We start from the raw sequence: 67290 nt of genomic DNA, 5'->3' as shown, positions 1-67290 counted from the left end.
ACTTAGAGTTTTAATGTTTTTTGTCCAGTAAAATATTCAGCTACATGCTTAGTTACATGGTCAGTTACATACATTGTCAGTGACTTGGGCAGTTACATGGTCAGCTACATTATCAGTGACTTGAGTTTTGCATTACCCTGCCTAGTGACTTGGCCAATGACATTCAGTTTTCTTTTTACTTGGCCAGTGACTTAAGCAGTTACATAATGGGTAGTAGTGAATTTAACAATGACATTTTCAATTATATGCGGCCTTCATATTTACATAGTCAGTGACTTGTCCTATGAATTCAGAAGATGCTTTAATCTTGAATAAAAAGATCCATACAAGTCATAGTCTGAACTAAACAACAAATTTCTGAAATTCTGAACTAAACAAACAAATTTCTAAAATTCTTAATTTGCTGAGTTCCAGCTCTGCTTATGTTCAGCAAATTTTTTGAATATTTGAGATTTGAATTTCATCATCTGAGCTTTTGTGACTTTGTTTGGCATCTTCTCCTCTTTCGCCATTCTGTCCAAGTAATACATTACAAAAGGTCCGCAATCTAATCTGTTGGCAAATAAAATTTTCAAGTTAATGATTTTGACTAACTTAGTAACAGTAAAGTTATTATTTTAAATTTTTGAATATAGACTTACGATCCTTCCTCTTGTTGGGGGCAGATTCTGGCGTGGTTCAAAGGGATCATTCCTCCGTCATAATTTTCCTTTATCCACCTTATTGTTCTTATCTCGTCATCGCTCAAAATACTTTCAACCATCTTTAATTTTGTGTGAGTGCTTTGATTCTTGTCAAATTGCATTCTGCAGCCTTGCCGCAGCATATCGTCTGCTTGATCTTTAACTGCTCTCATCCACAGCTCGACCATTTCAACCTGCATTTTTCAACAGACCAACATTATGAGATAAAATGAAGTGACATTGCCAGTGACCTCGCTGGTCAGTGTAGTCACTGGTCATGTCTCTGTTCAGTACAGGTTAGTGAGTGATAGTTACATGGTGAGTTACATGGTCAGTAAGAAGTTTCTTACCAATTTTTTTATATTTTTAAAGCACTCCCCTGTTCCTGCTCTTCTTGGTTTCATTGAATCAAAATGCAGCCATTGCGGTAAGTCCTTGTCAAAGACCAAGAGCGTGTGGTGAAATTCTTCATTATGGGTAATTGGGAAGAAAAGCATGCTGCATTTTCCCAGGTTTTGGAACAGTGGCTCACACAAGTATTGATGCAGGTTTCTCACAGTTAAATATATTGTCGAATACTATTTAAAAAAAAAAAAAACAGAAAAGAAAACATTGAACGAGTTATAAATAAACAAATAATGAGAGATAAGCATTCAATGTTTATAGAAAGTGCTTGTCATACTTACCTAACAAATGCTATGCATAAAACCGGATCTTCCCAAACTTTGTGAATTTTCGTTTTGCAGTTCATCCTTCAACAGTTCCCCATAGCAATCAATCCAGTTGTTTGCTATTGATTGATCGGTGATGAACATTTTGACATCCGCCCTTGTGATTTCGCTTCCAGCCTCTTGTCCCTCCCAGAATAATACCCTGCATAACATAGAACGGTGTTAGTCCAGTGACTTAGCGAGTGACTTTCAATGGCCAATGATGTGGCCAGTGACTTTCCGAGTGACCTGGCCAGTTACTAGGCCAGCTACATGTGAAGTGAAGTCACTAGCTTGTGAGCTGTAACATGAAACATTACCTTTGTTCTGCCTTGTTCCAGTACTTCTCTAATTTGCTTTTAGTTGTGTTGTCAAGTAGCTTGTACAGTTGTAGCTTTTGCCAATCTATCACTTCAATTTCGTTTTTTTTCTGTTTCTTCCACATCATCCACATGAATCGTCAAATCATGTATCACTTCCTCCTCTGGTGTCAGTTCAGCTGTCTGTCCTTTTTTCTTTTTCACTGCTTTGATTCTGGTCATTTTTGCCCTCTGCCTTTTGTCTTTCACCTCGTCCCACCAGAAAATATCATTTTTTTTTTTTGCACTCTCTCATTTCTCTTGATCCTAGCTACATAAGAATAGAGGCCAATAGATTCTGAGTTCTGCCTTGATATGTCCTCTAAAATTGGCATGGTGAACTCAGCTCTTGTCATCTGTTCTGTAGGTGAAATGTAATTGACTGGTTCGATGTCAAAAACAGGCTGAACCTCTGGTGATATAATGATCTGATACTTCTGCGGCTCTGCTTGCATATCTTTCAAACTGACTTTTCGTGGAGGTGGAGTTTGTAACACTCTCGGAGGTGGAAACACAAACAATGCATTAACCCAAGCAGTATTTGGTGTGCAAGCATCTTCCGTCATTCTCAATTTAACCTCAGGAGAGGTTGGTGAATGAACTTGTGCAGCTACTCGGGCAAGGCATTCAAGTGGTGACTGATGTCCTCGGTTGGTAGAGTGAGGTTCCGCAGATGTCATCTCAGATGCGCTTGCTGTGGAGTAAGCAGGTTGTGATTGAGTTCCCTGAATTCCACCTTCAGATTTTGTGTTTTTGGATTGCTTGGTGTCAGTTGGCTTGTCCCGAGGGGGCTTTGATTTTGGCGAAGGGAAACTAGGCGGTGGGGGAGGAGGAGTTGAGTCGTTATCATCACTTGGATGTGCTATTGGCGACTCATACTTTTCAGTTAGTGCCATCACTATGCTCTCCAATTTCTTCACTCTTGAATTCAGGGAGTCTTTCTCAATTTTCAGCACCTCATTTTCCAATAACACATCCTCCTTCTCTTCGTTTATTCTGCCAATTTCCTTTTCTTTCTCTTCAACCTCTTTTTTCAAAACACTTTGCTCTTCTTCCATTCTCTCCAGCTTTCTCTGTAATTCCTTCTTCTCTTCATCGTTCTTCCCTATGTCTGTCTCCATCTTCTCACTGTTAATGTGGTCAGCTTTCTTTTCTCTTGTTTCCAGTTCTTTCTCCAATTTCCTTATTTTTTCTTCCAGGCCCTTTTTCTCTATTTCCACATCTCTTAGCTCTTCTTCCGAAGATTTGTCTCTAATTCTTTCTTTTGTATATCATTCCATGCAGTCTCCTTCTCCATGTTTCCACTGGTTCTCTTTTCAACATTTTGTTCTTGCCCATCATTCTGTTTTTCTTGACTTTCTGTGTCTGTATTAGACTCAGAATCATCATCCTCTGCATCTTCTTTAACTTTTTTAAAGATTTTCTGAAACAAAATTACAAAAACTTGTCAGTGAAATGTGAAGTTACATGCACTGTGACATGACCATATAATAGTAACATGGGCAGTGACATAGTCAATGACTTGCTCAGTGACCTGACCAGTTGGAACGCTACAACAATAACTTTGAACATGATAGTGACATAAATAAATAAATAATGACAAGACCAGTGACCCAGTTTTTCTACATCAAATTAACATACCTTTGAACTTCCCCATTGTGTTGAAATCCCTTTTTTTTTTTTTTTTTCTATCAGGGTCTTTAATTGCCACTTTCTAATTCCGTGATTTTCGGTTTCTCTTCCAGCGATTGGCGGCACTATTCCCGTCTTGTGGCAAAACCAGTACTGTTTGGAAAATAATAAACAAAAATAGAAAACTAGTTATTTTTCAAACAACTGCTTAAGAATATGAATATCACAAACATAACCAATGACATAGGTAAATACATAAACAGTGACATTGCCAGTGACATAAACTAAACAGTAACATAATCAATGACTTGGCCGGTAATCTGACCAATGACATGAGACTGATCTAGTTTTTGTACTCACAACAGCATACGTAGTTATTTATGCGACAGCTAAATGATGCATAAACAAATTGATAACAAGGTTACGGAACTTACCATCACCAATATCACGCAACCTGCCATGTTTTGCGATTCTTTTGCCTTTCTTTTAATTGATTTTTTAAGGAAGTCGCCAACTTCCTTTGCCCAGCTGTATTTTCCCAGACTTTCCACCTCTTCACAAACTCTTACATAGTCCCAAGATAGTGTTCCTCCAGAGTTTGGGAATAGGAGTTTGATGAAAAGGTTCAAGAGTACTAATACGGCAACATTTCTGTCCTGTTTCTTTTTTTCTTCCCCTGTTTCTAGAGTTTCTGCCAATGCCTTCTTCAAAGCTTGCTCTGCACCCGCCTTGTTGATCCTCTGCTTTTTATCAAAGTACTTAGTCAAGAACTCAGAGCTGTATGCCCCTTCTTTGGTCTTTGGTACTGATAAGCCGGACCCTGGCACTCCTAAAATCATAGATATATCACTTGTTGACATTCTGAATTTCCTGTTCCCAAACACAAAAAGGTCTATGTCACTGTCATATGCTTGTAGCAGCAGTGTGATTAAGTCATCTGATTTCTTTGCATCCTTTTCTTTAATCGAACCTCCATGGAATGCATCTATCAGTGTCCCAAAGGGTGTTTTCCGCAGCAGCTCTAAAGTCCCTTCAGTCAGCTTATCTTTGTTTTCTGAAATTGTTTTCAGAAAAGCGATCATTGTGCAGCGATACTGCACATAACCTTCTTTTAAATATCTTTTCCTTTTCGCTGGCACTCTTTCCTCTTTGTCATCCTTTGTATCTTCTTCCTCGTCAGTTTCTTCCTTCTTCTTTCTACTCTCTTTTTTTGTCTTCATTTTATCCATTTTCTTCTTCTTCTTGGCACAAACTTCTTCTTCACCAGATTCTTCTTCATATTCAGTTTCTTCCCTATTTCTTCTTTTCTGCTTTCCAGTTTTCTTCTTTTTATCCATTTTCTTCTTCTTCTTGGCGTGAACTTCTTCTTCATCAGATTCTTCTTCATCTTGAGTTGTTTCCTCTTCATCTTCCGTTGTTTCTTCTTCCTTGTTTCTTCTTTTCTCCTTTCCAGTCTTCTTCTTTTTATCCTTCTTCTTCTTTTTACCACGGACTTGTTTTTCATCTGATTCTTCTTCATCTTCTGTTGTTTGCTTTCTTTTTTTTCTCTCTTTTGCTTTTTTCCATTTTATCTGTTTCAACTTTTCCCCAATTGTTTCTTCAGGACTTTGTTCTTCAGATTGTTCTTCTTCGGATTCGTCTCTTTGTTTTCTTTTTTGTTGTCCCATCTCCTCGAACTTTTTATAAAAATCCTGTAAACAGTTAAGAAAATGATAAGTCAATATTGATTTTGATAGTTACATAAGCAGTGACATAGTTATTCATATGTTAATGATAGTGACATAAACAGTGACATGAACAATGACTTGGCCAGAGACTTGGCCAGTGACTTGATCATAGCCAGTGAGTAGTGCAGCGACATGGGCAGTTACAAAGACATTGAAGAATGACAAAACGCTGAAATGTTCTCGCATCAGATTCCACACGTAATTCAAACAAAACTCTCAAGCAAATTCATTTTCTCATCATATTCCACATGTAATTGACACAAGAGTCACCATTTTCTCATCGGATTCCACATGTAATTCAAACAGAACTCAGGATTTTCTCATCATTTTTCAGATCTAATTCACACAAATCTCACCATTTTCTTATCCGATTCCACATGTAATTCAAACAAATTTCACACGGAAATTCATTTTCTCATCCCATTCCACATGAAATTCAAACAAATCTCGCATGCAAATTCTTATTCTCACGAGATTCCACATGCAATTGAAATATCTTTCCTAATTCAAACAAAACCCAAGCTATTCAAATCGAAATTATATGAAAGGAGGAGGAGGAGTTCACCGTCGTCTGTCTGACGAGGACAGATTTTCGGTATATTTGTAAAACCCTAGAATTTGGGGCTTAGTCGGTGAATCACTCTTGCTTAGCCACCGGTTAACGGAGTAAGAAAATCAGTCGTTTTCTGCTTTTTTCGCCGGAGAGAAAATCTTGAGCGGTTTCTGTGATTTTTAAAATTGTGAAAAGTCACAGAAAGTGGTCATTATAGTCGTGCTCGGGTTAGATAACTGCCAGTGGTCATTATAATCGTAAATTTTTTTACTTCTGGGGTTAGATAGGTAATTTGAAACAGACACAGTTATTTGTTCTATGTTTTCACTCATGACGTTAATTTTTACAGTCACTTTGTCAAATAATGGCCGGTTAATTTTTCATTGTCTTCCACTAAGATTCATAGAGGTTGATTTTCTGAATTGTGCAGCGGAACGCTGCCGTTGCGGTGCAGCGGCACGCTGCAAATATTAATGAAAATTAAAAAAAAAGTAATAGCGAGAAAAACTTTGGTTGGTTAATGGGCAGCGGAACACTGCCGTTGCTGTGACTTCTCTTGTGACTTAGAGTTCTAAAGTTTCGTTGGCTAGTGATTTGACTAATGAGTTGGCTAGTGACTTGGCAGTTAATTTCAGTCTAAAGTAACTTGACCAGTGACCTGGTCCATGACATTCAGGTTGCCAGTTCTAGTGACATTCATTTTCTCTATAACTTGGTCAGTTACATGTTTAGTTACATGGTCAGTTACATACACTGTAAGTGACATGGTAAGTTACATGATCAGCTACATGTTCAGTTACATAATCTGTGACATGAGTTTAATTTTGCCAGCGACTTCACTTGACCAGCTACATGGACAGTGACTTGCCCAACGACTTGACTTGACCATCTACATGGACAGTGACTTGGCCAACGACTTCACTTGCCAGCTACACTGACAATGACTTGGCCAACGAATTCACTTTGGCCAGCTACATGAACAGTGACTTTGCCAATTCACATGGACAGCTACACTGACAGTGACTTGGCCAGCGACTTCACTTGGGCTGCTACACATGGCCAGGTACACTGACAGTGACTTGCCAAGCGACTTCACTTGTCCAGCTACATGGACAGTGACTTAAACAACGACATAGACAATTACAAGGACATTCACTGACATTCAGTTTCTCTGTAACTTGGCCAGTTACTTTAGAAAGTACCTAAGCAGATAAATTGCTTTCAAAAGATCATTGCAAAGGAAATTATATATAGTAAAGCAATCCAAAAACTATAAAACATGTACTTAAGAAGCTCTCTAAAAACTACATAACATGTACTCAAGTAGCTTTTCAACCTGTCCTATTCCCTAAACAAATTTCTACGTTTCTTCATGTGTTGAGTTCCAGCTGTGCCTACTTTCTGCAAATGACTTTACCACATGAGCTCTAAAATTCAGAATATCATCCTTGGTTAGTTTGTTTGCAATTTTCTCATTTTTCGATATTTTCTCCATGTTGTACATCACAAAAAGGCCGCAGTCCAATCTGTTCGTCACATAAAAATTGAAGTCAATGAATTTGAACTTTATAATGATATATCGACATTTTTTAAACAACTGTGTACTTACGAGTCTTTTCCTTGTTGAGGGCAGCTTTTAATGTCTTTCACTTCCATTTTTCCATCATAGTTATCCCTGATCCATTTGATGCTTTCTATCTCATTTTCAGTCAGGGGAACTTCGATCAGTTTCAATTCTTCTTCCGAGCTGTTCTTTTCATCGAATTTCATTCGGAATCCTTGGTCTAGCATGTCATCTGCTTGTTGTTTGACTGCTGTCATCCAAAGCTCTACCAATTCAATCTGCACTTCCAATATCACAGCCAAATCAATAATATGCTCTCTCTTTAAATTAAATATAAAAAAATTATTATGAAGGAAGAGTTCGATACCATTTTTTTGACATTTTGAAAGCAACCTCCAGTTAATGGTTTTTTCGGTTTCTTTGAATCACAGTGGAACCAGTTCTTTAAACTCTTGTCAAAAATCAGCAGGGTATGATGAAATCCGGATTCATGTGAAATTGGGAAGAATATATAGTTTGACCTTGCCAGATTCTGGAACAGTGGTTCGCAGAGGTATAAATGTACGAAATACACCGTCAAATTTTCTGCGGAATGCTGTTTCAAAGGAAAACAGAACAGAAGACAAGTTATTACGAATTACAAATGATTTTATTTGAATGTAGATTCATCGTTCCAGTACTTACCCAGCATAAGGGATGCATAAAAGATGGCACCTCCAGACCTTGTGATTCTTTGTCTGATAGTTGATCAGTCAACAGAATCCCATAGCATTCTATGCAGTTGCTTGCTATAGGTTCATCAAATATCATGTCCTTTAGATCCTGTCTGGATACCTCCGCTCCATAGCGCCTGCCTACCCAGAAGAACACTCTGCACATAATGAATAGTATAAGTAATATGTATTGTGATATGCAGTTACTTTAACAATGATATGGCCAGTGACATCACTTGCCCAGCTACTTAACCAGTTACTTGGTTAGCTACATAGACAGTTACATAGCCAGTTACTTCAGATGGCCAGCTACATGGACAGTTACATGTACAGTGACTTCACATTGCCAGCTACAAGGCCAGTTATACGGCCAGTTACTTTGCCAGCTACATGAACAATTACTTCGCCAGCCACTTCACATGGCCAGTTACTTATCCAGTTACATGAACAATGACTTGGCCAGTGACAATAAGTTTTAAAAAGAATTTTAACTTAATTAAATTATTACCCTGATGGTGCATTTTGCCAGTATCTCTGCACTCTCCTCTTGGTGTCCTGGTCCATATAATTGTACACTTTGCTCTTCTCCCAGTATACGACCTCAGGAGGGAGCTGTTTATCTTCTGGCTTTTCATTGATTTCTGCTTTTTCTTCAGCGTCGATCTCTCTTATTGCTTTCAGAATGTCCTCGGGTAAACCGTCCAAATTCTGTTGTGCTACCATATCTTCTAGCCTTTTACGTTCTTCAGGTTGCAGTGAGGCCTTCTTCTACTTTTCTTTTTCTTCCTTTTCAGCAACTCTCAATCTATCTTGCTTCTCCTTTTCTTTTTTCTCCCGTTATGCTTTCACATCCCCCCACTAGTAAATGCTGTCCTTTTTCTGTGTTCTTTTCCTATTCTTCAATCTGACGACATATGAGTAGAGACCCATTGATGATATAGTTTCACCAGAATGTTGCTTTGTAAGGCGCATTGTTAACTCGCCCTTTTTGTTCTCCTCTGGTGTCTTCTGCTCTTTCTCTGGGCTCAACGTACGAAGTGGAAAGCCACGCGCAGCTACAGGACTTTTCACTATCTGAAACATGTCAGATTATTTTTCCATTTCTTCGACTGTGAGCATACAGACTGTGGGGCTCTGGAACAGTGAGTCCTTTTGTGATGGAGGTGTCGATTGAGTTTCTTCTTGCACTGTGCAGTGAGGTGGAGATTGAGCTGCTGTGGCTGCAGATTCTTCGACAGTGAAGATCCCTTGGGACTGACCTTCCTCAACAGTTGATTGATCTCTCTTTTCTGTGTTCTCAGCAGCCTTAGATGCAGCTGTATTTGATTCATTATTTTCTTCTGTTGAGTTAGGTGGTGGGGAGTTGTGCTGTTGAGCTGCCGGTGAGGTGTGAGTCTTTGGGCTCAACATCTGCTCCAATTTCTTCACTTTTTCCTCTAGCTCCTTCACTGATGATGCAAGGCAAAAATTCTCCGTCACAAGTGTAGCATTTCGTTCCTCCAGATCCACCTTGTCCTCCGCAAATTTCGTTAGTTCATGTTCCTTTTCCTTCATTTTTTGCTGCAAATTATCTTTCTCCACAGTTAGACATCTTATCTTCTCTTCCTTTTTCTGAAGCTGTTTCTCCCATTTGCTTTTTTCTAAAGCTGTTTCCTGTTCAGCCACTTCAACTTCCTGATCATCATCTCCTTTTTCCTCTCCTTCTGAAGCTGTCTTTGCTTCATCTGAACTATTCTCCTCTTCCTCGGATTCTGATTCCTCTCTATCCTCCTTCAGTTTTTCAAATATTTTTTGAAAGAAACATATTCCATATGTCAGTGACATACTATGTGACATGACCAATGACATGTTTATAATAGTTATAAAGGCCAGTGACATGAAGTGTGATTTGGCCATTGACTTTCAGTGTGCCAGTGATTTAATCAGTAACTCTTAACCAACATAATTCCTTGGCCAATGACAACTTCATTGACAGAGAACAACTTACAGTTAGTTTGTTCAAGCTGTTAAAGCTTGTCCAATTTTGTAGGGCTAAATACTAGTTAGTACCCTGTGGTTTAGGTTCAAAATCAATTCAGTCCCTGGACTTCTAATTTCATCAAAAACACCCCTGCACTTTCAATTTTGATCTAATAGGTCCAATTCGTTAATATTCTGTTATAGGTTCAAGTTATAGTTGGATTATTTGTTGAAAAATTATTTATTTTTAATAGTAGGACTCACTCCTAAATTGACTATGCAGACCACCTCGACATCACATCATAAAACATAGGCCATATATGAGCCACATTAACAAGTTAAATAACTTAATTGTCGGAAAACTAACAAATTGGACCTATTAGTCTCCTCCAGTAGATTGTTTTAGAAAACAAACAAACTCAAGTAATCTCTTGAAGGCTCTGATGAGAAAAGAATTAAGTTAGAGATCGAACCGAAGGACCGGAGGAGTTAGGGTTTAGGGATGGCGGACGCAAGTCCAAAAACCCCATCGACCTCCTATGCGGCTATTCTTTCTGATAACTCACCCCTTAACTTTGTAATAGATGATCTGCCAACTCCTTTTGAGGAGGAGGGTTTGGTCTCCATTCGAATCTCTGAGGAACCTTTTCGTCGAGGGATGGAGAGATGCAAAACGAATTTGGTAGGTCGCGTAACCGCTCCTATCAGAACACCGGATCTTGTTCAACAACTTAGAAAGTGTTGGTCATCCTTGGGAGAATGGACTGCTGCGCCTCTGGGCAGGGGTTTTTTCATGCTCCAATTTAAAACCCTAACTGATATGCAACAAGTCTGGTCTATGGGATCACTACGTCTTCAAACTGGGATGCTCAGGCTCATCAAGTGGTCGCCGAGCTTCTCGCCATCGACCTACAGGAACACGTTTGGGCAGGTTTGGGTCCGATTTTGGGACTTGGGGTTTGCTTTCTGGGACCATCAAACCCTATTCGAAATTGCTGCTGGCATTGGCACGCCATTGAAACTGGATCCCCGTACAAAGAACCGCACTGTTGGCCTGTATGCTAGAATCCTTGTAGATGTTGACTTCTCGAAAACTCCCCCGGATAAACTCAGAATCACTAGAGCGAATGGTGAGGTTGTGGTTGTTGGGGTTGAGTTGGAGTCTGTGCCTCATGTTTGCAGCAGATGTGGGATTATTGGTCATATTGCTGCTTCGTGTAGATCAATGTCTTTGGAGGAGGAAAGGCTTGCTGATACAGTTGCTCGGGGTCGTTCAACCGAGCGCTCCGGGTCAAAGAAACGTAACGCAAGAAGGTCGCGCAGGAGTAGGCGCCCATCTGCACAGGCGACGGCTGAGGTACGCGATCGGAACATTGTGCAGCCCTCAAAACTAGACGATGTCCCTGAGCGTGGCTTTGAACATGTGTGTGACTCAGAGCCTTTTCCATCTGCAATGGCTGCGGACGTTGCTGCAACCGGTGCCCAACAACATGCTACCCTAGCCATTATGCATGATCCAATGATGGTGCAAGTGCCAGCTGTGGAGCCAGTGATTGCGCATACCACGGTACAGGAAGCTGCAGTTGATTTGGGGGCAATTGAATAGATAGGGAGGACTGATGCCTGTGGCTCTTCTATGCTAGGGCAAAAGCATTCAGAGTTTTTCCAACAGGCGGCCAACTCCTCTTCTGAGAGTGTACCTCCTGGTTTTCCTAGATTGAAAGACGTGACGGAGGAGCCATCTCAATGCTCCAACACTCCACCATATGATCCTACCAAGATTGTCGATCAAGTCCAGGAGGATGATGTGGAAGAAGGTGAATTCACTCCTGTGATTTCCAAAAAGACAAAGAAGCTTAACAAGCAGTCTGTCAAAGCAAAGGAAAAGCTGATGCAACGCAAACCTGTAACAAGCCGGGCTCTCCTGAATAAGGGAGCCAAACATATCTCTTTTTAAATGAAGATTTTATACTGGAATGCCCGTGGTTTTGCCAATGAGGATACAAAACGGGCTTTCAAGCGTATGGTACGTTCTCACAGGCCTGCTATTGTTTGTCTGTCGGAACCTTTTGTGATGATTTCTTCTATTTCAGTTTCTTTCTGGAGATCCTTGGGTTTAGTCCCTTTTGCTACTAATAATAGGGGATCACAGGACCCCAATATCTGGTTTCTTTGTCATGTTGATTTCAGATTTCAAGTGGTTTCTTCAACTGAGCAACAAATCACTATTTCTGGCTCTTTCGAGGGAGTCAGTTGTGTTTTGACTACAGTATATGCTAAAACAACAATATCTGGCCGTCGTATTCTTTGGAATGAGTTGGCTGGCATTAAGGAGACTATTGTTCATGGGCCTTGGCTTGTCTTTGGGGACTTTAATTGCATTTTGGGTGCTCATGAAAAACGCGGTGGTAATGCTCCAAGTGTTACTTCCTGCTCTGAGTTCCAGCAGATGTGCACAAATTGCAGTTTACTTGATATTGAGACAAAAGGCCTATCCTACACGTGGTCTAATGGCAGAACAAATGTAAGACTTGATCGGGCTCTTGGAAATTTGGATTGGATTGAGGCTTGGCCGCAACTTGAATGCCGTACTCTAACAAAAGCTACTTCAGATCATTGTCCCCTTCTTATTACCTTCTCTAAGCTACTGAGCATTGCTAAATCTCCTTTTCGCTTTCAGCGCATGTGGCTTCAACACCAGGACTTCCTTTCAATAGTAAGAGATTTTTGGGGCCAAGTTCAGTTCTCAGGATGTCCAATGTTCGTCCTTGCAGCTAAGCTTCGCGCTTTAAAGGGGTTTTTAAAGAACTGGAATAGGACGACTTTTGGAGATGTCAATCAAAGAGTGGAGGATACTAGAGAGGTGTTGGATGGTATTCAACTTGAACTTTCTGCTCGGGGTCCTTCTCAGGAATTGTTCCATCTTGAGGAGGCTGCCAATTCTAATTATCTTCTTGCGCTCTCCATGCAAGATAGTTTCCTCCGCCATAAAGCTAGAGTCCGATGGTTAGTTGATGGTGACAGGAATACTTCCTTTCTTCACAATATGATCAGGATTCGGAGACTACAAAAACCGTTGGTGTCTCTTAGGGTTGGCAATGTGATAATTCAAGACCAAGTGTTAATTGTGAGTAGGGTTGTTCAGCACTATACAGATGCATTCACCAAAGACCCCAATATTATAAATTCTGGACTAGTGGAAAGGGTGATCCCTAACCTTGTTACTATGGAGGAAAATAATATGCTCGTTGCTCTCCCTAGCTCAGAGGAGATTTCTGCGACAATTTCAGCTATGGATGGTTTCAGTGCCCCTGGGCCGGATGGTTTTGGAGGATGTTTCTTTCAACACTGTTGGGGTGTGGTTGCTAATGAGGTGATTGCCGCAGTACAATCTTTCTTTGCTTCGGGGTTTATTCCACCTAATTTTAATTCCAATCTCATTATTCTTATTCCGAAGAAGGAGAACGCAGACGGACTGGCCGACTTCAGACCTCTTGCTCTTGCAAATTTTGTCTTTAAGGTGATCACTAAAATTCTTGCTGAAAGACTTTGCTCAGTTGCTATGAGAATTGTTTCGCCAAGCCAGAGTGCGTTTATCAGAGGTAGGTCCATAGCTGACTCAATTATTTTGACCTCTGAGTGTATGAATTTATTAGATCGGCAGTGTGCGGGAGGGAATATTGCTATTAAGATTGATATTAGCAAGGCATTTGACACATTAGATTGGGAATTTTTAACTCGAGTTCTACGGTCTTTTGGTTTTTGCTCTACTTTTGTAAATTGGATTCGAAGTGTTCTGCACTCAGCTAGACTGTCTATATCAGTTAATGGGACACCTTGTGGGTTCTTCAACTGCTCTAGAGGGGTTCGTCAGGGGGACCCTTTATCCCCTCTTCTATTCTGCCTTGCAGAAGAGGTTCTCAGCAGGGGGCTTTGTGATCTAGTGAGTAGGGGAAAAATCAAGTGCATCGCTGCCCCTAAGAAGCTGCAACCTCCTACCAATGTCTTATATGCAGACGACGTGATGATTTTTATGCAGGGTAACTCCAGGGGGCTACGAGCTTTAAACAGGTTTCTTCAAGAATATGCAGCCAACTCAGGGCAGGTGGTTAATAAAACAAAATCCTCTGTTTTCTTGGGAAGATATGCCAGACCAAGAGCAACTGCTATTCAACATATTCTTGGCATTAGGGAAGGTTGTGTGCCCTTTAATTATTTGGGGGTCCCAATATTTTTTGGGAGGCCTAAAACGGCATACTTCAGGACTATTGTAGACAAGGTTCGATGCAAATTAAGTTCTTGGAAAGGCTTGCAGTTATCACAAGCTGGGCGACTGCAACTCATTTCTTCTGTCATCCAAAGTTTATTGGTTTATAGTTTTCAGGTCTATCATTGGCCACGTGAATTATTAAAGAAAGTGCAAGGCTGGATGCGCAATTTTTACTGGTCTGGGGATCCTTTGAAGAAGGGCGCTGCTTTGGTTGCTTGGAAGAATTGTTGCTTGCCTAAAGATTGTGGAGGGCTTGGTCTAAAAAATATTTTCACTTTAAATCGCTCTCTTCTTCTTAAGCGATGTTGGGAAATGGTAATAGGTACATCTTCCTCTTCAGTGTTTCTCCGAGCTCGGTTCTTAAAAGTGAATCTAGACATTTATTCTTATTATCAAAGATCGTCTGTCTGGACTGGTCTGCGGCAATTATGGTCTGTATTATTATCAAACTTGAGATGGCAGGTAGGTAACGGCATGAATATATATTTTTGGAAGGACAATTGGCTCGGTAGCTCTTTAGCAGTCAGATTGAACATTGATCCTTCAGTTCTGCCGTTCCTTCACGATCGTGTTGGTGATTATATTGTGCAGAATCAATGGGACCTTCCATTAGAGTTTCTTGAGAACTTTCCAGAAGCTTCTAATGATATTATGAAGATTGACATTCCAGAGGCTGGTTTGGAGGATACTGTGATCTGGCCTACTACTACGTCTGGTTCCTTGACTGCAGCAGAGGCTTATACTTTTCTTTTGGACCCGAATGCTCCTCTTGAGTGGGGAAAGGCTATTTGGCACAAAGCATTGCAACCCCGAAAAAGCATTGTTTGTTGGAAAGTTTTCCATCACAAAATCTTGGTTGATGACATTATGCAGCGCAGAGGTATGATTATTTGCTCTCAATGTTCACTCTGTCATGCGGATGTGGAATCTGTACATCACCTTTTCTTCAATTGCCCTGTGCTTCATGACGTATGGACTTGGTTGTTTGCCATGTTCCGCCTACAGCGCCCAGCGCTACTTTCTTTACAAGGGCTCTTCTCTCCCGTTTTATTAAACCCGATTCCGTTTGCTTCAAAACTGTTATGGAGGTTAGCTGTTTGCAATCTGTTTTGGTGTATATGGACTGAAAGAAATCAAATACGGTTTGATGGGAGAGTATTTGTTTCCTGGCAATTTAAACAGTTCCTTCTTAATTCTTTCAAGGACTCAGCGCTGTGTTACTTTGTTCCTTGCGCTCGAATTACGTCTGCAGTGCCAGTTTATTCATTGTTGGGAGTCTCTCCACTCAGAGCAAAGGCCCCAAAGTTTATACCAGTGGTTTGGGAGGCTCCTCCCTCAGGTTGGATAAAGGTAAATACGGATGGTTCTTTTTCAGGCACTACAAGAGCAGGTTTTGGGGGTGTGTTTAGAGATTCTGAGGGGCTTTTTCTTGGGGCTTCTCATTTAATGCTACGGTGCCAAGTGCTATTGATGCTGAGGTTCTCGCGATTATTGAAGCAATTAATGTTGCTTTGGTCTGTCGCTGGACTCACATTTGGTTGGAAACGGACTCAATACTAGCAATACGATACTTCAAGAACCCTGGTTTAATACCATGGAGATTGCGTACCGCATGGTTGAATTGTTTACACAAGGTTAGTCAGATCACTTTCAAAATGACACATATCTTTAGAGAAGGGAATGCTTTAGCTGAAAAATTTGCCCGTTATGGAGCCTCAAATGTTGGTGCAGTCTGGTGGAGAACCTTACCCTCTTCCTTTCTGGCAGAGTTTGGAAGAGACTTGTCTTCAAGAATTAATTATCGCTTTTCTTAGTTTATGTTTTCCCGTAGATTTATAGTTTGTCCTTTGTTCTTATCGGATTGTTTTTCTTTGTACTGTTTATGTATTGCTCCTTTGCAAGTTTGGGTATGCCCGACTTGTTGCTTTGCGCCTCTTGGAAGTGGTTTTGGCCTAGTCCCCCCTTCCTATTGTACATTTCTTCTTTTTTTTAATAAAATTTCGACTAAGGGCGATGAGTTAGTCCTTAGCTCGCTTCTATAAAAAAAAAAAAAAAAAAAAAAAAAAAAAAAAAACAAATTGGACCTATTAGATCAAAATTGAAAGTGCAGGGGTGTTTTTAATGAAATTAGAAGTACAGGGACTGAATTGATTTTGGACCTAAACCATAGGGTAGTAATCTGTATTTAGCCCAATTTTGTATTAGCCTCTAGATGTCCCATTTTCTCATCCCATGCACTTCCTTCTCCCTTTCAGATATTGGCCTGATTTTTTCAGTCTTTTGACAGAACCAATACTGCATGCACAAAAAAAAAAAAAAAAATTAGTCATAACAACTTAGTCAGTGACATGCAGTTTGACTTAATCAGTTACTTGACCAATGACATTTCAGTATGACAATAACTTACCAGTATTATTAGAACGCAGCCCCCCGTATTACCATATGAGCTCTTTGAATTCTTCTTTTTCAAAGCCTTTATAGACTTTTTTAGGAAGCTTCCAACTTCCTTTGCCCAGTCATAAGATCCAATCTGATCCAAATTTTCGCATGCTCTGACATAGTCCCATGAAATTGTTCCCCCTACGTTTGGGAACAAAAACTTTATTGACAAGTCCAGCCAAATTAATCTTGCCACATTTTTGTCCTTCTTCTCAATCCCTTCCTCGGTTGTTGGCTTGTCGTTGATGGCAACTTGCAGAGCTTTCTCCACAGCTTTCTTGTTAATTCTCGCTGAGTTTGAAAAAAACTGCTGGACAAAGTCGGACTGATATGCACCCTCAGAAGTCTTTGGGACCAACTCGCCTTTTGCTGGCAGTCCAAGGATCTTTGAAATAGCTCTTTTCGAGATCTTGAATTTATTCTTTCCAAAGAAGAAGAGGTCCTTTTCATGGTTGTAGGCCTGCAGTAGGAGGGTAATGAAATCATCAGATTTCTTTGCTGACTTCTCCTCTATGTGGCCACCATGGACAGCATCAACAATATTTCCAAATGGTGTCTGCGTGAGCAAATCTAATGTTCTTGGACTCAAATTCTTCTTGTTATCTTTAATTGTGTTCAAGAAACTTATTAATGTGCACCTGTACTGCACATGTCCTGGTTTCAGATGTCTCTTCCTCTTTGGTGCAGCTTCAGGTTTTTCTTCCTCTTCTGCTTCCTCTTCAGAATCTTCTACTTGCTTTATTTTCTGTTTTTTGCTTTTTACTTTTGAATGCTTCTTTGAACCCTTCTTTGGTGTTGTTTCTTCTTCTGACTCTGAATCTTCCATATATTTTACTTTCTGTTTTTTTGCCTTTTTCTTTTGAATGCTTCTTGGCAATCTTCTTTGCTGATGTTTCTTCTTCTTCTTCTTCTTCTTCTTCTTCTGTTTCTGATTCTTCTACTTTATCCTGTCTTTTTCTTTTTGATTTCAAATTCTTCTTCGAATTCTTCTTTCTCTGTATCGTTTGATCATCTTCTTCATATTCTGATTCCACCTCTCTGTAGTCTTCGTCATCATTGCTTTGTTCCCTTTCCTTTCTTTTTGGTCTTGCCATTTCTGATGTTTTAATTCTGTTGAAAATTTTCAAAATAAGAAGGTTAGCATTGAGTTTGCAAGTTACATAACCAGTAACTCGGCCAGCTAGTGATCTGGCCAGTGAAGTCACAGGCCATGTCAATGACAGCGTCAGTTACATGATCAGTTACATAGTAAGTTGGTCAGTTACATATATTGTAAGTGACATGCTCAGTTACATGATCAGTTACATGTTCAGTCACATACATTGTAAGTTACATGGTCAGTTACATGGTGAGTTACATGGTCAGTTTCATTATATGATCCTATAAAGTATGTATTTGAACTAGCAGCATTTCCATTTTAGTACAGCCTATAGCCTAAACAGCATCACAAACGGTCATTATCTCCATATAAATGGTTATGTTACTGTCCATGTCTCTCTATCAAATCACACCAAAATGAAAACACAGCCGCACCAAAATCAAATCACACCCACTCAGTACCCTATGTCACTGGGTATGTTACAGCATCAAACTAAAAATTGAAGACAGTCATTTATCATCTCCACTCAAAAAAGCTTTAAATCTTCACTCAAACCAAAACTTGGAATTGAATTGTTTTGTTTCAGAATCAAATGCATAAATAATTATATCATATTCGACTTATAATTCCAAAACTAAATACTATATCAATGACTCGAAATTAAGTAAGAGAAGTTTCTTAGAATCGAGGCTGAAAGATTACCCGGTCGAGGTAGACGATTCGAGTTCTGCAATTCTCCGAATCCCTAAAATTTGGGGCTTTTTCTGTGAAGTACTTTTGCAGAGTCGGCGCTGCTTCACCGTTGAGCAAAACAGTCGTCGGAGAATGTATGTGTCTCAGAATGTGGCCGCCGGAGATGAAGAGGATTAAGAATTCTCTATTTCGGAGTAGGTTTGAGCGATTTTTTGACGTTTGAAATTCCGAAATAATGTGGAGAAGATGAACAATAGTGCCGTTTTAGTTTACACAAACTGCCAAAGAAAACTGACGGTGGCAGTTTTGTAATTAATTTGAAGTACAGTGGTAGATCGTGAACATGTGACCTTAATTATCATCAGGACATTTGTGGTGTTTAAATTATAATAAGACACTTTAAAATGACCTTTTTTTAATCATTATCCCTTATTTTAAAGATAATAGCTTGTTTGCAAATTTTATAAGTGAGGTTATTTGAGGAATTTTGTGAGGTTTAATGAATAAATTTAGTATTTGAAAATTTGATAGGAGGTGTAAAAAGCATAGGAGGTCAAGTGAGTAAATTTGGAAGTTCTAATAGAAAAACTCTTTTACATATATCTATGATGAGTCTTTCTCTCGATCTACTCTACGTCTCTACCGGGTCTATTTTGACATGATAAATCGCCAGCTCGATCTCTAAGCAAATCATGCTGGGTAACATAGCAATCGCTGTAGTATTCATTCCCTTCCTCCTTAGTCCACCGGGTTGAGTGAAAAAACAACAAAAGCAGAAGGGATGATGAAATTAATGCTAATTAATTTCACAATACATAGATCGAAGTGACTTTTCAACTATACTTGTGTAGTAAGTTATGTCTTAGCAAGTAGTAATAGTTTTATTTTCTATATATGATTCATGCATTTATGTCACTGCATTTTTAATTTGTTATTGCACATATTCCTTGCATTTTTTTTTTGAAAGGCCTTGCATTTTTTTTTAAGTAAGAAAGAAATTGCATTAATTAATAGGGTGGAGCTCTAATGAGGGCTTTCTAATCAACGGTTGTGAGACTCACTTTTCGATCACATTTCGGCAAATGAACTATTAGATGTTTAGATATTCATGAGTATATCATTTTTTTCAAATCTTCAATCAAATTGAAAATCGTTACGGCATTCATAATCATGATTTATCATTTATGAACATGAAAGGTTCAGGTTTGACAGATTTAGTTCATCCATTGATTTAATCTAATTCGGTACTTTAACGATTAGTGATTTGAAAAAAAAAAAAAAAAAATTCAGAAGTGATCTACTCATGATACCTAAACATCTAACGGTTGATTTGTCAAAATATAATCGAACCGTTGGTCTCACAACCGTTAATTAAAAAGTCCTAATTTTAAAGGTCCTCATTAGAGCATCTCTCTTAATTATTATATAAGCAATTGAGATAGTTACATCGGATACTAGTACATCAGATAACCAATGAGGTCCATCTTCTATTCAAACTTGAAAGTTGAAACCTTACATTTTCAATTTGATAACTATAACTAGTCATTAACTATATCGTCATTTTTTTGGTTAATTGACATAAATGACGTGAACAAGTTAAGGGCCGTTTATGATTGATCAAATTGAATAGTGCAACGGCACGTGTGATGAAACTGAATATACAAAGAAAAATAATTTTCAGTGCAAATCAAGAAGCTAACTAGTGGTAATATATAAACATAAGATGCATGCCAATCTAGCGTTTGCAAGATTAACCAAACTCCGATTGCTAAGTTCATATAGATTCGCAAAGCAAAAAGCTTCTTCATCCACATATCATTGAGGTCATCAAATGGGATTATTTTGCCCAAGTCGAAGAAACACTCTTTGACAATTGCCATTTCTTTACCCAGATCGACCATCCAAGCTACTTTAGAGGCAAAGAAGCAAATTCTTCTCAGAATTAAAAATTGAACAATCTTTAGACCAATCGGCTTCTCTTTTCTCCGTATCTGTATAGGTCTTTTACAAAGTGATCTTCCCAGTTCCCACCACTCTAATGGCAAGCGGAAATCCACCACAACGTTTCACTTCCACTATCTGCAAACCATTGGACAACTCAAAATGAAGTCAACCAATTACTATTTGAGTAGTGTAATTCTCAATATCCAATTTCAGAAGATCGGAAAATTGGTTGGCATATAACTCCATAGCTTGTATTTCTTTTGATGATTTAATTAGTTTTAGATTTATATTGTAAATCAAGTAAGCTTGCATGCAACTAAATCACTTTACGTACCTTTCTTCAAAGCTCTTCTGGAATGTGAGAGCTCTTATCTCGATCCCAATGATGCCGAGGAACAAAAATATAATGTTTCATATCATTGTCACTATCCAATAGCTTTAGAAGATATAATGAACCAAATCTCAGAAATTATGTTGCACCTAAAATTTTTAATTTAGAATATGGAATGAGAAACTCAAGAATGGATTCTCATTCAGATCAAACATCATCCAGGACCAATAGTGAAGGATGTTCTCTTTCTAATTTAATAAGAGTTTGCATCCATTGAGCAACATGTACTTCGTTTTGGAATTTTGGAACCGGACTACGCTTGAAACTACATAGTTGTTGCACAATAGACTCCAAATTGCCCTTTTGTGAAATGGTGATGAAGATAATATTATTCTTGAGTATATCTATTAAAAATATATATAAGAAATTTTTTTTTTCTTCCGATGAAAAAGAACAACAACTAGACTACAAAAGTAGGCCCCCGAAAACAACCAAATTCAGATAAATCAAAGTACAAACCATGAGCAGCTGTAAATATATAGTTACTATCATGGATGTAGGTGCGTTAACCAAGTTACTATCATGGGTAGCTGTAAATACACCATTAATGGCCGCCCTAGCAAGAAAAGAGTACTGAAGCAAGTATATATGATTGTTATACATCTACTGCATACATATAGATACATACATACAGCTTCAAAAAACATAGATGCATACATTTCTGTGTCTGTAATGACTTGGGTTAATCTTAATTTAGGTTCTACGGATTTGGGGCACTATAATGACTTCGATTTCATGAGGTGTAAATTGTGGGGTTACACGTACACACAAAAACATAGAGTAGTTATTGAGAGACATTCACTCAAGTTGCAAAATCAACACCATACAGAATTACGAATTCTTATGTCTTTGGCTTTCACATACGATTGGCTGGTTACAGTAGTTTGATGTCAAGAATGTCTTTCTACGTGGAGACCTAGAAGATGATCGAAGTCTATATGAATGAGTGATAATTTGATAGACGTACTATTGAAATTGCTGAATTGAGGCCATCACATCCTTGTGCCAATTTAAATAAGTAGTATTATTTACACGCATAGTATATGCTTTTATTCGTTAGCATGACTTGTATACCTGAATCTGCTGATCATACACAATATACATAGAGCCTAAATTATAGGCACAAACATGTGGTAGAACAGAAAGCTATGGAATCCGAGTCAATCAAATAACTTGTACGTAGCTTCTGCTTACCATGTTGATCACCTACTTCGAAATCATAAACCAACTGTGTGTGTGTATAGGTCCTTTAAACAATATATAGTATATAGAGGCTCGTTTTAGAGAGCATCTCTTTAATTTAAAAATTTGAGGATTTATACTATCTTACACTAATATATGACATAATTTAATGACCTATTTTTTATAGGAGGATTTATGTGTGTGTATGCGATTAGAAAATGAATTGTTTAAATTATTAAACTACAGTTAAAAATAAAAGTATCATCACATTTCACATTTAAAGTGGTCCTCTTTAGATTCTCCACACACATATATATAGACACACATTTCCCAGTTGGATTTCTTTATTCCAACATTCACCCATTACTTTTTCCACCCTTACATACTTGTTGATGAGTTTCAACTTTCAACATTTATTCTTAGTATAGTTAGTCCGACAAGAATCTATTTCATTTTATTAGGAACCTTAATTATTCATTCATGAAAGACTTAATTTAGTTAAATTTTCGACGACTCATGACTTATTTTTAACGTAAAATTACTGCATGCAGAACATTTATACATGCATATATACTATTTCGCTGTATTTCTTCATGCCCGTTCATTGTTAATTAATTGTTACCCTAAAACTCAGTTATAGTTGACAATCATAATGCTACAGTTAAGGTTACACGGTTCACTTGTTGATCGACGATTACACTGATACCATTACCATGGATGGACTTTTCACCGATCCACTGTTACAATGACTGTCTGACACCATTATAACAGTACTTAGGTCCTCAGTAACTTAATTCTACCATATAGGTTAGAATAGAGAAATGGTACCATATAATTATGGGGTAGTTAGATGGTGAAAATATTTGTCCACAACTCCGCCTACGTCGACCCTGACCCAGGCCACTCCTTCCAAGCTGTCTACGAGCAAGTCTTCGGCGAGCCATGGTCGGAGGCGTCGGCGTCCAAGAACCTCGCCCCAACAATGGAGAGGTTCGCTCAAAGGAAAGTGATCCGAGTCAGAATCGAAGCCCTGATGAGCCAAGAAAAACGTACTGAAAAAATAATAATAATAATAATAAATAAATAAATAAATAATAAAAAAAATTGGTTGACGCCTCTACTGGACCACGTACTGTATATGCGAATGAATGTCTTTAAAACAATGGGACGGGGGAGGCATATTCTTGGCCGGTACCACCACTATGCGTATATTTTTAGAGTCTTAAACAAGGGATGTCCCATGCATCTTCTCTACTGGAAACACAGAACACTAGCTCTAACTGACGAAGGTGCATTACAGACGAAGACAGCTAATTTATACCAGCACACTCTAGCTATCATGTCCACCCTTTTCAAACAGCACAATTTCACCAAAGGATTCGGGCAACCCTTCAAGCGAGCCATTATAAGAAATGTCACGAAAGTTTCGATTTTCTATTTTCTATTTTTTTTTTTTTTTTTTTGAGGTTCCCAATTTAGTCTGCCAAACACTGAAGGAAATTGCAACACCTTATCCTCAACACTTCTAAGTTGACCAAATTCCCCTTAATAAAAACTAAAAGATGACAATGGCATTTCCCGGTTTGCCGTCGTTCCGACATTAGTTAAACTGGTCAACTCTATATATGCATATACTTCCCTAAGGGCAGTCGAATCATGAGGAGATAAATTGACCAAATTTTATACATGGCTTAGTGAGAATTGGGAGAGAAAAAGGTTGTAGGTAATTTGAGTTTATTATTTTTCAAAAATTCTTACCTACACAACTACATATATTAATTTGTTACTCTTGCCACATGCTAAATACGTACCTTATCCTAATACGCTCAGATGAAATAATGGTTACACACTTGCCACATGCTAAATACGTACTTTATCTAACAAACTCTCAACATATCTTTTCAACATACAAAGATATATATTGTACATATTTATTATAATGATTTGATCTAGTTCGATACCTTAACGATTATTAAATTTGGTTAAAAATTTGCATAAGTAATTTACTCATGAAAACTTAAAATTGAACGATTAATATGCAGATATGTGATCGAAAAGTAAGTCCTACAAGTGAACCCTTAAAATGGTAAAAAAAAAACAAAAAAAAAATTCCTCACTAGAAGGGCCCTAGCTAATATATATATATATACAGATTTTATCCAGAGCGGAGCTCCACTTTGAAATTAACGTGTGAAGTTCGAGTTTTGGGTCACTTTTCGGTCGCCTATCCACATCTCGACCGTTCAGTTTTTAGGTACTAGCGTATAGATCATCTCTGCAAATTTTCAGCCAAATTGATGATCGTTAAGGTATCTAACTCGCTTAAACCAATGGACGGACTGAATCTGTCAACCTGAACCGTACTAGCTTTAAGGCAATTATCAATGCCTTAGCGATCATCATTTTGGCTGAAAATTTGCAGAGACGATCTATATACTAGTACCTAAAAACCGAACGGTCGAGATGTGGATATATGACCGAAAAGTGACCCAAAACTCGAACTTCACACGTTAATTTTCAAAGCGAAACTCCGCTCTGGATAGGATTTATATATATATATATATATATATATATATATATATATATATATATATATATATATGACGTCAGATGTTGAGAGAAGCAAACTCTATAACGGATGATTTGGCTAATCTTGGTCACTCACGTTGGGATGAGCAAGTTTGGGATAATTGTCTTTCCCTTTGTGTGTTAAGAGCTTTCATCTTTGACTCGTTTGGATCAAGTTGTCCTAAGGATTTTATTTGTAATTTTTTGTTGTAGTCTTTTCAGAAACTAACAAAATAATATAAAATAAACAAAATCTGGCAAGCCTTGATGATCCATTTCATGCTTAATTTTCAGTTGGTGATAATTTGATAGACTTTGAAATTGCTGAATTGAGGCCATCACATCTCTGTGCCAATTTATATTAGTAGTATTATATACACGCATCGTATATGCTTTTATTCGTTAGCATGACTTGTATATATACCTGAATATACAGATCATACACAATATAGATATAGCTAGCCTAATTAATTTAGAGGCACAAACATGTAGCAGGACAAAAAGGCATTATTCGATAGATCCGAGTCAATCAAATTAAGTGAATAACTTGTACGCTTCTGCTTACCGTGTTCATCACCTACTTCGAAATTATAAACCAAGTCATCATGACTCTAATTACTACCCAGATACACACACACACACATATTTTCCAGTTGGATTTCTTTATGCCAACATTCAACCATTACTGTTTCCACTCACGTAAGTTGTTGATGAGTTTCAACTTTCAACGGCTATTCTTAGTATAGTTAATCCAATAAGAATCTATTTTAACTACGATAAATGGTTTAGTGGATGCACTATGTCTCGTCACGAGAACGTTCAAGATGTGGAATCCCCACGTCTTGTGTTTGAATGCTGGCCGAGTTAGTTATTTAGTGTTATTTACTGAATTATAAACGTGACATGTTGGCTATTCAGGCCTCTAGCGGATTAATATCTAAATTTTGAAAGTTTTTGTGATATGGCAAACAATCTGAAAAAAGGGTGACAAAAAAAAAAATCAATTTTATTTTTTGTAGGAATCTTAATTATTCATTAATCATCGAAGACTTAATTTAATTAAAATTTTGATAACTCATGAGTTATTGTTTAAAATTATTCAATACAAAAGTAACAAAACATGAATAAAAAAGACGCATAATTACGTACGCTGCATTTCTCCGTGCCCCTTCTTCTTCTTTTTTTTTTTTTTTTTAGATAACTTGTATCGACTGTTACACTGACACCATTGTAATAGTACTTCGGTCCTCATTAACTTAATTCTACCATATAGGTTAGAATGGAGAAATGGTTCCATATAATTATGGGGTAGTTAGATGGTGAAAATATTTGTTGACAAGTTCAACCAAACCTTCCTGGTCATCATCATCTCTGTCTATAAATTATCACCATTATCAAATACAAAACGTGAACTAAAAAATCTGGCAGAACCAATTTCCCAATACCACAAAACCAAGCTCCAGCATTACCACCACCACCAACAAAAATGGTTTCAGAGTCGAGCAGCAGTACAAGTAGCTGCCCCATCAAAACGGTGGTGGTTTTGGTCCAAGAGAACCGCTCGTTCGACCACATGCTCGGGTGGATGAAGTCCCTAAACCCTGACATCAATGGCGTCACCGGTTCCGAATCCAACCTCATTTCCACCTCCGACCCTAACTCCAAACGTGTCTTCTTCGGCGAGAACTCCGCCTACGTCGATCCTGACCCAGGCCACTCCATCCAAGCTGTCTACGAGCAAGTCTTCGGCGAGCCATGGTCGGAGGCCTCTGAGTCCAAGAACCTCGCCCCAACAATGGAGGGTTTCGCTCAAAACGCCGAGACAACGCAGACGGGGTTGGCTGAGACGGTGATGAACGGGTTCAAGCCGGAGAACATTCCAGTGTATAGTGAGCTGGTGAAAGAGTTTGCAGTGTGTGACAGGTGGTTTGCTTCGGTGCCGGCGTCGACGCAGCCGAACCGGCAGTACGTGCACTCGGGGACGTCGCACGGACTTTCAGGGAATGATACGATCTTGCTGATTGAGGGGATGCCGCAGAAGACCATATTTGAGTCCGTGGAGGAAGCTGGTCACTCTTTCGGAATATACTATCAGACCCCTCCTGCCACACTTTTGTACAGGTAATGACCTAATCAAATAAATTGTAGTTCATCATTTACTTTGATCGGAGTAATATATTATACGTTTACCTGTGTTCTAACGAACAAAAAATAATTATCATATATTGTAAGGGGGCCCTATTGTAATTGTTCGGACACTTTCGGTTTTAACCATGAGTTGCTTGAAACGCTACTAAAGTACTAAACAGAGATTTGAAAAACGAAATTAATTTTGAATATTCTTTTGAACAATATTTATTGTGTATCAGCGAACTTAATTATTGTGATATTTCGTGTTAAATTTGAATTGTGTTGTTCGTACGTAGTGCCTTGCCACCAAAAACTGTAACTTCTAAACAGATGAAATATGGTGTTATGGAGTAGGTTAGAAGATCAACTAGTGACAAATTATAAGAGCCGTCCCTAGTATAGCATGCATGGGGATATTGCTTGCTATATTTTTCTTTTCCTTGTCTCCAAATTATGGGTCAACTTTCTAATAATAAGAATCGTATTATTAGGACCTTGCCATGTGAATATGAACATCTCACTTAAACTATTCCAACGTTGACCAATATTAAAGTCAATAACAAAATTAATTTTCACAGTGAAGCTTTTCTTTATTTTAATGAAAAAATTTTAGATAGGGCAAACGTGCCACGTGGTTGATGTGCCCAACTAATCATGTTTCTTTACTTTTTAATTGTATTCTGAAACTACTCATGTTTAACCAAAATAAAATACCCAAAACACTCTCTACATAAACATTAATTGATTAGGCGTGTCGCCACGTAGCATACCCCTATCTAAGAATCTCTCTATCTTAATGTAGTTTGTTTTTAGCCCATAAACTATTTCTTTTTTGTTGGAACTCAGAAGTAATTAACATAATGATGAAGCTTATTTTGATTCTTATCAATCATGCACCTCTTTTCTTGTCCCCCAAAGAAGATGAAAAAGTCTTGGGTAGGGGCTGCCACGTGGTGGGGCCGTGCGGCCCTCCAATCAAAATTCTAAAACTTTTCTCTCTTTTCCGAAACTGCCCCTGATTTTTAATATGCAATACCCAAAATACCCCCCTGCTTGGGATATGATTGGCCCGCCCCACTGCCACGTGGTGCGGGTGCCGTACGTAAGACCTTCTCAAACAAGATTGACTATATCAACGAGTGGTGGGGCGTCCATTATTAAAGTCATTATCCTTCATCATGACGATGCTTAATTTTTATACAGTAAATTTGGTTTCTCTTTTCTTTTTCATTTGTATAACAAAGTTTCTACCAGAAAAGAAACCCATGATTTCGCTCTAAGATGAAGACTTAAAAGTAGACACCGGTGACCGGTACTCATACCAAGTTCTTAAAATTGTAATTGACATTACAGGAATCTAAGAAAGTTGAAGTACATTGATCACTTCCATCAATTTGATCTACATTTTAAGAAGCATTGCGAGGAGGGCAAATTACCAAACTATACGGTTGTGGAACAAAGATTCTTCGATCTATTGTCCCTCCCTGCCAACGATGATCACCCGTCTCATGACGTCTCAGAGGGCCAGAAATTCGTAAAGCAAGTTTACGAAGCATTACGATCAAGTCCTCAGTGGAATGAAATGTTGTTCATAATTGTATACGACGAGCATGGCGGATTCTATGATCATGTTCCGACGCCTGTTAAAGATGTTCCTAGTCCTGATGACATCGCCGGTCCTGCGCCCTACAACTTTAAATTCGATCGTCTTGGTGTTAGGGTTCCGGCCTTCCTGATTTCTCCCTGGATTGAGCGTGCAACAGGTAACTATCCAAGTTAAACTAAGATGCTACATAGTAACTTTATTATGTTGTGGCACTACAAGTGGTATGCATAGTAACTTTGTTCTGATTGATTGAAAATGAAAATTGCAGTGTTGCATGGGCCTTCGGGGCCATATCCTTCATCAGAGTTTGAGCACTCCTCAATTGCAGCTACTGTTAAGAAGATTTTCAATCTAAAAGAGTTTCTCACAAAGCGTGATGCTTGGGCAGGAACCTTTGATGTTATTTTGACTAGAACAACTCCAAGAACTGATTGCCCAGGTGAACATTTATTTGAAACTTAATTTTGATGCCCACCGAATCTTGATATCGACTATATATATATATGAATATATCACATGCCAATATATAATTGGTGTTATATCATTGTTTCTTGATACATGTCACTGATTTTTCTTCTCATCCAACACTCGTGATCTTTAAGATTTAGATCTCATAAACCGGGTGTTAACCTTAAACACTATTATAGCAATATGATATATTTCAAAGTTTAAATATTGAACATATATAAATTAACCGATTGTTTAATGATAGACTATTAAACATTGTCAAATGGAAATAAAGCATTGTCAAAAAAAAAAAAAAAACATTGTCAAGTGGTGTATCAGATATAAAGGTGATTTTTTTTTAATTTTTTTTTTTTTAGGGTCAAGATGATGGGACATATTGTTTTACACTTCTTTTTAGCTATTAATTTAAGTGTTTTCAATTGTCTTTATTAATTTCAAATATGATGTGGTAAATGACGTGGAAATAATTTTCTTTTCTCAAAATAAATTTTTTTTTAATTAAAATAATTTTATAAGGAAAATCAAAATTAGAAGATGAACATAAGTGGGTTGTTGTAAGTTCGACTCACGAAATACTAGTTGTTATATTTCTTAGTTGTTGATGTAATAAAAAAATAAAAAAACTAGAAGATGAATGTGTTCTCCTTCTCGAAAAAATTTGAGGCCTTGCCTCTCTCTCTTCTGTACCATCTTCTCCATTTTCTTGAGTTAATAATATATTAATTTTTTTCAATGGTACCTTATTAAGTTCATTTCATTTAGGTTTTTACACGATTTGCTAGAAAAAAGCCTCTCACTTAAATCATTTTGTCTTACTATTTGTGTTGTAAAAATCCATCCTCTCTCCTTTCATTCCATCATCTTAGTATCAGTAATTGAACTACAAGTCTCATATCTCTCTTCTTCTCGGGTCTTCAATCATTTTCATACCCCTTTTCTTTCTTTTAGGCCATGTCCATAGTCTATTATCCGATCTAGGTCTAGATTTTTGGTAATTATGGTAATTGCAATTAACTTGGAGAATATGCAATTGGGGGGGGGGGGGGGGGGGGGGCTATGCCTCTTTTTCTTTTTGCGTGAGGAAGAAGATGACGACATTCACCTTCACCTTGTAATTTTGATTTTATTTTTTGTATAAAATCATTTTAATTTAAGTGTTTTTTTTTTTTTAAATATAATTGTTTCCACATCATTTGCTAAATCATACATAAAATTAATCAAGAGCATTGAAAGAACTTAAATCTAATGACTAAAAAGAAGTGTAAAAATATGTGTAAAATAAAGTGTCCCAAGAATTAGACCCTTTTTCATAAGAATTATTTGTATTTGAGGATATATAATACGACATCGAGCGAATAGTGATCCACATGCAAACTTTGAAAGATAAGACATTACAAGGTAAATGGTCAAAAAGTATGTAATTAAATCATCACTACCAATCTACCATTACTACCTAATATGTCAGATTGCCAAGTGGCTTAATTTGCTTACTGCAGTTACCTTGCCCGAACCGATGAAACTACGAGAAGCTGGATCTAAAGATGATGCAAAAATCAGTGACTTCCAAGAAGAACTAGTGCAATTGGCTGCAGCACTAAATGGGGATCACAAGAAGGATATATATCCCCACAAATTGGTGGAGAACATGTAATAACCTCATCTTCCACTTACTAGTTATTGAATTTTCTGGTTTTATCACAAATTTATAGTGGCAAATACTTTGTTTAAAAAAATTGAGGTGTGCTCTTTGTGTTTCAAGCATTAAGAGAGGTAGTGCGACACTAGTTGTATTTTACTCTACATGTTGATAGATGGTGGTGTACCAGCTCCAGAAGAAAAGAAAGAAAATCTCTCACTCTCTCCCTCTCTGCCGAAACCAGCAACCAAAACAGAGCATTCCTTCTCCAAGCTTGTTCTCGCTCCACAGGCCTTCGAATCGACCCAGACCACGTTCCACAGCTTCGCCTCTTCCTTTTGCAGCTGCCGGTAACAGCCTTTCGCCGTCTCGTGGGCCGTACACGGCGGTGGAGCACGAGGCCGGTTTACCCCCGTTTTGATTTCAAGCTTGATATCTCAAGTTACCATTCACCACTCCTCACCAAACTCCATCCACAAGCTCACCTCAACGTCCTGAAGCTCCCAGAAGTGGCCTTGCACGGCGGCGCTACTCGTGGTGGCGGCTGGAAGCCAGACCCGATCAAATCGAAAACCAAAGCTTCGATCGACATATCTCGCGCTACAGGATGTTGTTTTGAGTGTTTCTTGAACTGGTGAACTCAGAGTGAGGATCTGAACAACTTTCCAGAAGGCATCGAGGCCTGAAATTGAAGTTTTTACGTCGATCGGAGCCCTCGCCGGATTCTGCAAAATTCTGCAAATTTTCCGACCACCGAAGCTTTCGATCGGTATATCTCGAGCTACAGACCATATTTTTCTGTGATTCTTGAACCAATGCGTTCGTCTTGAGTTTCTTAACAACTCTCTAGAAGGAATCGAAGCCTGAAATTGAAGTTTTGACGTCGAAATCAAGCCTTGCCGGATTCTGCAAATTTCGCCGGATTCTGGAAATTTTCCGGCCATCTCGACTGTTCTAGGTAATTTCCGACCACTTCCTTTCGTTTTCAGACTTCATGCTAGTTATGAAAGTGGATCAACTCGTCATTTTGAACAAGTTTGTAGTTGACGACTTTTGCATCGGAGGTGGTTGACCGCCGCGTTGACCGCCGTTGACCGCCCACTGACCGCCGCTTGTGGCGGCGTATTCGACCATATTTTGAGTTTTTATTATCTAGGTGATGATCTACGCATCCTTACGAGCGTTTTGATATATAACATGGTCATGTTAGAAAAAGTTGATAAATAGTGGATTTACGTTTTTACGTTACTATTTACGGTTTTTACGTTTTATCTTCGGTTTACGATCTGTGAAGATCAGACCATCGGTTTTACTTCAAATTTTAGTATGTTGATCGTATGACTGTCCCGATGACTTTGTGAGGTCACGGGCGAAGATCCGACCGTTGGATCTTCGTATAATTGAGAAATAGTTATTCGGAAGGCGATTCGTGAGAATCCGACCGTCGGATTTTCATATAATTTTGTGGAGATGTTAGTAAGGGCGATTCAGGAAGATCTGACCGTTGGATCTTCGTGATAATTTTGGAGGATGATCCTAAGGGCGATCCGTGAGGATCCGACCGTTGGATCATCATTATATTCAGATCTGACCGTTGGATCGTCGTTTAATTACATTTATGAGTTGTTGGCTAAGTTAAGATCATTATTGGATTAGGTTATTGACGGTTTGAGTTGGTGGACGATTGTGGATCGTATTTTGAGCTGAATTGAAGACGCAGCGGGATTATCGAGGTGAGTAAACCTCACGTGGTTCATATTACGAACCGAATAAATTTAATTACCTTATTTTGTCGTAATTGCGTGAAAATATTTATGGAATAAATATTTGTTTTAAAATCATATGGACTTGATCAATTACGGTCCATAGGTAAGTAAAATGATTTTAATTATACAAAATGAATTTCACGATTTTCTTGTGTGAACTATAGTTGGTATTAGTGATTATCCCTGAGCGGATAATTACGTATATATATATTTACGTGATTATATGTGAATGGCGTGACATTGAAGAGTGTGAAATTGAGATGATTAAATTATTATAAATTGACATGTGACTTACCATATTTATATGTGATGAACATGATTGATGAGTTCTTGTTAATATTCATGATTTACATTGGAGGATGTATAGAGTCAGAGAATGTAGGGTTCTGAGGATGAGGTGTCCGAAGTTCGACGGTTAAGGATAACCGGAGTGTTTGTGTACTGAGGACGGGGATGTCCAAGGTGCGACGGTTTATTATTAACCGAAGTTGTGTGCTGAGGACGGGGATGTCCAAAGCGCGACGGTTTATTATTAACCGAAGTATATGGTGCTGAGGACGGGGATGTCCAAAGCGCGACGGTTATAGTGTTAACCGAAGTATTTTTGCCGTTGCTTGACCCTAGGCCAAGGTGTCAGAGGTAACGAGGCAGTTAGAGCTCTAACGTGTTATGGGATGGGACCCAAGTGGTGATAGTGTTGTGAGATAGGACCAAAGTGGTGATATTGAATGGGTTTGACGTTTGCGTCGTGGATGTTGAGATTGTTGGTTGTGTTGTTGAGTTATAAGAATTGTAATTTAAAATCAACAGTTCTTTCTTGTTTACTCATACTGGCTGTAAAAAGCTTACCGGGTTTTGTGTTGTTGCAACTCCCGGTACACTATTCAAATTGTGTAGCGGGAAATCCTACAGGTCAGGAGAACCAGGACGGTGATCGGGCTGCTTAGAGTAGTGTTATGTGAATTACAGCATTATATTGTGAGGTTTGTTATGCTCATTTAGAGCTTTGCAATTTTACTTTGTAAGAGTGAATTGTAATAATTAACTCGAGGTTTTCGAGTTTTTGTGTTGAGTGGCGAGTGGTGTGTTTGTTTGTGAGAAAAAAATTCAGAACGTTATTTGTATTAATTGTTTATTCATGTTTCGGATTTGAATTGGTTATTCAAAATTCGGGGCGTGACAGTTTGGTATCAGAGCGTAAGGTGCATATTTGGTGATGTGTCAATACTTTCCGAGTGATGGCCCGTCTGCAGCGGATCCCCATCGTGTGCTCTTCGGTATTGGCTAAGTCATTGGGTATGTGTGAGTGTTAGGAGTCGTTTAGGCCGCTAAGTAGTCTTAGGAACGTGAATACTTTTCTTGTAGTATCGACTTGGTTAATATGGACTAGTATTGACTTATACTATGTTGAGTGTTATACATGTATTAACCAAACATACTATGCTTCCTAGGTAATGGAAATTCCGAGGGGTGGGCCTAGACGTCGTGGTGGGGGTGTAAGAGAAGGTAGAACTGGTGATAGGGACAGGTTCCGTCCCATAGAGGAGCTTTATGATGATGATGTAGAGTCTTCTATCGGTGTACAACCTACTCCGCCCATGGGTGAAATGGCTGACCCTGGTCGTCTGTTGAGATTGGCTAGAGACATTAATCATCTGGGAGCAGCCAAGTTTCATGGAAGCATGGATTACATGGTGGCTGATCAATGGGTCGAGGATATGGAGAATTATTTCGAGATGATGGACTGTAATGAGATTGAAAAGAGGAAGTTAGCCACTTTCATGCTAAAGGGTGAGGCTAGGGTGTGGTGGAATTGTATGCAAAAGACCATTGATGTGACCACCCTGACTTGGGATGGTTTTGTGAGACTATTCCGAGAGAAGTACTTTCCAGCTTCAGTGAGAGAAAAATTGGAACGGGAGTTCCTCTCACTAACACAAGGGAAGATGACGGTGACAGAGTATGAGGCAGAGTTCTCTAGGCTATATAGGTTTGTGAAATCAATGGATGCTGAGGATTTGGCCAAGAAGTTTCAGCGGGGGTTGAATGCTTCCATTGAGCGTGATGTGGCCATTTTGGAACTGAAGGTCATGAAGGAAATTCTAGCAAAGGCTCTGATCATTGAGCAACAGAACTTGATTCATAAGGAGAAGGAAACAGCTGAGAGGGATTTTCAGGGAAAGGGAAAGGCAGTGGCAGGTAACAGTGGATCCAGAGACTTTAGGGGTGGATACTGGAAGAGACAAAAGACTCAGTTCCACCATCAGGCCCCAGCTAGAGTAGCAGCAGCTCCTCTTCCTCCTATTCGGGCCGTACCTGTCAGACAAGTTGCAGCTGCAGCGCCTGTGAGATGTTATAACTGCGATGAGTTGGGTCATCTCTCTAGGGCTTGCACTAAACCCAGGGCTAAGGGATGCTTTCGTTGCGGACAGACTGGACACCTTGCCAAGGACTGTACTCGACCCCGTGTTGGAGGACAGGGTAATCAGCAAAGGCTCTTACCTCCAGTACCAGCTAGAGTCTTTGCAATCGGTCAGAGAGGCACTGGGGTGGAAGGTACTTTATCTGTTTATAACTATCTTGCTAAAGTATTGTTTGATACGGGAGCCTCCCACTCTTTCATATCTAGTTCAGTAGTGGATGTGTTGGGATTGATTGTCATGCCTCTTACTAGATCATTATGTGTTACATCACCTCTGGGTGTGTCTCTTGAGCTGGATATGTTTTGTGATGATTGCCCTATTGGGATAGGTGGTAGAGAGTTCTCTGCATCATTGATTGTGATTCCGGATCACACATATGATGTGATTTTGGGTATGGATTGGTTGAGCCCGAACCATGCATTGATTGATTGCTTTAGGATGATTGTATCCTTCCGTATTCCTGGACAACCGGTGTTTCATTACCGTTGTCTGAGGTCCGACGTTGCCATGAGGGCAGGGATTTTGGCTCATATTGAGTCAGGGAGTAGTATTTCTGAGATCACAGGGATTCCTGTAGTTTCAGAATATGCTGATGTGTTTAAGGAGATACCAGGGTTACCTCCAAAAAGGGTAATGGACTTCTCCATTGATGTGATACCAGGTACTGCCCCTGTATCGAAAGCACCCTATCGGATGGCTCCAGCTGAACTTCAGGAGTTGAAGGTTCAGATTGATGGATTACTGACTCAAGGGTTCATACAGGCTAGTGTATCTCCTTGGGGTGCACCAGTGTTGTTTGTGAAGAAAAAGGATAATTCACTTCGATTATGTGTGGATTATCGGCAGCTGAACAAGGTGACCATCAAGAACAGGTATCCTTTACCTAGGATTGATGACTTGTTCGATCAGCTTAGAGAGGCTACTGTGTTCTCAAAGATTGACTTGAGATCTGGATATCACCAGTTAAGGGTGAAGGATGAGGATATTCCAAAGACGGCGTTCAGAACTAGGTATGGACATTATGAGTTCCTTGTCATGCCTTTTGGTCTAACTAATGCACCAGCAGCATTCATGGACTTGATGAACCGCACGTTCAGTCCCTACTTGGACCAGTTTGTAGTAGTTTTCGTGGACGACATTTTGATTTATTCAAAGTCGTCTGGTGACCATGAGAAGCATTTGCGAATTATACTACAGACATTAAGAGAAAAGAAATTGTTTGCCAAACTCGAGAAGTGCGATTTTTGGCAGAAGGAAGTCAAGTTCCTTGGTCACGTAGTTTCGAAGGATGGAGTTTCTGTGGACCCTTCGAAGGTTGAAGCGGTGATGAGTTGGAGTCGCCCCACTACTGTTACAGAGATCCGTAGCTTCCTCGGATTAGCAGGTTACTACAGGCGCTTCATTGAGGGGTTTTCTAGTATCGCTTCAGCTTTGACTAAGTTGACACGGAAGGACACTCAGTTTGTATGGACGGATGAGTGTGAGAAGGCTTTCAACGAGCTGAAAACCCGGTTGACTACGGCACCAGTGTTGACTATTCCTACTAGCAGAGGTGGTTTAGTTATCTACAGTGATGCATCTCATCAGGGTTTGGGGTGTGTGTTGATGCAGAATGGTTGTGTTGTTGCTTATGGCTCTAGACAACTGAAGGTTCATGAGCGGAATTACCCCACTCATGATCTAGAGCTAGCTGCAGTGGTGTTTGCCTTGAAAATTTGGAGACACTATCTGTATGGTGAGAAGTTTGAACTCTTTTCAGATCATAAGAGTCTGAAATATCTATTCTCCCAAAAGGAGTTGAACATGAGGCAGAGGAGATGGATGGAGCTCATCAAAGACTATGATTTCACTTTGGAGTATCATCCTGGAAAGGCCAATGTAGTGGCAGATGCTTTGAGTAGGAAGCCCCGAGTAATCATGGCATCGCTTATGGTACAGGAGTGGCTCATGTTGGAAGCTGCATCCGAATTTGATCTTATGCCCACAAGAGGTGGACATGAAATCTTTCTCGGTAGTATGACCTTACAGTCTACCTTGATTTCCAGGATCATTCAGGGGCAGACACTTGATGAGTTTGCCCAGGCGAGGATTGCAGAGATGACTGCTAATCCTGATGTGGAGGGCCCTTCTGAGTGGGCTACTAGAGCAGATGGGGGGTTGAGATTTCGAGGAAGATTGTATGTTCCAAGTGTTGATAACCTCAAGGAGGAGGTCATGCGGGAAGCTCATAGATCTCGATACACGATACATCCAGGTGGTACTAAAATGTATATGGACCTACGAAGACAATTTTGGTGGTATGGAATGAAGAGGGATGTGGCGGAACATGTGTCGAAGTGTCTTACATGTCAGCGAGTGAAGGCAGAACATCAAAGGCCTGCAGGGATGCTACAACCATTACCGATTCCGGTGTGGAAATGGGAAGATATCTCCATGGACTTTGTGACTGGATTGCCTAGGTCCAGGCAAGGTTATGACTCAATTTGGGTGATTGTGGACCGATTGACGAAGTCTGCACACTTCCTTCCTGTGGCAAAAACTTACTCAGGGGATGCGTTGTGTAAGTTGTACGTGAATGAGATAGTAAGGCTGCATGGTGTGCCTGTTACAATTGTTTCTGATCGGGATGCTCGTTTCACTTCAGAATTTTGGCGTAGATTCCATAAGGCATTGGGCACAGCTTTAGCTATGAGCACCGCATTTCATCCACAGACAGATGGGCAAACTGAGAGAGTGAATCAGGTGATGGAGGATATGCTTAGAGCTTGTGTGATGGACTTTAAGGGAAGTTGGGCGGATCACCTACCATTGATAGAGTTTGCCTACAACAACAGTTATCACGCCAGCATCGGCATGGCCCCGTATGAGGCTCTTTATGGTAGGCCATGTAGAACTCCTATCTGTTGGACAGAAGTAGGGGAGAAGGGACTCTTTGGTCCTGCACTTGTTCTGGAGACTACAGAGAAGATCACTACTATTCGGGATAGGATCCAAATAGCACAAAGTAGACAGAAGAGTTATGCAGACTTAAAGAGAAGACCAGTTGAGTTCAAGACGGGTGATTACGTGTTCTTGAAGGTCTCACCTATGAAAGGCGTAATGAGATTTGGCAAGAAGGGAAAACTCGCACCAAGGTATGTTGGACCCTTTGAGATTCTAGAAAGGGTTGGGAAAGTGGCATATCGTCTTGCCTTACCAGTTAGCATGTCTGGTGTACACAATGTCTTTCATGTGTCTATGCTCAGGAAGTACGTCCGAGATGAGTCCCATGTAATTGATCATGGTACGATTGAGGTAAACACGGATGTAACCTTTGTGGTTGAACCTGTTCGTATCTTAGATAGGTCTACGAAGAACCTTCGTAGGAAGGAGGTTAATCTTGTGAAGGTGCTGTGGAGTCATCATGACGAGGGCGATGCATCATGGGAGTTAGAGTCTGACATGAGAGTGAAGTATCCACAGCTCTTTGGGGAGTTGAGTACTTGAATTTCGGGACGAAATTCCTTTAAGGGGGGTAGATTGTAATAACCTCATCTTCCACTTACTAGTTATTGAATTTTCTGGTTTTATCACAAATTTATAGTGGCAAATACTTTGTTTAAAAAAATTGAGGTGTGCTCTTTGTGTTTCAAGCATTAAGAGAGGTAGTGCGACACTAGTTGTATTTTACTCTACATGTTGATAGATGGTGGTGTACCAGCTCCAGAAGAAAAGAAAGAAAATCTCTCACTCTCTCCCTCTCTGCCGAAACCAGCAACCAAAACAGAGCATTCCTTCTCCAAGCTTGTTCTCGCTCCACAGGCCTTCGAATCGACCCAGACCACGTTCCACAGCTTCGCCTCTTCCTTTTGCAGCTGCCGGTAACAGCCTTTCGCCGTCTCGTGGGCCGTACACGGCGGTGGAGCACGAGGCCGGTTTACCCCCGTTTTGATTTCAAGCTTGATATCTCAAGTTACCATTCACCACTCCTCACCAAACTCCATCCACAAGCTCACCTCAACGTCCTGAAGCTCCCAGAAGTGGCCTTGCACGGCGGCGCTACTCGTGGTGGCGGCTGGAAGCCAGACCCGATCAAATCGAAAACCAAAGCTTCGATCGACATATCTCGCGCTACAGGATGTTGTTTTGAGTGTTTCTTGAACTGGTGAACTCAGAGTGAGGATCTGAACAACTTTCCAGAAGGCATCGAGGCCTGAAATTGAAGTTTTTACGTCGATCGGAGCCCTCGCCGGATTCTGCAAAATTCTGCAAATTTTCCGACCACCGAAGCTTTCGATCGGTATATCTCGAGCTACAGACCATATTTTTCTGTGATTCTTGAACCAATGCGTTCGTCTTGAGTTTCTTAACAACTCTCTAGAAGGAATCGAAGCCTGAAATTGAAGTTTTGACGTCGAAATCAAGCCTTGCCGGATTCTGCAAATTTCGCCGGATTCTGGAAATTTTCCGGCCACCTCGACTGTTCTAGGTAATTTCCGACCACTTCCTTTCGTTTTCAGACTTCATGCTAGTTATGAAAGTGGATCAACTCGTCATTTTGAACAAGTTTGTAGTTGACGACTTTTGCATCGGAGGTGGTTGACCGCCGCGTTGACCGCCGTTGACCGCCCACTGACCGCCGCTTGTGGCGGCGTATTCGACCATATTTTGAGTTTTTATTATCTAGGTGATGATCTACGCATCCTTACGAGCGTTTTGATATATAACATGGTCATGTTAGAAAAAGTTGATAAATAGTGGATTTACGTTTTTACGTTACTATTTACGGTTTTTACGTTTTATCTTCGGTTTACGATCTGTGAAGATCAGACCATCGGTTTTACTTCAAATTTTAGTATGTTGATCGTATGACTGTCCCGATGACTTTGTGAGGTCACGGGCGAAGATCCGACCGTTGGATCTTCGTATAATTGAGAAATAGTTATTCGGAAGGCGATTCGTGAGAATCCGACCGTCGGATTTTCATATAATTTTGTGGAGATGTTAGTAAGGGCGATTCAGGAAGATCTGACCGTTGGATCTTCGTGATAATTTTGGAGGATGATCCTAAGGGCGATCCGTGAGGATCCGACCGTTGGATCATCATTATATTCAGATCTGACCGTTGGATCGTCGTTTAATTACATTTATGAGTTGTTGGCTAAGTTAAGATCATTATTGGATTAGGTTATTGACGGTTTGAGTTGGTGGACGATTGTGGATCGTATTTTGAGCTGAATTGAAGACGCAGCGGGATTATCGAGGTGAGTAAACCTCACGTGGTTCATATTACGAACCGAATAAATTTAATTACCTTATTTTGTCGTAATTGCGTGAAAATATTTATGGAATAAATATTTGTTTTAAAATCATATGGACTTGATCAATTACGGTCCATAGGTAAGTAAAATGATTTTAATTATACAAAATGAATTTCACGATTTTCTTGTGTGAACTATAGTTGGTATTAGTGATTATCCCTGAGCGGATAATTACGTATATATATATTTACGTGATTATATGTGAATGGCGTGACATTGAAGAGTGTGAAATTGAGATGATTAAATTATTATAAATTGACATGTGACTTACCATATTTATATGTGATGAACATGATTGATGAGTTCTTGTTAATATTCATGATTTACATTGGAGGATGTATAGAGTCAGAGAATGTAGGGTTCTGAGGATGAGGTGTCCGAAGTTCGACGGTTAAGGATAACCGGAGTGTTTGTGTACTGAGGACGGGGATGTCCAAGGTGCGACGGTTTATTATTAACCGAAGTTGTGTGCTGAGGACGGGGATGTCCAAAGCGCGACGGTTTATTATTAACCGAAGTATATGGTGCTGAGGACGGGGATGTCCAAAGCGCGACGGTTATAGTGTTAACCGAAGTATTTTTGCCGTTGCTTGACCCTAGGCCAAGGTGTCAGAGGTAACGAGGCAGTTAGAGCTCTAACGTGTTATGGGATGGGACCCAAGTGGTGATAGTGTTGTGAGATAGGACCAAAGTGGTGATATTGAATGGGTTTGACGTTTGCGTCGTGGATGTTGAGATTGTTGGTTGTGTTGTTGAGTTATAAGAATTGTAATTTAAAATCAACAGTTCTTTCTTGTTTACTCATACTGGCTGTAAAAAGCTTACCGGGTTTTGTGTTGTTGCAACTCCCGGTACACTATTCAAATTGTGTAGCGGGAAATCCTACAGGTCAGGAGAACCAGGACGGTGATCGGGCTGCTTAGAGTAGTGTTATGTGAATTACAGCATTATATTGTGAGGTTTGTTATGCTCATTTAGAGCTTTGCAATTTTACTTTGTAAGAGTGAATTGTAATAATTAACTCGAGGTTTTCGAGTTTTTGTGTTGAGTGGCGAGTGGTGTGTTTGTTTGTGAGAAAAAAATTCAGAACGTTATTTGTATTAATTGTTTATTCATGTTTCGGATTTGAATTGGTTATTCAAAATTCGGGGCGTGACAGAACATGACTGTTTCAGAGGCTCTCAAATATGTGGAAGGAGCGTTTAAAATGTTTCAAGATGAATGCCAGAAAGCCCGGGAAAATGGAACCGACGAATCTCAGATTATTGTCTGCGCAACCTCTCCTACGCCGCAATCAGCAAAGTCGTTTGTTCATAAGATGTTCTCTTGTTTGATCTGTGATAATTGAGAATTACTCGATTAAATGTGCTTGGAATTAAGTAGCTTGATAGAAATTTGTTTTACACTCTGTTGATTTGATTGTAAAATTTATTGTAGCTAATAATGTTAAAAAGAAAAGGACTATGTACTTTACATCTTCTTCCTTAATTCCTTGACGTATGTTTTTTTTTTAATTTTTTTTTTATCGAAAGACAAACGAGTGAGAGAGAGGAAAAATCTCGCTAATACTCAATTGAATTAATCATAAAAAAAGAGAATAACAGGAGAGGAGGACCAAACTGAAACACCTCAAAACAACGAACAATGTAACAAAAACGAATATGAGGAAGATCCAAAAGGTCACAATTTTTTTTTTGAAAAATGATTTGAAATCCAGTTAATCTGGGAGGTTCATCCCCACACCCAAGTTATTATTTATTATAGATTGACACATCGGGAGGGGGAGGGTGGGCTAATTCCTAAAACCTGAGCGTCATTTGAAGCTTTACATTAGTTTATAATAGTTCTCGTAGAGCACATTCTGTAAGAAATTAGGAACCTCATCTAACGACAGGTCAATATTATGATCGAAACTAGCAAAGTGAGCTAATCTGCCACAATATTTGCTTCCCTATAAATGTGTCGAATTACAATAACATCAAAAGCATGCAAATAAACTTTACAATCATCAATAATTCTAACCTCAGAAATATCTTCTCCATGGTACGCCCAGTGGGACAAGGTTAGAATTTTTTTTCTCTTGAAGACATTCAACCACCGGGCTTCAAAACAAACATTTTGGCACGCCCAGTGGGACAATATCAGAGTCTTTTTGTGTTCACCATCATTGGGATGCCAGAGGAAAATCTTTACCAAAAGAAATTCCTAAAGTAAATAGATGGTCAATGTTGCCACCACTGGCGATACTGCCATTAATGATGAGTTTATGCCTATTCCCATCCCAGAGGGGGCAAGCATTGAGGAACAGCTGGCGATCATCATGGCCAACGTCGAGAGGCATAAAGAAAAGCGAGCCAGGGACATGGCCAGTTTGATCGCAAAAACAAAGCAGAATTTTCGCGATTGGGACCAAGAAATTAAGCAAAACACTCGAGAAGCTAGAGAACAATTCTATAAGCCTTTCTTGAGTAGCGACAAACAGACCACTCAACATGCCGCGAACATCACATCTGAGTTCACAACCTTACGCGAGGAAGGTTCCAGCTTGGCTAATTCGCAGCAAGGCGAATTGGGATGTCAAAAACCTGCTCGCGAAGAGGTCGTTTCTGAGACTAACTTGCCTATAGGTGGCAATCAACCTAAGGGTCTCACTGGTGAGTCACAGCCTTACACAGAGGTTGTGCATGGAAAAGGTTATCAACAAGATTGTTATTCTGACAATACAATTGTCTCTGAACAAATATCTGATCTCTCCACTGATCAAGCCAAATACGTGGCTACTGATCAGATGCATGGGGGGCAAGATATGACCCATGATCATCCCTTTGATCAAGAGAAGTTGGCGACAGTTGGCGACAAAGCCGATCTTGGGACACCGTCATCTCCCAAATTACAATTGAAGATCATGCCTCGTCAACCAACAAAGATACTTGGGGGGCAAGATGACTCCTCTCACGAGCCAAATTCCTCCAAATTCTTCAACGAGAAGTATCTTTGTTCTTTTCCTACAAGCTCTCACAGGAGGGATTTTTACCCTACCAATTTTGATACATCGGAGCTTGGAATGAAGCATAGATGGCCTCCCCCGTGGTCTTCTAGAGGTTAGCCAAACATGGTGCTGCTAGCTTCTTTCTTTCTTTGCTTTTAATTTTCTGTTAATTTTTTCGTTTCTAGTTTTCTTTTCATTAAAAAAAAAACCAGTTAAAAAAAAAAAAAAAAAAAATTGAATTTGGTAAGGGGTTGTGAATCATAACGGAATAGGTGAAGTCTCTTTTGTTAATATTGGCCTAAACTCCTTATTGGTGCCTAGTTCAGGTCCCTTAAGGTTAAGGGCGGCTTTTATTAACACTTGTTGAACTGTCTTCACACTTATGACCTTTCTCATCTTAGTAAGTATAGCCTATGTTAAATGGTGTCTAGAAAGGGGACAACGTTCATGACAGGTTCTTGAATCCAGAAGTGCGTGCAAATGGGCCTAAACCACTATGTGGGAGTAGCTCATGCCAAAATGGATTCTGCCTCTCTTGTTCGCCCTCCCCCACCTGGCCATTTCAGTAAGGTTGCCTAAAGGATTTGAAAGAAAATTTGTGTCTAGACGACTATACTTGGGCCGCATGTCTAAACCTTGATTCACAATGTCTTATTAAAAAAAAAAAAAAAATACAAAAATGCAAAAATACAAAAAAAGTTTCAAATTTGTGCGTCGCGGAGGATGCAAAAAATTGTGTTCTTGCCTAATAGTGGCTGGAACTTGCTAATATACTTAAGAGGTCATTGGTATTGGTCTGGGCACATATACAAGAGGCATTTAATATGCCTAGTATGGTATTAGCAGTGGAGGAGGTCAAATCAATATTTTTGCCAATAATTGTGGCGAAAGCTGGGTTGCGAATTGTTGGCAGCGAAGTGGTTTTAATTACATGGCCTCGCAAAGGATGGTTCGCGAAGGAAGACTGGCGATTAATATATGTATGCTCACTATGTATAATTAAGAGGGAGAGAGGCTACTGTTCAAGTAATTTTAGTCAAGCCAATACAAGTGGCTTTGGAGCAACGACATTATAAGAGGAGTGCTGATTCAAGACCTCTTCAGTCAAGACGAAGACCTTTGACTTCGAGGTCTGGGGGGCAATGTTTGGACCCAAAATAAGCATTTTGGCCTGACAAGGCGTGTCTTGGAGAAATTGAGCCAACGTCAGTGGCTCAAGCTATATATTGTCGACAAGTTCGAAATATATATTTAGAGGCTAAATAAAGCCTACTATGGAAACATGGAAGCATGAAAAGTCAACTTTAGCACATTTTCCTACTTCGGCTAGGAGAAACCGAGCTAAACAAGGAAGGAGGGGCGGCAGACTGACCAAATGAACTTGAAATGAGCTGAAACTCTGCAGATCCATTCTACATAGCCCAAGGATCATTTCTTATGAAGACTTCCAGAGCTTTTTTTGAGTGGAAGGCCTTCAAACAATCAGCCCAATTTTCTACAGAAGCAAAACTGGAAAACTGGACCTGTAAGAGGTCCAGCAGCATTTTCGGCCCAACCACATGAAATAAAAATCTGAAAATTTGTCAGGATGATCTACACTCATAGTGGAACATTTCATATGAAGAAGTCGAAGACATATAATGAAGTCGTGTTGGAGAAATAATTGAAGGAATAAAGGGGCAGAAACTGACCTAAAACCAGCTCAATATTCACATGTTCATGTTTCCTACCCACATGAAGAAAGCTAGATGCTTTTCTCTTTTTCCTTGGATATATTTTTCTTCTACAATCTCTTTAATAGATCATCACCACTTCCATGTTGCTGCACCTTCATGCTTTGCTTTCATTTCATCTTTTCTCTATCTTTTCCATATTTTACAAGTGAACTTAGATCTACTTTCATTATTTTTCTTCCACTCATCATTTCACTCTTCTTTTTCTTCCCTATATAAACACCTTCTCCTCTCATTCTAAAAACACCCATTCACATTCAACAACAACATCTCTAAGATGATCTAAGTTCTCTCTAGAGCAACCTCTCTAAGAGCAACTCCTCTCCTTCTCTTTCTCTTACCGGTGATCACACTCCTAGTCCTAGTCTTCTCAGAAGCCGACTTTCAGTGCCACCAAACCCTCTGTCAACGTACTTCGGTCCTAGTCTCCTCGAGAGCCGATTGTAGTACCACGACCAAACACCAACACAAAGACACATTCACAACACAACATCAAAACATCTCTAAGATGATCTAAGTTCTCTCTAGAGCAACCTCTCTAAGAGCAACTCCTCTCCTTCTCTTTCTCTTACCGGTAATCACACTCCTAGTCCTAGTCTTCTCAGAAGCCGACTTTCAGTGCCACCAAACCCTCTGTCAACGTGTTTCGGTCCTAGTCTCCTCGGGAGCCGACGGTAGTGTCGCGACCACAACGGTTACAGAACCAGCCAAGCAAGGGTAACGCCCTAGCAACCCAGCCAAGCTAAAGTCACGCTTTAGCAAGATCTCAACACTTCCCGGTGATTTCGCTCTGCTCAATCTGCAATATTGAGTATCGATTGTGTGAACAAGAAGAAACTACAGCAAAGTCCTCACCACGAGGCACAAAGAATCCCGCGACGAGGTTGGTGCTCTCCTCGTCTACAATCGCTTGAAAGAAGTCAGGTCAAGGGACACCCCCGACGACCGCACCCGAACGGTGCTGGCACGCCCGCGCAAGAAAAGAGACTGTTGACCAACTGCAGCAAAATTGGAGCCGAACAGGTTCAAAGCACACCAGAATAGAGGAATCACTCTCCACTTCTACCTCCTTCTAACCTTGGTGAATGGCCAGTAATAGCCCAACTCTTAAAACCTCAGCCTCGCAATGTAACACACTGCTCACATAGGCCAGTTCCCTAGACCATGCACCTTTGAAACTCCCAGCTCATCCCTTACTACAACCCCAATTCCTCCACATTCCACTCCACTCCAAAACGCACCATCAAGACTAATTTTGAGTCTCCCCTTTGGAGGAAAAACTCATTTAGCAGCCTTCCTCCTTTTTCCACTCTTAGTCTCCTTCAAATGGTAGAGATGTTGATATGCAGTCAACAACTTCATTGACCAAGTAGCTGCAAAAAAGAAGGAGGTGGCACATCCCATTAAAGAAGCAGATCTTTTGCTGAGCATTTCTTTTTACCGAGCTTACTAAACTTTTTATCACAAGATGTCACGTGTATCAAAGCACATCTAATAGCGCCTATTGCTTGAAATCAATTTTGACTTATTTTTCTTTCCATCAAAACTGAAATACGATGACTCTCTCTCTCTCTCTCTCTCTCTCTCTCTCTCGGCAACCACTCCCAACCCATACCAATGCCACTGTCAACCACCCCAGTCCATCGTCATCACCGCCACCAACCACCCTAACCAATCGCCTAGCACCGGTTTTGCCAATTGGGTATTAGTTAAAACATCAACAAATTGCTGAGGTTGGAACTTGAGATTTGTTGTTTTGTGATCCATGTTTTAAGATTTATGTCTCAATGGTCTGATATTTGAAGATTCAGCAATATTTCGCATTCAATTTGGGATTGAATTTAGTTGAACTTGGGTTTAGGATTCAATTGATGGGTTCAATTTGGGGTTAGGTGTTTCTGACAATGGGTTCATTCTCTGTAATTGCGAGCCCCAAAAAATTTATCGAGCTAAGTTGAGATCATTCGGGAATTATGTTACGATCTCGAAAATTTATAAGATGCTCAGAAATATTTTTCAAAATTTTCCACAAGGTGCAATTCTTAATCTAAGGGTTCGATAAGTTACACGACACGATGAGTTCGTGAGAATTTTCAGGAAATCCGAGCTAATTTTCATGAATTTCGTAAGTTTAGGAAGTATTTAAAATATTTAAAGAAAAAAGAAAATTGTGCGGTGAGATCTTGACCGTTAAAAATACCACTGCTTGATCTCTACCCTTGGATTAAATTGGATATTTAGGGTATAAATATCCACTTAGATAAGATCAACGCTCAAAATGATTGAGAAACATCAAGACTTCCGACTCGAGTTAGAGTCCCGGTGACCCGACAATGTGACCCAATTGAAAACCTGCCCTTGGGTCACCTCCGACCTAAGCAAGGCTATTGGCTACACCATTAACTTCCCGAAAGATATGCTTAATCTTAATAGAGTGAAAAGACATCAAATATAACTTGCAATAATTATAATTGCTTCCTGTTACCCTTCTCTGGCCACTCCATCCTCTTTTTATTTATTTTTTTCTTCCTTAACGTACATTGTTACCCTAAAACTCATAGTTGACAATTATAATGATACACTTACACAGTTGCACTCTTTTTTTTAATTTTTTTTTTTAGAAAACTTGCACAGTGCACTTGTTGATCGACTATTACACTGATACCATTGCCGTGGATGGATTTTGCACCGATCGACTGTTACACTGACACCATTGTAATAGTACTTAGGTCCTCAGTAACTTAATTCTACCATATAGTTTAGGATGGAGAAATGGTACCATATAATTATGAGGTAGTGAGATGGTGAAAATAGTTGTCCACAAGTCCAACCAAACCTTCCTGGTCGTCGTCATCATCTCTGTCTATAAATTATCACCATTATCAAATACAAAACGTGAACTAAAATACCTTGCAGAACCAATTTCCCAATACCACAAAACCAAGCTCCACCATTACCACCACCACCAACAAAAATGGTTTCAGAGTCGAGCAGCAGTACAAGTAGCTGCCCCATCAAAACGGTGGTGGTTCTGGTCCAAGAGAACCGCTCCTTCGACCACATGCTCGGGTGGATGAAGTCCCTAAACCCTGACATCAACGGCGTCACCGAATCCGAGTCCAACCTCATTTCCACCTCCGACCCTAACTCCAAACGTGTCTTCTTCGGCGACAACTCCGCCTACGTCGACCCTGACCCTGGCCACTCCATCCAAGCTGTCTACGAGCAAGTCTTCGGCGAACCATGGTCGGAGGCCTCGGCGTCCAAGAACCTCGCCCCAACAATGGAGGGATTCGCTCAAAACGCCGAGACAACGCAGGCGGGGTTGGCCGAGACGGTGATGAACGGGTTCAAGCCGGAGAACATTCCAGTGTATAGGGAGCTGGTGAAAGAGTTTGCAGTGTGTGACAGGTGGTTTGCTTCGGTGCCGGCGTCGACGCAGCCGAACCGGCAGTACGTGCACTCGGCGACGTCGCATGGACTTTCCGGGACTGATACGAAGTTGCTGATTGAAGGGCTGCCGCAGAAGACTATATTTGAGTCCATGGAGGAATCTGGCCATTCTTTTGGAATTTACTATCAGACCCCTCCTGCCACACTTTTGTACAGGTAATGTCGACCATATAAATTATAGTTCATCAATCACTTTGATCGGAATATTAAAGGCATATACTATTACTCCTTGACTTGATTAATTTATCTGTTAAAAGTATAATCTTTGATTCGTTAACTGTTGCTCTAACGAGCAGAAAATAATTAAAATATATTGAAACTCTTCGGACACTTTCGGTTTCAAACTTTCAATCATGAGTTGCTTGAAACGATCCTAAAGAGAGATTTGAAAAACGAAATTAATATTGAATATTCATATAACATGATTTAAACAATATTTATTGTGTTTCAGCCGTACTTAATTACTCTGATATTTCGTGTCAAGTTTGAATTGTGTTGTTCGTGGGTAGTGTTTTGCCACTGAAAACATTAACTTTTAAAAAGATAAAAGTTGGTGTCATGGAGTAGGTTAGAAGATCAACTAATGACAAATTATAATGGATGAGCCGTCCCTAGTATAGCATGCATGTGAATATTGCTTGCTATATTTTTCTTCTCGGAGACAAATTACGGGTCAACTTTGCAATAATAGGAATCGTATTATCAGGACATTGCCATGTGAATATGAACATCTCACCTAAACGATTCCAACGCTAGCTGACCATTATTAAAGCCGTTAACAAAATTGATTTTCACAGCGAAGCTTTTCTTTATCTTAATATAGTTTGTTTTTAGCCCATAATATATTTCTTATTAGTTGGAACTCAGAAGTAATTAACATAATGCTGAAACTTATTTTGATTTTTATCAATCACCTCTTTTCTTGTCCCCCAAAGAAGAATGACTATATCAATTAGTGGTGGGGCGTCCATTATTAAAGTCATTATGCTTAATCATGATGATGCTTAATTTTTAAAGTATACAGTTGATTTGGTTTCTCCTTTCTTTTTCATTTGATTTGGTCTTATCCCCTTCAATGCAAGTTTTCAATTCTAATGCAATAAGTCAGGTGTGGGGATGAGTCTCCCAGTTTAGCTGGGTTCCAAATCCCTTTAAAAAAAAATCAAAAAATAATAAAATAAAGTTTTTACCAGAAAAGAAACCCATCATTTCGCTCTAAGATGAAGACTTAAAAGTAGACACCAGTAATCGTACCAGCAAGTTCTTAAAATTGTAATTGACATTGCAGGAATCTAAGAAAGTTGAAGTACATCGATAACTTCCATCAGTTTGATCTACATTTCAAGAAGCACTGCGAGGAGGGCAAATTACCAAACTATACAGTTGTGGAACAAAGATTCTTCGATCTATTGTCCCTCCCTGCCAACGATGATCACCCGTCTCATGACGTCTCAGAGGGCCAGAAATTCGTAAAGCAAGTGTACGAAGCATTACGATCAAGTCCTCAGTGGAATGAAATGTTGTTCATAATTGTATACGACGAGCATGGCGGATTCTATGATCATGTTCCGACGCCTGTTAAAGATGTTCCTAGTCCTGATGACATCACCGGTCCTGCGCCCTACAACTTTAAATTCGATCGTCTTGGTGTTAGGGTTCCGGCCTTCCTAATTTCTCCCTGGATTGAGCGTGGAACAGGTAAATATATATATCCAAGTTAAACTATGTTGCTACGTAGTAATTAACTTCACTATGCTGTGACACTACATGTGGTATATATGTATAGCAACTTTGTTCTGACTGATTGAAAATGAAAAATGCAGTGTTGCATGGGCCTTCGGGGCCATATCCTTCATCAGAGTTTGAGCACTCCTCAATTGCAGCAACTGTTAAGAAGATTTTCAATCTAAAAGAGTTTCTTACAAAGCGTGATGCTTGGGCAGGAAACTTTGATGTTATTTTGACTAGAACAACTCCAAGAACTGATTGCCCAGGTGAACATTTATTTGAAATTTAATTTTGATGCCTGCTGAATCTTAATATCGACTATATGACATGCCAACATATAATTGGTGTTATATAAGCAACATGTCACTGATTTTTTTCCTCATCCAACGCTCGTGATATTTAAGATTTAGATCTCATAAACCGGGTTCTAAATTAACCTTAAGCACTATTATAGCAATATGATGATTTTTAAAGTTAAAATATTGGACATATATAAATCAATAGTTTAATGATAGAGTATTAAACATCGTCATGTGGTGTATCCGATATAAGAGAGATTTTTTTTTATTTATTTTTTTTATTAGGATCAAGATCATGGGTACATTATTTTACACATATTTTTACGCTTCTTTTTAGCCATTAGATTTAAGTGTTTTCAATTGTCTTGATTAATTTCAAGTATGATGTGGCAAATGTACGTACGTTGTGGAAACAATTTTATTTTCTCAAATTAATAAAAATTTAAATTAAAATAATTTTATAAGGAAGATCAAAACTAAAAGATGAATATAAGTGGGATTTTTTTTTTTTTTTTTATGTCGAGAAGTTAATCTATACTTTTTTCTAGAAGACAAGTGAGAGGTTGTGGGTTTGACTCATGAAGTACCAGTTGTTGTATTTCTCAGTTATTGATGTAAAAATAAAAAATGAACGTGTTTTTCTTCTGGGAAAAATTTGAGGCCTTGCCTCTCTCCTTTCAGTACCATCTTCTCCATTTCCTTGAGTTAAATAATTAATTTTGAGAAAGCAGTTATGCCTCTTTTTCTTTTTTCGTGAGGAAGAAGATGACGACATTTATCTTCTAATTTTGATTTGATTTCCTGTATAAAATTATTTTAATTTAAGTTTTTATTTTTGAGAAAATATGATTGTTGATTTGTTTCCACCTCATTTGCCATGCACATCATACTTAAAATTAATTAAGACCATTGAAAGCACTTAAATCTAATGGCTAAAAAGAAGTGCAAAAAATATATGTAAAATAAAGTGTCCCATGTCTAGAAACAGACCTTTTTTTTTTAAGTATTATTTGTATTTGAGGATATAATACCACATCGCGCGAATAATAATCCACATGCAAAATTTGAAAGATAAGATATTACAAGGTAAATGGTTGGAAAGTATGTAATTAAATCATCACTACCATTACTAGCTAATATGTCAGATTGCCAAGTGATTTAATTTATGCATACATTTTAATTTGCTTACTGCAGTTACTTTACCCGAGCCAATCAAACTACGAGAAGCGGGATCTAAAGACGATGCAAAGATCAGCGACTTTCAAGAAGAACTAGTGCAATTGGCTGCAGCACTAAACGGGGATCACAGGAAGGATATATATCCCCACAAACTGGTTGAGAATATGACTGTTTCAGAGGCTCTCAAATATGTGGAAGGAGCGTTTAAAATATTTCAAGATGAATGTAAAAAAGCCCGGGAAAGTGGAACTGACGAATCTCAAATTATCATCTGCGCAACCTCTCCTACGCCGCAATCATCAAAGTCATTTATTCATAAGATATTCTCTTGTTTGGTTTGTGATAATTGAGAATTACTCGATTAAATATGTTTGGAATTAAGTAGCTTGATTGGAATTTGTTTTACACCTTGTTGATTTGCTTGTATAATTTATTGTAGCTAATAATGTTACCCATAAGCATAAAAATAATTGTAATACTTTTTCTCTTCTTTAGAACAATTGAAATGGACCTTCGTCAACCATTTAGAATGCATCCTGAGCTTGTTTGTCGGAAGCATAGAAAAATTTCTATAAGGCATATATGTATTGGCTCAATGATTTTCTAGCATATTATTCATTTTGATCATACTTGCAGGCTCAACGCCTTTTATTCATAATCCTTTGACTGCTTGAGGATAGACTTCACATCACACTCAATTAAATTAATCATAGAAAAAGAGATTAACAGAAGAGGGGGACCAAACTGAAACACCTCAAAACAACGAACAATGTAACAAAAAAGCTACTCAAAATTGAATATGAGGAAGATCCAAAAGATAGATAGATATATATATATATATATATCCTATCCAGAGCGGAGCTCCGCTTTGAAAATTTACGTGTGAAGTTCGAGTTTTTGGTCACTTTTCGGTCGCATATCCACATCTCGACCGTTCAGTTTTTAGGTACTAGTGTATAGATCGTCTCTGCAAATTTTTAAAGCTAGTACGGTTCAGGTTGACAGATTCAGTCCGTCCATTGGTTTAAGCGAGTTAGATACCTTAACGATCATCAATTTGGCTGAAAATTTGCAGAGATGATTTATACACTAGTACCTAAAAACTGAGCGGTCGAGATGTGGATATGCGATGGAGATGTGGTTATATATATATATATTTAGATGGAGATGTGGTTATATATTTATATATATATATATATATATATATATATATATATATATATATATATATATTAAATGAATTTGGTTCCTAGTCAAGCTGGGAGGTTCATCCCTACTCCCATATTATTATTTTTTATAGATTGACTCATTCAATGAGGGCGTAATACCTAAACCCCGAGCATCATTTGAAGCTTTACAATAGTCCTTGTAGAGCCCATTCTGTAAAAAAGCAAGAGTCTCATCTAATGACAAATCAATATTATGACCAAAACTAGCAAGGTGGGCTAATCTGCCATACTATTTGCTTCTTTCTAAATATGTCGAATAACAATAACATCAAAAGCATGCAAATAAGCTTTACAATCATCAATAATTTGACTAGCTTAAAAGATATCTCCTCCTTGTTGGTTCAGAGCATTAACCATAATAGAGGAATCACTCTCCACTTCCACCTCATTCCAACCTTAGTGAATAGCCAGTAACAGCCAGCTCTAAAAGCCTCAACCTCGCAATGTAACGCGCTACTCATATGCGGCGATTCCCTAGACCATGCACCTTTGAAACTCTCAGCTTCATCCCTCACTACAAACCCAATTCCTCTAGAATCTACTCCACACCAAAACACACCGTCAAGATTAATTTTGAGTCTCCCCCTTAGAGGAAAATCTCATTTTGCAACCTCCCTCTTTTTTCTACTCTTATTCTCTTTCAAAGGGTGGAGACGTTGATATGCAGTCATTAACTTCATTGACCATACAACTGCACAAAAAAAAAAAAAAAAAGGAGGTGACACATCCCACCAAAGAAGCATATCTTTTTCTAAGCATTTCTTTTTACTGAGCTTCCTAATCTTTTCATCACAAGATGTCACGTGTACCAAATCACATCTAATGGTTCCCATTGCTTGAAATCAATTTTGGCTCTCTCTCTCTCTCTCTCTCATCTTCATTTATCGTTCCTTGGTAACCAGTCCCAACCCATGCCATTGCCACCATCAACCACTCCAACTCATCGCACCACCGCCATCAACCACCCCAACCCATCGCCTAGCACCGTACCGTTTCTACCAATTGTGTATTACTTAAAACATCAACAAATTGCTGAGATTCCAACTTGAGATTTGTTGTTTGGCGATCCATATTTTAAGATTTTTGTCTCAATGGTGTGATATCTAAAGATTCAATAATATTTCATCTTCAATCTAGGATTGAATTTAGTTAAACAATGGGTTCAATTTGGGGCTGTTTCCATTGATGGGTTCATTCTCTGTAATATTGTAGAGTAATACTTAAATTTTGAGTTTACCATCAACTTGTTCTCTTTCTTCAAGTACTACTATCAATTTGGTCATTTTCTTTTACTTTAAAAAATCAAGTTTTATCCATCTTAATATTCACCTAAACTCAACTGATTTAGTCGTTGTATGTATTGATGCTGAGTGAAGAAAGTTTAGCAAGTACTGATACGACGACCAAAAGAGAATAAACTAATTTCTCATGTTTTGAGACCCATAAATTTAGAAATTCTCAATGGGTAAAAATTAACCTATTTAGCACTATTTTCTAAGTGACAGGCAGTGAAGAAATAGAAGACTAATAGTGAATTGAAGAAAAGAACATAAGAGAAAAGGAAGAAATAGAGACTGAAAAAAAAAAGAAAAAGGGAAGGAATAGAGAACAACCAATGAAATGAAGAACATAAGAGAGAGAGAGAGAGAGAGAGAGAGAGAGAGAGAGAGAGAGAGAGAGAGAGAGAGAGAGAGAGAGAGGGAACAACCATAGAGGTAACATTATATTCTTTTTTAGTGTTAGAGCTTTCCATTTTTTTTTTTAGCAAGGATAATACCATTGAAAAAATCATTTCAAAATCAATTGCCTTTTGAGACTAGCCATGCAAGCCGTAAACATTCAAAACTTCTTGCGCCTTCTTCATATAAATTCAGACAGAAGTACCACATATTGGTAATTTTTTGTGAAGATGTCATTTACATATTTTTCACGAAATAATTTTAAATATCCTCAACTGGACCTCATTTAACTCATAACTTTTTTGTGCAAGAAAATGGTAACATAAGATGGTATGGTAGGAATTAAACTTGGGTTTGATCTCGATAAAGTCTATTTAGTTATTATTTTGTGAAAATACAACACAATCCAACATATGATGTAGAGGTAGAATATTCACAATCGGTAAAACAATTAAGTCACCCAGGTGCAGACATGGGCTTCTAGCAATAACTATTGTTCCCTCCACGAATATGTGCTTCTTTTTCTTCTTTCTTCTCACATTAAAACCATGAGACTCCAACTGAATATATTTGCACAAATACTTGATCATGTTGCAAAAGAGTAGTCTCATCCAAGCATCTCATCATCATTCTTCCATCGGGAATATGTATTCTTGATTCATATATCTTTACCTTCAATAAATAATCTTTAGATGCTTCATCAAGTATAGGCCTCATCATTTGGCCCTTCGACCCTAAACCCGCCCGGCCCGTAGGGCCGAAGCCCAACTCGGCCCTTGTATTAGGGCGGGCCAGCCTGACCCTTTTTCAAATAGGATAGGGTATGGGTCATGCAAATGAAACCCGACCCTACCCTACGGCCCGGCCCGATTGAGCCGGAAAGGGCTAAGCCCGGCCCTACCCTTAAAGCCTGGCCCGACCCTACCCTAAAATTTATATTTTATTTTTAACATTTTCTATTACATGATACATAGAAATGGAATTATGGAAATATATAATCTGTCTATTGGAAAATGGGTATATACTACCAATCGGTCCTAAACTTAATTAATCTATGAGGCCCATTTTACCTGGCCCGAGTCCAAGTCCAAGTCTAAAGTGCTCTAGGTCATGTCTAAACTTCTAATCTGACTTCCTCATACCTCAGGCGGCAGCCATTTGGAGAGAGAATTCGCATAGAGCCACCGGCCCTTCCCGATCCGCCGCTCTCTTCTTCTCTATTCTACTTCCCCAATCTTCTTTATTCCACCAAATCTCAACCGCCTTCCTCCAAAACAACCCCAAAATCAATTTTAATTAGGAATTTGAGTTGATATATACGATTTACTCAGATCAATTGATCAGCCAAACAGAGCCATGCCGTCGAGGAGATGAGTTGAACTTCCGCGTTTGAGAGCTTCTATTATCTCAGATTCTCATATCAAGATTTGCTCATTGAACCAGATTGAAACATTCAGCTTTAAGCTCGACCGTATAGAGCCTTCAGATTCAAAGAACTGAATACGTTTCCAATTCCGATAGCAGCGAACCAATCCGGAGTTATTTAGCACATTTGAGTGGTGATGGTGGTTTTCTGGTTTTCTAGTTGGGTTGAGAGAGAGAAGGAAGAAGAAGAAGACTCCCAAATGCAAAGAAGACTCTCTATGGTTTGGATTTAGCTCTCATATGCCGGCATTGGAGTAAGACTATCTGGCAAGACTATTTCTGTTCCTGGCAAATTTATTCTATATTTGGCTGTTGAAAACTCAATAATTATCAAACTGTCCAGTTGGTATATGTCCAGTTTATATTCAATTGGTATATATGTTGAATCACTAAATGCTTTATATCCTTCATGGCCTCATGCTAATCGACCCATAATTATCAAGCTGTTCAGTTGGATTGGAGCTATATATATATATATATATATATATATATATATATATGTTGTTGAACTAAAGTCAGACATATGTCCAGTTGTATTTGTATGTGACTCAAAAATTTTGCATATTCTCATATAAATTGAATGAGTACTGATAATCTTTATCCATAATTGCAGGAAATTCTGAGAGTCTCATGGTGGAAGTTCATTGACATAATTGTAGGAACCTTCAAGTCCACAAGAATGATTTATTTTGTAATTTTTTTGTTTTTGGAAGAAGTAATTGATATCATCAGACTGCTCTTCATATATGTGTTCTCAATGCTTTTGGGACTTCTATTTAATTGCATATATTGAAGTTTTTTTTTTTTTTTTTACCTTCCAGTTTGAGTTTATTTTAAGTAAGCCCGACCCGACTCTATCTAAAAGGGTTGGCCCGGCCCGACCTTTTCGACCCTTGTGGAATGGGCCTTAAGGGCGGGTAAGGGCTTACATATTGAAAGCTCGGCCCGGCCCTAATTTTCGTTGACTTGGTCAAAGCCCAGCCCGGCCCTACCCTAAGCCCTAAAATTTAGGGTAGGGCTGGCCCTAGCCCGTTCCATGATGACCCCTAATCAAGTATATCAAAAAAGTGGAGCGTCTTGAAAGTGTATGTCATCTCTCCAACATATCTCTCTATGTCATGTACAATTGTTGATGCGTTCATCCATATATCATGCAGAATTATTGATGTGATGATGGATATTTTCACCAATTGTTATATATACTTTCCAAAAAACCTCATCCTCAGCTCTTCTAATACACATGAATGAGATCAGTTGTCGGTTCAAAAAGTATGGTATGTACATACTATGATTTAAGATGTCAAGTGCCAATAATTTAGAACATAATCCGGCCTCCTCTACGTTCTTAATAGCCCATCCGTGTCTTGTGATCGATACTTATATTAGCTCTCAATATGAGTTTCTTCTCCTTCAAGTCAGGATCAATAACTACTAATCTAATGAATTTTAGCTACTTTGATGTCTAGTAATATAGGATTTTATTATTTCAATGTATATTTATGACTAATTGGAAAGATGAAGAATGGCAAAAAAAAAAAAAGTGACATTTTTGGGCTGCATCTTTAATAAAACTCTCAAATATCTTCTTAATCCTATCAGAGAAGACATACTCGATCACCACAAATGACATTGCCAACATGTTCATACTCATCAGATGTCACATGTGTAGCCTCAACTGATTCTCCAACAAATAAACTCACTCTTGCTGTATATTTAGCCAAATCCTTCAAATAATTGAAGTTTCCTAATTCTTTTATGATGTGCGATGCAATAAGCTCAAGTGTAAATGCAGACATCTATTAAGAATTATGGTACAATTGACTTCTTGCGAATGTAAGAAACTGAAATTTTATCCCACCAATTCTTAAATCATTTAATAAGATGCCAAGAACTTTTCTTTGATATCAACGTCATCTTTCTTAGAGTATAACTTTTTAATGTACTTTTTACAAAACATGAAAGTATTTTAATTCACAATGCATTAGAAACCGTTTTTTTTTTGTATGTCATAGCAGTCCCAAACTAGCCATAACAATAGGTATCAACTTATAATTCAAGTGGATAGAATATATAGGAACAACCATACTCCGAAGTGAGTCCATCTGACCTCTGCATGCAAACACAAGAAAATTGCCACAGAAAATTTGGAGGATATGAGTTAGCAAAAATTAAGCAAACTGTAGAAGGTTGGTCTATTGAATATGATGCCATTCTTTCTCTTTAGATTGAGTTTGTTTAGATTTTTGTTAAACCTTTCTTAGCTCAAAGATTTTATCTCAATTTTATGACATTTGGAGTCATATCTAGCATGTTAGCACAAGAATGGTAAAACACATAACTTTTTCTTATCAAATGGTCATATTTGATGGAAGAGTTTAGTTTCTACTTCATTCTTGCTAAAATTTTTGGACTAAAATAAAAAAGGAAAAAAAATGTGAATAAGAGGTTTAATAAGTAGGAGATGTCCCAAATATCAAATTTAAGGTCCAATTAGAACCACACTGATTTGATTGACTATTGGATTAAGAAGGTAGGGCTTGAGATGAGATTCTTCTTTGCTTGACTATTGGATTAGCAACTTATATTTGTTTTTGAACTGATTTGATTTTTCTAATTACCAGGGATATCTGGTATCAACAAGCTTGCACATGTTAAAGGTATGTTATATAATTCAAAACAAACTTGATGGGCTGTGAAATAACAGTTTTTCTGTAGCAAACAAGATGCAATGACAGCTCTACCATAAATCCCCAAACACAAAATACTACTTAAAAATCTTGTTCACAATTCATTTCCAAGTCCTATGTCAATATTGTTATAACCAAAACTAATCGGTAGAGGAGTGGTGGGCCTTGCTGAAGACCATGCCAATGAGTGCCTTGTAGAGAAGGAGGCTGCTGCTATGGTTGGCCCTAACGAGAGCCCCAAGGAGAGCCTTGCGGAGGAGTGGCTTGCCAAGGCCCTAGCTGTGGTCGGCCCCAAGGATGGGGCAGCTGTGGTTGGCCCCAAGGAGTCCTTTATTGAGGAATGACTTGTTGAGGAGGGGGCTGCTGTGGTTGGCCCCAAGGAGAGCCTTGCAGATGAGTGGCTTGCTGAGGGAGGCTGGTGTGGTTGGCTTTGTTGAGGGATGTCATGTTGAAGAGCACCTTGTAGAGAAGTAGCTTGTTGATTTGTTATTGGAGTAGGCGGTGCTGTTTGTACAATTACAACAGGGGGATATCTTCTTTTTTCTCCATGCCCAGGTCTATATCTTCATCAATTAGGAATATATATGGTTAGAATAAAATCTGGGAACATGGTTTCCAGTTCTTCCACTAATTTTTGCATACTGTACTGTTCTTCTTTTACTGGTTCAGGAATTTTAGCAATCGCTTCTTCAATTGCAATTTTATTGAGGAATTTTAGCCTGCCTAAATGAGTTACCTCTTCATCCACGTAATTATTCAGATGCTGCAGTACATTCTTGAAGTAATGCAGCACTCCTGTACGTCGATCCATAGTGTATTCATTTTTATAATTAACATAAACACTCTTATAGTGCCCCTTGTCTTTAACTTTGTTCTCTATGTTAATGTGTTTGATAGTGTTTCAAAATCTTTCCCATATATCTGCATCTTTATTTGCCTCTAGTGCAATTTGCACATATGCCTGATATATCAGTAAACATTTTTCTGCTAAAGTTAGTAGAGATGGGTGGTAGTGAAGTTTCTGCAGCTGTTTCCTGCATGCATATAAGTGAGTAATGAGAACAAAACAAAATTTGCAATAGTTCTTTGCGTGTTTTCACAACTTAGTAATTGATTTTTGTTTCTCCTACAGTTCTATATACTCAGCAAGTGTTTTTTTGTTTCTCCTTGGAACCTTGTGGTTTGGAAAAGGATGCGGCCATTTTTCCGGATGGATTAAGATGTGTTCTCTTAATGTTAACTGGTAATTTGGGGGAAAGAATTAATTTTGGGATAAGCATTTCAGCAGTAGTTGAAAATAAATATGAAAAATTTAGGGAATTTGTAAACTTTTGATCCTGCATTTTCTTTCTCAATTGCCGAGGCCTTGAGTTTTGTGAACTTTTGCGTGTTTTCACAACTTAGTAAGTGTTTTTTTGTATCAGCCGAAATTGTTTTTTTAAATCTCTAATATGCAGCTAGCTTGTGATGTCCTTTATTGTAGAAAACTAATCAAACAATATCAAACTTCTAATATGCACCTAACTTGTAATGTATTATAGAAAACTAATCAAGTCTATCCTTACAGGTCTTCCACTTTGCTGAGAAGGTCTTGGAAGTTACAAAACTCTTGTAGGTAGGGATTCCCTTGTGGATGCAACTGCTAAGCTAATCTGTTGAGAGCCTCTGGGTACATCAAGAGTTCTCCGGGATAGTTTGTCGCATTCTTGTATGCAATCATCAAGAGGGAGAAATTATTGGCAACATTGACAAGTACATTGTCTATGTCCAATATGCCATACATATCGCCTGATTTGTTCAAGCTCATGACTGTAGAAATAAGGTCCCTGCAAAGACGAACTTAGGGATTAATTTTCTCAATTTGTATTTCTGTTACTATGTTCTACATCAAAGTCTAATTCAAATAATATCTGCTATGAAATAAGAAAATTAAAATCTAATTCAAACAAATATCTCCTGAATTAAGAAAGATAACATCTAATCCAAACAAAATACATGTGAAGCTGTTGGACAGTCCTTGGAACCTTGTTGTTTGGAAATGGATGTGGCCGTTTTTCCGGATGGATTAAGATGTGTTCTATTAATGTTAACATTTAGGGAAAATAATTAATTTTGGGATAAGCATTTCAGCAGTAATTGTGAGCTTATAAATAGGACCTTAGAGGCATAGCTTTAGGTGATATCTCCAGAATTAAGAAAGATAACATCTAATTCAAACAAAATACCTGTGAAGCTGTTGGACAGTCCTTGGAACCTTGTTGTTTGGAAATGGATGTGGCCGTTTCTCCGAATGGATTAAGATGTGTTCTATTAATGTTAAGTGGTAATTTAGGGGAAATAATTAATTTTGGGATAAGCATTTCAGCAGTAATTGTGAGCTTATAAATAGGACCTTAGAGGCATAGCTTTAGGTGTGGATCAATTGAAAATTATGATAATTTGAGAGATTTTGAGAGTTGCAAACTTTGAGAGATTGGGTGTATTTGGCAATTCTCTATTGAGAATTTGGGTTGTGAGGAGAGAGTTTATTTGAGTGTAAAAACCAAAACGTTCTTTAAAAGTTTGTAATTTTTTTCTCGTTTAGTGGATCCACCATCATCATCATCTGGGGATGTAGGTCAACTGTTTGACCTAACCTCGACAATAATCTTGTGTTTGCTTGCATCGTTTGTGATTACTGTCTTCATTCGGTTTCGGTCTTAGGCTAGGGAATTCGGAAGGTGACCCGAATTTCCTAACAAAGCTCTGCAGACTTTTGCGCATCATAGAACTCCTCCACTTGTTTCCATCGACTTATGTGGTCTGACATTTGAGTGGGGTGAACTGAAATGGAAAAGGAATGATGAAATTACAAAGAAGATGAAACACTGGAAGAGGAATAGATCTATGCGAAAGAACAGTACTGCTTAGATCTCTCCAACATATCTTTCTATGTCATGTAACATTGTTGATGCGTTCATCCATATCATGCAGAATTATTGATGTGTTGATGAATATTTCCATCAATTGTTATATCTACTTGTTCATCCATATCAATTGTTTATTTTTTTATTTATTTATTTTTTTTTTAAGTCACAGCAGTTCCAAACTAGTCATAACAATAGGTATCAGCTTGTACTTCAAGTTGATAGAATATGAACAATCATACTCCGAAGTGAGTCCATCTGACCTCTGCATGCAAACACAAGAAAATTGCCACAGAAAATTTAGAGGATATGTGTTGGCAAAAATTAAATTTGTTTATGAAACGAGTTAAACATGTTACATTGGTAACTACTTAGTTGGGATTGGATTTGAGAAGCCTCTACGCTTGTTCAACTAAAACTATGTGACACTTGAGCTTGAATATGACCAAAATCACATTTATCGATAAGACACGTTTCCTGACTCTCTTCATGAGTCAAATGTTCTGAAATTTTATTTTCTTGGAGTCAACTCAAGCGGTGAGGTATGAGAAAAAAAGGAAATTTCATGAAAAGTAATAAAGAATTTCACCGCAAAACTGGAGTAGACTGCAATGAACTAAAACTTTTTTGCACCAAAGGGGCCCCACTGACGTGGCCAGTTATCATCCTCACAAATTGGTTACTTTTTGTTGACTGGCAATGGGACGTTAACCGTAATTTTTGTGCCGTCATGGTAAAAGGATGAGGAGTTTCTGGTATTTTGGCATATCTGGGATGAGGTTTACAGCTGGGTTGGCATCAAAACCACGAAAACTCATTTGGTTTGGGCGTTTGGCAGCTAGCTCCTCCCCCTGGGCTTCAGACGGGAGCTAGGGGAGTTGCGAAGTGAATTACGAGTCGGACCAATTTGCGAATCAAGCGAGTGACCTCTCCTTGCAATGCAATGATTCAGTGCTCTCCGCTCGGTAAGAACAACTGGAAAAGGGATTTTGTTCGCAGGTCGATTCAAGCATTAGCCTTGGTTCTGCTAAAGCAAGGTAAGTATAGTTTTCTTTAGGCGAAGCAAGCATTTACTGCAGCTACTGTTTGTTTAATTGTTAATCTTACAGTACATAATTGTGATGTATCAGAAAAGGTGGCATCTGTTATTAGTTTTAGGACTGTCGTGACGTCAATGGAGAACTATCATGATTTTGATATTTTGGTCCCAAATCTTGAGGTTTTGGCTTTGTTTCATATTACTTTGATCATGCTTTATGCTTGAACTATTTGGCTGGATCCTATAAACAACTACTTAGCATTCTAAGCATTATTTCTTTGATTTTGGAGAAGATGCTTTATTATTTTTGGTAGATGAGACAGCACATTCGTAAGAATTGATTGTGTTTTATGCCAATGCTTGAATTGCCAATATGCAAATGCCTCCTGTAAATGAAACACAACAGCTGAAAAATTGTTGGTCTGGGTGCTTGTCTATGGTGGGCAGGATTTGGTTCAAGACAGTATAACACTACTTCAGTTTTGTTGTTTCTTCTCTTTTTAAAACTTGCTATTGTGCCAGAGTGGTATTTTCCAAAGATCTATATCATTCTTTGTAGCGTTATTTGTTCTTGATTCGATGACTAAGTTGAAAACTTTGTTTTTGCATCTCTCCGTGCGTGTTCATTGAATAATGTCTTACTCGTGAAAGAGAGTGATCTACTTCATGAAAGAGAATAAAATACCTTATATGTTCTGGTACCTGCTGTTTGTACGTACTAAAAAGAACTTATAAGACAGGATCATAATACCTAGATTTATGTAGAGTGACTACTGGCTAGTCTGTATGATCTTCAATTTTCTTATTTTAGTATAACTTTTTCATCTGCTGTTTTTAGTATGCTAATTGTAGTGTTTCTGCAGTGAGGTTATATTAACTCTAGGCAGTTCAAAAACAGTACAGGAATTCCTTTTTGCTGCAAAGGAGAAAAAAAAGATCATTTCGGGTATTTGCTGCAGAGGGAGCTCCAAGGTTAGTGCAAAGTCCTACCTATTCTTCCAAAATTTTAGATTTCTAATTCATATAGTTTGGGTGTTTCCTTGGTAGTCTGCTATTTTCCATATCTTAAGCACATCTTTACTTGTTTCCATATCTTAAACCCTAAACCCAAAAAGATGTGCTTAAGATATAGAAATAGCAGACTACCAACAGCTTACCTGCCTTCGGCGAATTGTCTGCCTAGACCATTCTAATTTGTTATTAAGTGGTTTCTATTAGGTATCAGGGGCATCTTCTTGCAAAAGAATTGGCTGGAAGAGGTTTACAAACAGCGCTGATTACTGATTCTGCAATTTTTGCTATGATATCTCAAGTGATCATGGTAGGAGGCAGTCTTATATTTTCCATTTGGGAATCTACATCCTATGTTTCCAGCTTGATGTTGAATTTTGTATTTTTAAGGTTATAGTTGGTGCTCATGCTGTCATGGCCAATGGTGGTGTTATAGCACCTGTTGGGTTGAATATGGTTGCACCTTGCAGCCCAAAGGCATGCTGTCCCTTTTGTTGTACTTGCTGGCAGTTACAAGGTTACATAACACAAAACTACTTGTATTTTTATCATTTGAAAAATCCTTCGTTTTGTTTTCATTTTTGGGGTTTAAAACAACTTGGTCTAATAACAATCCACCTATGGGGTAGCAAGTAAAGAGCAGCTTTGAAAGAGTTGAGTAGAAGGAATCATTTAAGTCAAATATTTGGGGATGAAATATCCATCCCATCTAAGAATTGAGTCTCCTTTAGCTGTTTGATAATTAAGTCAGATGGTAAATAGATAGCATTACCTCTTAGGTTTCATTCAAGTTTATGTTAGTTGCTAGTGTGTTATTAGCTTTGTTTTTGCATGATTAGACTAATTACAAAGAATGGTAGAATGGGGATCTGGTCTCATGGGATTCTCAAAGAGAGTTGGTCTTAGCCGGATTGAACTGAGGGTAATACTATCTGTTTGTAGCTTATTGTCCTGGATTTCACTCTTAACACTTTCTCTATCCAAATTGTCTGTTTGCCTTACTGTTGTGCCTTCTGTATCAACACAACCCTGTAGTATTGCTGAATGAGTTAAGATCTCCTTCTGAGCTGCTGGATTTTGGAGAATTCTCAGATTGCATGGATTTTTGAATTGGCACTGGTTCACTACTTTTGCATGTTAGTCAAACCTACATTTGATTTTGTGCCACCAAAGCTTGTTAGTCTATTTATCACTGATAAGTAAGTACTGTATGGATTTAGATTCATTGAAGATAGGTTTCACCTATTGCATTTCTATTCAGTCAAAGGAAAGGAATGAAAATGGACATATAACATTATGATTAGATTCTGCCATCATAGCTTATATTTAGCCTCAACTCTAAAACCATCAATTTCAGATCAGTATTTTGAACTTTTTCAGTTTCATATATCCTGATTTCCTAGATAAATGTACGTACCACTGACAATCTCTTTTTGTTTCCGGTGGAGGCTATAATCCATCATTCATGTCCCAGCTCATCGCAGATTATTACTCTGCTGATGATTTGGTAATCCAACGAAGACCTGCTACAGGAGTTGAGTTTAGCTCATGCTTTTATATCATATATTGGGTAAGTATATAGCTCAGTAATTATTCTCCCAGCTGGGCTCTGGGGTTGTTGTGTGACAACTCAGGGCGTATAAGTGTCAATAATTAACCATAAGTCTGTTTGGGAAAAATAATTACTAGAGCAAAGTTAATTTCCTTTTTAATTTAGGATCTGTATTCTTGTCGCAAACATTCTTGGTACCAATACAAGCTAATTTCAGTTTAGGGTTACAATGTATGGTATATATAGCCCATGTATGAATGTTTTTTTTATCCATATTGGAAAAAGTAGGTTTAAACAAAATATTAAAATTTGTTACAGCAAGAGCCTTGTATATTGTACTTTTATCGTCTTTCAGAAAATTGCAACAAATATGTTACAAAGAACTTGATCTAAAAGAAAACAATATCTAAATATGGTGCCTCCTGATGTTTATGCATTACAATTAGCTAGGTGACTTCAATGTTGTAATTTTGATCAGATATTCAGTTGTTATGGTTTGGAAAATATTTACTCATGTACTGGTTACATTTATCGTTGTTCATGCAAGTATTGCAAACTTCATTAGAAAAATGGAACTGACAATTTTTCTACACTTAACTGTTAGGGAGTACAGAAAGCTATGATGGTAATGGTTGGGTGGAGAGATGATGAAATCAATTGTTAGTCTTATGGAACCATGAAGATTGTTACTGCTGGTAGAGTGTCATGCAGAGCGTATTATGAGCTGTGAACCTTGGATGGTACTGATAGAAGCAAAAAGCACCAATTTTGTGTATGTGGCCAGTTAGGAAGTATAGTTATATTTTTCGAAACAGAGTGAATAGAATGTGTTTTTTGTGATATTGTGAGGACAATGCGGAAAGGGATTGTATTCCAATTCCATAGCGGGATGTCAGATACTAAAATGTTGTATTTCATGTTGCTGATCTTATTGCAGATTGTTGCTGGTATCTCTTCTTTCAGTTAATGGATGCATGGAATTTTAGTAGAAATACCGTTGGGTATTTGGCTTTTTGCTTTCCACATTTTCAGGTTTCCAACTATCTGAGGATTTGTGTTTTGTTTTCTTTGCACCATGGGAATTTAATCCTTTTGTGAAGCCTCATTATAATGCAAAGACAGACTAGGAAGTTGGAGTAACTTGCCATGTTATGTTTGCGTAAGTCCCTATTTCCAGCATGCTGAAGTTAGGATCACAAAGGAGTAATCGGACTTTGATCCTTGTTAGTCTTGGATATGATAATGGAAATAAAGTCACTTATTTACTGCAATTTCGGTGTTTCCGTCACTTCCTAATTCTTTTCAATTTATACGTCCCCTTTTCCAACTATTTGCGGCATACGTCACTTTTTGCGAGCATTGATGTAAGTCATATTCTGGAAACTCCGTCACTTCCTAATTCTTTTCAATATATACGTCCCCTTTTCCAACTATCTGCGGCATACGTCACTTTTTGCGAGCATTGATGTAAGTCATATTCTGAAAACTCGTATAATCTTTTATGTAATTTGTTAAAACAACAATGCGTATATTCTGTATAAATTTCAAGGAGTGTTTGCCAGTGTTGCATTGACATGGGAGAAGGATGTAACTAAAATCAGTTGCAAATAACGTCACTGCCTTTCGGTAATTTTGTTTCTAAAATTACAGCCATGAAGTACTGCCTTACACTCTTTCGCAGGAGAAAGACTAAACATCTGCATTGTTCTTAGGCTCCGGTTTTAGAAGCAAAACAAAACCACATCAATAAATCAGTACAAGGGGAAATCCTTGCAAGAATATTTCACCCACAATTCATTTTCATTTATTATCCCATTTTAGCAATGACCTTTACAACAGTAAGAAAGACATCCTCGAAATTATTACCCATGAAATAAATGCAACAACTCCAAATTACTATTGTACATAGTTTACCAAAAAGAAAAAAACAATTACTATTGTACAAATGCCAACTAGGAATGCAAGACATCATTGTTGCTCCATATCAAACCAGAAAACAAGAGTCGACGTCCGAGCATGAATGACTCGGTCTCACTGCAATGTCAGAGGCCTCCACTAGTTGAAACAGCCTTGGCAGTTGGCACCTCCAATTTGAGTCCGAGAAACAGAAACACCATCCTTATAACACTTCACCGTTGAAGACAACAGAGTTTGCGCACTTGCCGTACTCACAATGGGGACTGAAAGGAAGTCTAGGGGATTTGTCTGGCACTGAAGCACGCACCCATCTATTGTGAGTCTTCCACTTCTATGAAGCAAGCAACAACCCGGCTCTGCCTTTACAGTTAAGTTTGCCAATTTGCAGGTGGACAGGAACTCCAATGCACTGCTCAAACAAAATGAATTTTTTATAAGAGAAATAATAAGAAAGAGTGGTGATTTCCAGGATCACTTCCAGACTGCTACTGGCAACAAATTTAACAGCCAATGGTTCACATTTGCTTTACCAAAAGAAGAAGAAAGAAGTCCTCGATAGTGAGAGAAAGTGGCATACACATGGTATCCATATAAATAGCATCCAAGAGGACATGTTTATGAGCTGACCCCAAAATACATCCCTTGGAAC

At 38.6% G+C, this 67290-nt stretch overlaps 4 protein-coding genes and 1 long non-coding RNA gene across 22 annotated transcripts in view; 4 read left to right on the top strand and 1 right to left on the bottom strand.

Moving 5' to 3' along the window:
• Nucleotides 1-10402: 10402 nt before the first annotated feature.
• LOC133716387 (uncharacterized) lies at nt 10403-11506 on the top strand. The gene has a single exon (XM_062143101.1). It carries the CDS (start codon nt 10403-10405, stop codon nt 11504-11506), a length of 1104 nt encoding a protein of 367 aa, XP_061999085.1.
• Nucleotides 11507-25881: 14375 nt separating this feature from the next.
• LOC133717962 (non-specific phospholipase C4-like) lies at nt 25882-41306 on the top strand. 2 transcript variants are annotated; one of them, XM_062144733.1, is made up of 5 exons: nt 25882-26607; nt 27970-28379; nt 28491-28661; nt 30187-30338; nt 40981-41306. In XM_062144733.1, exons 1-5 carry the CDS (start codon nt 25973-25975, stop codon nt 41161-41163), a joined length of 1551 nt encoding a protein of 516 aa, XP_062000717.1. In that variant the 5' UTR covers nt 25882-25972; the 3' UTR covers nt 41164-41306. The 2 variants fall into 2 exon arrangements, with proteins under 2 accessions (XP_062000717.1, XP_062000718.1); XM_062144734.1 differs by lacking the exon at nt 40981-41306 and adding an exon at nt 32990-33235 and having other exon boundaries at nt 30187-30337.
• Nucleotides 41307-47313: 6007 nt separating this feature from the next.
• Nucleotides 47314-51730, top strand: LOC133718279 (non-specific phospholipase C4-like). Its single transcript, XM_062145095.1, has 4 exons — nt 47314-48146; nt 49279-49688; nt 49814-49984; nt 51212-51730. Exons 1-4 carry the CDS (start codon nt 47512-47514, stop codon nt 51544-51546), a joined length of 1551 nt encoding a protein of 516 aa, XP_062001079.1. The 5' UTR covers nt 47314-47511; the 3' UTR covers nt 51547-51730.
• Nucleotides 51731-62048: 10318 nt separating this feature from the next.
• LOC133717882 (uncharacterized) lies at nt 62049-63530 on the top strand. The gene is made up of 3 exons (XR_009850002.1): nt 62049-62087; nt 63025-63133; nt 63380-63530. It is a non-coding gene; the product is annotated as an uncharacterized LOC133717882 (long non-coding RNA).
• Nucleotides 63531-66493: 2963 nt separating this feature from the next.
• LOC133714084 (phosphatidylinositol/phosphatidylcholine transfer protein SFH10-like) overlaps nt 66494-67290 on the bottom strand; it is a 3621-nt gene continuing 2824 nt past the window's right edge. For all 17 annotated transcript variants that reach the window (XM_062140159.1, XM_062140152.1, XM_062140157.1 and 14 more), the window contains one exon: nt 66494-67050. The gene's annotated coding sequence lies outside the window, so the exon portion shown is untranslated. The remainder of the gene's footprint in view (nt 67051-67290) is intronic.

This window comes from Rosa rugosa, chromosome 6, assembly GCF_958449725.1.
Source record: "Rosa rugosa chromosome 6, drRosRugo1.1, whole genome shotgun sequence".
Lineage (NCBI taxonomy): Eukaryota > Viridiplantae > Streptophyta > Magnoliopsida > Rosales > Rosaceae > Rosa > Rosa rugosa.
This window is presented reverse-complemented; position numbering and strand designations above follow the sequence as displayed.

Coding starts and splice junctions, on each gene's coding strand:
- LOC133716387 (XM_062143101.1), top strand. CDS start 10,403: ATGGCGGACGCAAGTCCAAAAACCCCATCGACCTCCTATGCGGCTATT.
- LOC133717962 (XM_062144733.1), top strand. CDS start 25,973: ATGGTTTCAGAGTCGAGCAGCAGTACAAGTAGCTGCCCCATCAAAACG. Junction 28,662..30,186: donor TCCAAGAACTGATTGCCCAG/GTGAACATTTAT, acceptor TGCTTACTGCAG/TTACCTTGCCCGAACCGATG. Junction 30,339..40,980: donor ACAAATTGGTGGAGAACATG/TAATAACCTCAT, acceptor TGACAGAACATG/ACTGTTTCAGAGGCTCTCAA.
- LOC133718279 (XM_062145095.1), top strand. CDS start 47,512: ATGGTTTCAGAGTCGAGCAGCAGTACAAGTAGCTGCCCCATCAAAACG. Junction 48,147..49,278: donor CCTGCCACACTTTTGTACAG/GTAATGTCGACC, acceptor TTGACATTGCAG/GAATCTAAGAAAGTTGAAGT. Junction 49,985..51,211: donor TCCAAGAACTGATTGCCCAG/GTGAACATTTAT, acceptor TGCTTACTGCAG/TTACTTTACCCGAGCCAATC.